Below are 54,953 nucleotides of genomic sequence, written 5' to 3'. Positions count from 1 at the left end.
CCACTTGTGCAGGCCCCCATCAATTCCTTTGAGTTTCGGTCTTGCGACCGTACTCCCCAGGCGGAGTGTTTCACGCTTTAGCTGGCCCCTGATCCACGTAGGCCAAGGGTGAACACTCATCGTTTACGGCATGGACTACCCGGGTATCTAATCCGGTTCGCTCCCCATGCTTTCGCACCCCAATGTCGGTAGGGACCCAGAGATTAACGAGAAGTTAAATGATAGATTCCAATGATGAGTTATATGTGATTGTTCAATCATTGATTGGAGGCATTACTTGATACAGCGAGAGTTTAGCCATTATTTTGACCATCAGCTATTGAAGATTTGAAGTATATCAATGGCCAACCTACTGGAGTATGTATATAGGAGTTTAGCTTTGTTATCCGACATAGGGCAGGTAGCAACAATAAAGTTGTGGATGCTTTGAGTCGCATCACAGTGGTACTAAAATAGTGCATGTTAAGGTAATTGGATTTGAGATTTTTGGAGAATTATATGGTGGTGATCTTGACTTTGGTCATATATGGAGAGAATGTGATCAAAATGGCTCTTGGAATAAGTACCTCCTTATGCATGATGGCTTTCTCTTCGATTGTAGTTAGTTAGATGTTCCAGATTGCTCACTTAGAGAGGCTGTTGTGGGCAAATGGCATGATGGTGGTATGATGGCCATATTAGTTGCAATAAGACCATAGCCACGGTAGAAAAATATTTGTATTGGTTGAATTTATAATATATTTTTATTGATTGAAGTTATGTAGAGACGTGGAGATGTCGAACTTGCCATAACTCGAAGGAACACAGAACGTGATTCCTTACATGCCCTTGACACTTCCTAAAGCCCCATGGGAGGATGTTGGCATGTAGACTTTATCTTAGATCTTTCTAGAACCGCAAGAGATACAGACTCCATCTTTGTTGTGTGGTTTATTGCTTTTCTCAAGTGACACATTTTGCACAGTGTCACACAAAACAAAACTTGTAATGCAAGTCGTGAACATAGAGACAATTACATGGGATCATAATTGGAGATTTAGTCATTTTTGGAGGGAATCATGATGAAAAATGAAGAGTAGACTATAATATAACAGTTCTCATCCTCCACGAACAGACAGCCAGAAGGAGGTGTTTATGGATCATTGGGAAACTTGCTGAGAAGCTTGGTGGGCAAGAACAAAAATTGTTGTATTGATACTGTCACAAGCGGTGTTTGCTTATAATCTAACGAACAATAGATCTGCTGAAAAGGTTTCCTAATCAGGGTTCCGCGTATCAGTATAATTGAGCTATCTACACATATATGGACGGGAAAGCCCACTTCTACTTTTAAACAGGCAAATTACAAGCAAATCATTAAGTTTTAATTTTCAAGGAATAGATCACCATCGACCATTTCAAATCTGAATCCATTACATGGTTTTCCATTGCATGCATTTTTCCATTTTATGCCCAAAAGGACACGAGGAACTCCATAGACAACTAGGTACATCTTTAACAGATGATTTCAGAAATAGTAGAAAAATAAAATCTAAGCTTAAGATGACAAACACCTATTACTTTCCAATCCATGATAACCATAAAACAAATCCGATGCTTGAAGTTCCAAAGGAACAATAGATATTCAAATCCAATCTCACCAAAAACTCCATCTAGTAAAAGAAACCCAATACTTTACCGCCAACATTTTTTCGCCTGGCCTCCTCATGATCCATGATGCCCGCAGATGTCGTCAGCACAATATAGCCAAACTACATGATTTTTCAGTTATAAGAAATTATGGTCTAAACCCAGCATCAAGAATAACTAATCTTATTTACAATAGCTTCTGGAATAATAATTAATGAGGTTTTAGCTTACCTGTCTAGAAGGGAGCAATCTAGCAGTCCAGGGCTCAATCTCTTTGACACCAACATCAAAGCGAGGACTGATAACCCCACATTTGTTTAATCTTCCATTTAGTTCCACGACTATTTTACCGGACCGGTGATCATCAACATACTCGAACTCTCCGATATAACCTGTAGGACCAGAAAAGGTAGAAAAATAAATATTCGTTGGGCAAAGGCAAGAAACAAACACAAGGAAACAGAGAGATGATTAGAGTGCGGACCGTGCTTCTGCATAACCAGAAGGAACTTAATAATCACTTTCGACGATGGCCTGATCATGACTTGTCTTTTTCCTCGCTTCTCAGCATTGTACATGCTTTTCAGAGCATCATTCAAAACACTGACTCTCACCATCCTTCTTACTGCAAAGTGCAAACAATGGCAACGAGATCAGATGTGGAAATGATAAGTGCTTTTACAGGAAGGGTGGCCCAGTGAATGAGGCTCCCACCATTGCGGGTCTGGGGAGGGCTGGATGTACGCAGCCTTACCCCGTCACAATGGAGCAACCTTACTGTTGCACCAAGGCTTTTACAGGAAGATGGGAACAAAACAGTTTATCCCTATTGACAACCTAAGGCAAGCTGGTGTTGAGGCATTGGCCACTCAGTTTTTTGCCATATTGTGTTTTTTGCGATACCTATCCTTTAACAGCAGAAGGCTCCAGCTTCGGAAGGTTTTCAAATCTGTCCCGAGCTTGGGAAGGTTTGCAAATCTGTCCTTTTAATATTGTTGCGTCAATGGAATAAGATTGGGGGTGGCATGACCATAACAATGCAGTATTCGGTGGGGCTATCATTAAGTATCCAGATTATTCGGTTCCTTGGAAGAAGCCAAGTGGCAGTGTCATGAGAATATTACTAATATTGCACATTATCAACTGTCTTATGGTCAATAAAGAAAGACTTCCATTAATATGTATATACTGTATGAGGGAGAGGGAGACAGAAGGTTACTTGAGGGATGAGTACCTTTTTTTTGAATGGTGAGGGATGAGTACCATTTACACAAGCAACCTAAGATTTTCACAGCCACTACTAGTCGTTTAAGTGATTGATAATTAAAAAAAAGGTTGCACCCAATTGTCATTCCAAAGTTCAGTTGAAATTACATTACCAAACAAGTGAAGAATGACCTACCAAATCACCCTTCATATGCAAAACCAAAGCATTGTTCTTAGTATTTCTTGAATGGGATGTTAAAGTTGTGGAACCTTCTGAAACACATGCTACACCTCATAAACTAGACGAAAAACAGACATACAAATAATGGCAGTATTGCCATTCAAAAAATAATAATGGGATTATTACTTAGAGGACATGGAAGTTATACCAGAGGAAATTCAAAATGTCTTGCCAAGATCTTTAACATATATGTGGCCTTTCTTCTATTATCTCTAGATAAAAGTGGAAAACCTTCGTATAAAATTTTCTTAACTTTCTGCTAATCGATATACAAATTTGTATGAAAGCTGTGTTCTTAGGATATAAATATATCTATGGATTTATGATCTCAATCCCCTCTCAAAACAATGTAAATATCTTATATTTAACATTTCAATTCATAATGAAACCATAATACTAAAGCCCCGGGCATGAGAGAGAAACGAGTTCACTGATCTCACCTTTTCCTCAGCACCGAAGTTGTAAAATTCATTTTGTTTCCCCCGAAATGGGCAAAATTTTTTGGTCGGGACCGAGATCTGGAACAAAATGACCATACATTCCACTTCATTCCAGATTTCGGTCCGTTTTGTCCACTTCGGACGAAATGGGCGAAATTCCCCATTTTGTCCGGAATTTGATAAATATAGTTTTTTTCTTCTACTCTCCTTGTCTCTTATCGGTTCTCTTCTCTTCTTTCCTCTTCTTAGTATCCATTTACTTAAGATTTATATTTAAAGAAGGGAATACCCCCACATTTGGATTCATTAAAAATAGTTTCAAGACCCAATTCTAAAAGGATAAAAAGTTAAATTTCCAATTCCAGTACAAAATTCGAAAAAACCTGCCCGGGTCAAGATCCCAACTTACAAAACGATGGGGTATTTTTCTAATTTTAAAAAATCATAAACTCTATCATGTCCGAACATTATTAAATCCCAAAAGTCTGTTAAAAAAATCTCATATTTTGGTCTCTAAATATCTCATATGTTCATTTAATTGTTTCTTATATTTTTAACAACTTCTGATTTTTTTGGATTTTTTTTTATATTTTTAACTATTTAAAAAAATTCCCTGGTCCTAGCGGAACGAAAAGTTTCGAATGAAATAACCGAAACACTCCATTCCGGTCGCCCAAATGAAACGAATTTTACAACTAAGCTCAACACAGAAGTTAATGCATTCACTGAAAACCCACGTCTAAAGGAAACTACGGGATATCAAAACCATGGACAATTGGTTCTCTTGGTGTCGGGAGAAGGATCTAGAAGAACATCCAAGAGTGTTTTACTAGCAGTTGGTTGCACCATTCCAAAAGAATTCACCAGATCACTTGTTGAATGTGATAAGGTTTTCCCTCAAACAAATATTGTTGCCACATGGAAATTACAAAATGAAATGCTAAGCAACACTTCTTTTCTTTGAATGGGAAAGAAATTTAGTAAGGGAAAAAAGCAAAACAATAATTGGGCTCGTCGAGGAAAAAACAAAGAAAAGCCAACAACAACAAGCACCATAATTGGGCATACATCACTAACCTCCAAGGAAAATCACTATTGGACCACATCCACCACATCACATTAGGGGAGTCCCGCCGTTCCACACTAAATGCCCTTCAAAAGTCAAAGGCAGTAGCTTGATCTATGATTTCGAGTCCTTGCTAAAAATAATGATTGTGTCCATTCACCATTTATCCTCCTATGTCATTCTTTGGGCCAAAGTGCATTATCCTAACTGGTCCTTCTCCGTTTCCAAAACCCTTGATAAGTGGGGAGAGATTGTCACAAACTCTCTGAAGCAAAATTTTGACTGCAGGTGATTCATCTAATATCATAGCTTGGGCTTAAAAAAAAAGTAATGGTCCTTGTAGACTTTCCAACTTCATCACGCACATTATAGACATCTCTGCCAACATGGAGATTGGATTTGATCTTAGTCTCCGCCTCATTAACATCATGACAGGTGAGTAGCCTAAATCTGGATCTACCAGGTAATCCTGATTGTATCTAGTGTTTTTACAATCAGGATTTTCCCTATTCCTGGTTAAACCCCATTTTCTCTCAATTATCTGTTTTTTGTATTTTGGCACTCCTCATTCCTGCACTCTTATTAGCATTCTTTCTAACGTATTTGGCCTTCTTTATAAAAAAAAACACCATAATCATCCATAGTTATACTCCATACATGCTCATTTCGATACTTATTGACAAGGATATGTCATGTCCCTTTCCAACTTGTTAGAGCAAAAATTGGAAGAAGCACACCATTCAAAAAAAGAAATAAAAACTCAAATAAAAAAGCTCATCCCTCTAAAAACAGTACAGTAGAAACTGAATAGACGAATTTGAGCACTAAAGATACAATATTATTTTTTTATAAATAAACTAAAGATACAATATTTCCAATCAGCAAGACACCTTTGCAAAATGGGCAACATCTGCCTGCTAGGAAATGGAAGATAAAGCACTGCTAATCCATTATTTCATCCATAGTTACCTGGTGGGAAACGAATTCGGGAAACGATACGTGAAACACATGAAAAAAAATACAGGAGAAACGAGAAACGATAGAAAAATCGTACGAGAAACGTCTTACGAAATGATGTGTTTTTCCCAAAATGATTTTCGTAAGTTCCACACATGTTTCCTACACGTTTCATATGTGTTTTCTACGAGTGCTGCATACATTTATCACGCGTTTACACATTATTTACATGTTTTCCATATGTTTTCCATGTGTTTCATAAACATTTATCCAATTTTGTATCATGTTTTGGAAACGTTTCCTAAACGTGTTTCCCTCATTTTAGGAGAAACGAGTTTCCCAACCGCGAGAAACGTGTTTTAGGGGAAACGGGTTTGCCACCAGCCCAAGGAGTTTCCGGCAACTATGATTTCATCTATGATATATTCCTTTAATATCAGCTAGAAATCCAAATATACCCAAGAATAAAACATATCATAAAAGACATAGGCTATAAGCAATGAAGATTATCAAAGACAAACTGCAACCCCATGTATTCTAATCTACTTTCATCAAATGAAAAGGTAAATATAAAGATGCCACAAAATAATGCCCTTAAAACCGTCTCGTCTAGATCTAATAATAACAGTTGAGAGAAACGCATAATGCAAAGAAAACACTTTATTTTGAAGCCGAAATGTGCGACGAAACAAACAGTTCGAAAGTTTATCAACAGATCTCAAACAAGAAAAGATCCGAGATGGAAGAAAGGATCAAATCGAGAGAAAAAAGAACCAGAGAAAGCTAATAAAGGGGGTAAAAAAAAAACCCTAACCTTGAAGGTGGTACGGCGGCGAAAAAAAACAAGAGAGGAGCGAGAAGTGAGGTTTAGGGTTTTCACTTTTCAGATGTTCATAAAGGGAGGGGTTGTACGATGTTCGGCCCGAGCATAACAGCCTGCTCGGCTCATCCTTTGTTGGTAATTTGTAGGCTGGTGATAAATGCACCTCAATTTTAACCATGGCCCACCCCCTTCACTTTCTTTACGACAAATTTTTGTTTAGGGTCGGGGATGGGCCTGTAGCTCAATTGTTGAGGGCTTTGTATTTCAACTTGAGGTCGCAGGTTCGATCCCAGCTTACCTGCCCAAAAACCAAACTTTCTTTTAGGGTTACAACTCGGGTTGGGCGGGCCGGGTTTTCCATAATCCTACCCTACATGATAAACTATCTTGGGGTCGAAGCGGGTTTTTTTTAAGTAAAACAAGGGCATTTTTGGCTACCATGATTCTTTTTTTTTTCATGATAAATCAGTGTCTCCGAGTCAAGATGAGGGTGAAGTGGCTAAAAATCGGGAAACATAAATAAAAGGAAACTAGTGATGAGAAATGGTGAAAGCAAAGACTCTACCCAAAATCAGATCAACTTTTTCCTGATTTTTAGCAACTTATCAGGCGCATCTCAATTGTGCGCTCTAAGATATCTCTCCTCCTCCCACTATGCTACCCCTCTCTCACCATTGTAGACATCAATTTATCATAAAAAAAAAAATTTGGCAGGCAAACACGGCCCCAAAGATTCATAAACCCAACCCTACGCAGTATAGTTTTTTTTTTTTTTTTTGGGGGTCATTTCAAGTTTTTTCAAGATAACTCTTATTTTGAAAAATAATTAGGCATCCCTTCACCATTTCTCTCATATTATGGCGGCGATATTTTTTCAAGATGAGTGTTATTTCAAAACTAATCAAGCATCGATTCACCACTACCGTACCACCTTGAATGAAAATTTCTTGGACAGTCTTTCTACTATTGGGGTTGATCTAACTGTCCAACCACAGCACCAATAATCACTCCACCCGACCTCGACGATCGCTCCAACTTGAGCTCTAATACCACTTGTTGTGAAATTCCTCGGGCAATTACGATACGATCATGCACAGATTAAGGAAATAAGAAAAAAACCAAGAAAACAAGCCACAAGACGAACATTGAAATTTTATGCGGTTTGGCCAATGCCTACAACCCGAGCGAGAACACAATTTTCCACTATGAGAAAAACAATATACAAAGATTACAATGGATTGAACCCAAAACCCACAAGCCAACAACCCTTTCCTTGCTTCTAAACCCACGACTATAACTGTTACAGTCCTAAGTGGGGGCTTGCCTAGGTATCAGACTAAGTGGACCCCAGCCTAGTGTGGGACAGGTTGAGAGGGCCTTGTCCAACGCGTTCCGTCAGATCTGGAGCTTTTGGCATATCGGTAACGTACTTAACACCAACCGAGAGTATCGCAAGAGAAAACCCGATAAGAAAACCCACAAGATAAACTTAAGAAATATCACTCATCTTTACTCTCTCTCTCTCTCTCTCTCTCTCTCTCTCTACTTCCCACATTCTCATGCCACCTATTAAAGGGGAATGATATTTTCCCCTTTGACAGATAAATCCCCCCTTTTAACGTTATTCGTTAAGTTTTAAAGGCAAAGAAAAAAATTAAAGGGCGTAAATTTATCCTCAAGCAGTGAACCATTCTCACATAAATTGTTAGGGGGGGGGGGATTTTATCCGTCTAGGGGGGATATCATTTCCCCCTGTTAAAATAACGAATCGTAGGTTTTAAAGAAACCCTAAACTCACTTTCCTAATTCGTTTGTTACCATTGTGGTATCTTGGGAGACAAGGGAACTTTCACAGCACGATCCTCAATTAGTCAATTACTACATGTCTATCCCGTGGCTTGACCTCTCGTACTGCCTGATGATCACCGACATCTCTCTTAATATCCATTCAAAGCATCTCTACAAATTCGAAGTTGTTTTTGTCATTCGACAGAAGTAAGTAATGGAGCCACTGGTATCCATTGGAAACTAAAGACTACGGGACACGACCTTCAACAGGGGTGGCTCGGGAGAGAGAGAGAGAGAGAGAGAGAGAGAGAGAGAGAGAGAGAGAGATTTCCGCTTAAATTAATTTGATTAGTCTGTTTGGTTGCTAAATGATGGCCAGGAGATTGGTAGAATAAGAAGTCAAAGGGGAGAAAGGGGGAATAGACAAGCATGAAAGTGTATAGAAGAATAGTGGAAGAATGGTAAGTAGTGTTTAGTTGCGCGGCAATCCTTTATAAGATCAGTGGAAGATGTAGGGGTGTCATTACCATAACAAGGAATGGAAGAGAGAGAGAGCGAGAGCGAGAGAGAGAGAGAGAGAGAGAGAGAGAGAGAGAGAGAGAGAGAGAGAGAGAGAGAGAGAGAGAGAGAGTAAGACAAGACCATTTATTCTATTCTTCCACTCAAATTCCACAAAAATTGTGAAATTCCACCAAAATGGAGAAATTTGGTTGCAAGATTATGATAGGAAACATTTCAGGATTGATGATGCCAAAACCTGGATCCGTGATCGTGCGGCTAGTAAAGAATCTCCGCTGCAAATCTACACCCACAGATAAAGGGGTCGGGGGGTCCGGGTTTGGTCCCGGACAACCACTTTGACACCCAAGCCAGCTTCCAACTCAACGAGATAAATAAATCAACAAGATAATGGCGAGGATAACTGAGTTACCAAGCTCATCTACGAGTTCTTTCTGGGTATCGAGTAATTGAAGACGAGTGTAAGGTCTGGGGGAAGGAGAATGTAGGCGTCAAGCACCTTTCCTCTTCATTTCTGTAGCAGAACCAAGCTTGTTGGACAATCAAAGTTGTTCTTATACGGAGTAATCCTTTCTATGGTTTTTGTTTCGTGTCCAGGAGATAGGAGAGAATGCTCTTTATTTTGCTATGTATTATTGTGTATCTCTATCTCTTTTGCATGTTTCCTTATATATTAGTTGCATGTAATCTTTTTTATCTTTATGTGCCACGTGGATTCTTTTGATCATTTGAAGGAGCCATTCAAGATCCGGCCATTGGGTGATATTGAGGTTACCACAAGGGCCCAGTAGCGTAGTTTGCGTAGTTTGCAGGCAAACTATCCCTAATGATAAGGGGTTAATAATGATGATGGAGAATCCTCATAGATAATCACAGGACACGTGGCACAATCCTACTGTTACCTTATTTTTATCACATCAAGGATAAAAGCTAATCATGATGTTTAGGAGTCAAACAGAACTGCAAATTTGGCAACCAAACTTGCTTTGAAAGATGCCCAAAATATCAGCATCAACCAAACTGGCGTTTGACTAGAAAAGGAGGTTTCCTTCTACTTTCCCAATCTTCTAGCCTTCGGCAACCAAACAGGCGTAGTTTGCCGGCAAACAGAATAGGATGCCATGCTGATTTCTGGTTCTGGCAGTTCCAAAATGATGCTCTGATAATCATTATTGATGGTGGGGTCATATAATTGAACAACGTGTGTACTACATTAATTCTGATTGGTAGATGAAGACACGTCCCTTTCCTCTACAACTAGCATTCGTAGTTTTGTATTTTTCTACTCGACCGGGTCCGAGACACTCGTACCGGTTTTTCCATTCCCACGTAGATGGCAGGAGCCGCCTGGATTGACCGAAACACATATACCGGCGTATCGGTTTTTCAAGGAGTGTTCCAGAACCCAAAACCCTATAATGATATATGTTACCCCTCATCTTTCTCAAGCCACCCCCTCGTAGCGTAAAAAGACTAAAAGAGGGTAGCCATAAATACATTACAAGGGGAGACCCGGGGAAGAAGGGGACCCGAATATGCCACTTTCTAAAAAGGGCGGTTCTTCCCTCTCTCTTTACAAATTCAGCCCCTTCGCTCCCTCTGGTGGCGTCCTCCTCCCTATCTCCTAGAGTCCTAGTTCCTTTCCCCCCAAAACCTCTTCCAAACAGAGTGGCATTCGGAGGTCACATGTCTCGCGAACCAGTGCACGTGTCTCAGATTCTCAGTACACTTGGCCTTTGACAAAACCCTACACCCTTCCTCTTTTCTCCGCGTCTTTTGCTCTGTTTTCTCCCTTTTTACTCTCTTTTCAGCTATGCTTGAATTCAGCTAGGGTTTCGACTCAATTCCGATCCATTTTTTTCCCCCCATGGCGGCTTCAACATCGAAGCCATGGATTTCTCTGCAAAACCTCAGACAAATCTCGCCTCTTTCTTTCGACAAGAAACCAATTTTCCATCTTAGATTTCCATTTTTTTACAAGACTAGGTTTCAGAGCTTTGCAACAAGGACGCAAAATGCCGTTTTTGGAAGGAGAGATTTTTCCGTAGGTTATGGTTTTGGGGAAAACGAGGGTGGAGACTGTAATTCTTACAAAGAAAATGAGGAATTCGTGGGGTGGTTTCGGCAGGCGTGGCCGTATATTCGCGGCCATAGAGACAGCACTTTCGTTGTCATAATTTCAGGGGAGATTGTAGATAGTCCGTGTTTGGATGATATTCTGCAGGTAAAATTTCTTTTTTTTTTGTTCTTGTTCTCCTGTTTTTCCCCTGTTTTTTATGTCTTTTCTTTTGTTAGGACACACATAAAAATTACTTGTTTAATTATGATTGTATGCAAATAATGGTTATATTAGTTTGAAAATTGTATGGTTAATGGTTACTAAAGAGGCAAAGAAGCTTTAATGTTCCATTTGCAAATAAGATGAACTTCAAATAATCTTATAAATAAGGACCAATTCTGATGGCACCCAAAGAGGCCCTTAATTATAAAGTAGTTTTTTTTTTTTAACCTGGATGTGCTCGACTTCTTCGATTAGTTTCAGATCGATACTGTGCAAACTGCAAAGTAGCTCGCAAGATAAACCATTTTCTTGTTGGGGAATGGTTATATGAATTTTGCAGAACTAGAGATTTGTGCTTTTCGGTGCTTGATATATATGAGAAAACTGTTGGTGAGCTTAAGCGCACCATTTTTTTTGTGCGCTTAAGTTGTTATAAAGCCTCCCATTGGTGCGCTTAAGCGGGATCCAGCGGGACCCAAACATTTAAACGAATGGGAGGTGTTATAACAACTTAAGCGCACCAAAAAAATGGTGAGCTTAAGCGCACAAACAGTTTTCTCCGATATATATATATATATATATATATATATATATATATATATATATATATATATATATATATATATATATATATATATATATATAATTTGAGGAAACTGTTGGTGCACTTAAGCTCACCAAGCTTATGGTGCGCTTAAGCGCCCAACCACATGGGTCCCACATTTTCTGTGGTGATCCAAACCATTCATTTGCAAGGCCCTATCGTAGATAGGGGGTGTACCAAAAATCAGCTCCATAGGATCATCCTAACCCTCCATTTGTGGAGGACAAAAATGGGCAGATTTGTGGACAAACAAGGTCTGTCCATTTTGACCTCCACAAATGGATGGGTTAGGATGATTCTATGGAGCTGATTTTTGGTACACCCCCCATCTATGTAAGGGTCTTTCAAATGAATGCTTTGGATCATCCTAACAAAGTGGGCCCCCATGTGATTGGGGCGCTTAAGCGCACCATAAGCTTGGTGAGCTTAAGCGCACCAACAGTTTTCTCATCTAATTTTATGTAGTTGTTTCTCAGTGTTTCGATGTTTTTCTTTTCTATTTTCTTTTATTTGCAGTTGTTATTATTTTTTAACTCACAATCTGGGATCAAATCCTCAATTTCAAGGTCGAGATATAGGCTGCATTACATTTGAGCAAGAGGTCAATTGGGTGTTCCATGAGTTCTTACCAGGGCGGTTTTGGCCATCATCATGAGACAGAGGTCTTACTGATTGGTCCACGACTCCACAGTGCATGTCTGCTCTTTGGCCATCGTCATGAGACAGAGGTCTTACTGATTGGTCCACGGTGAATGTCTGCTCTTTGGATGATCAGGTCTTCTGGTTTGTTGGATTGAGATGTGGCCCGTGTCGTCCCTCGTTCCTATTGGGGTTTAAGTATACGAGCAAGATGTTTGGACTTGTGCTATACTCTTGCAAACTGTCTCTTGATGTTGGCATGAGTCTAGGCCACATAGAGCTAGCCGGCCTTGTGTTCGGTTACTCATGTTGCAGGTGGATCACGAGGAGTGGGCTTAAAGTGGTGCCAGATGAGGGCAAAGGTAATAGCATGGGTGGGAGTGAGTGACTTCTAGTTTGTGAGCATATAAATGAAGAGACAAGAGGTGTCGTACGCGTAGGGTCTTGCACTGGAGTAGGCTGGCCTTAGTATGTTAGGGTGCCGTAGAGATTCGTTACTGGTGAAAAAGTTAAGACCCGTGACACTAGGCTCATATTCTCCTAGGTGATTGCATGATGATTAAATAAAAGAAAAAGGTTTGGTTAGACATACTTTTTATATTTGTATATGTATCTATATCAATTATCAATATAATTAAGTGTATTTTATGCAAACCTATATTTCGTAAAGGGTGATAATTCATTTATATTGCAGTACTAAAACTTGACGAGTCAACTTGAAACTTGATGTTTTTCTACTAGAAGACCTAGCCTATGTATACTTACATTTTCTATTGTTATAATTCATTTACATCAACCCCCCACTCATGGTCATTTCCCCTTTCCTAAAGGGTAAGTGGATCTTTACCCTTCTATGGGTGGTGCTTATTGCCTCCGATACCTGGTAGTCTCATAGAAACCTAGGTGGTCCTTGGTAGGCTTCCGACCCCGCTCCCTCACTCAAAGCGAATGGTTTGATTACATTGCTCTACTGTGACCTTGTGCTTGGAGGCAGGGGAGTATGTGGATCATATTTTTGTTCGTTGCAGGTTAGCCAGAGATGTGTGGAGTCGCAATCTAGGGAGATTCGGGATATCCTAGGTCTTCCCTTCTCGGCTTGCTAATCTTTTGGAGAGCTGGGTTTTTTTTGTCTCTTGACAGAAGAAAGGGAAGATCTTGTGGAGAGTGGCCCTATTGGCCACGATATGGGTGATATGGAGGGAAAGGAATGCTCGGGTGTTTAGAAGTTTGGTTAAAAGCTCGCTCACCATCTACACTAAGGTGACATATCTATCCATTGCCCGAGTGAAGATCTTCCCTTGCTTCAGGTTTATATCCAGGTATGACCTTTGGCACAGTTGGTGAGATATCTGTTTTAGTAAGGAGCTGGTAGATATTCTTGCCCTTAGGTGGGACGCCCCTGGGCCTGGGCTCTTAAAGTTTAACTTCGATTGTTCTAGTTTGGGTAATTTAGGGCTGGCCAGTATGTGAGTTCTAAGGGTTGAGAGGGGTTTGACCAGATAGGTGTTCTTAGGCCCATTGAAATCACGGATTCCAATGAAGCAGAAGTGAGGCCATTCTTTTTATTTTCTTCTCACTTGACGGGCTTTGTTTTCTGTTCTCTTCTGTTTTGCTTGTCCCCCCTTGCCATCTTCTATTCTTGGTCGCGAGATCCCCCCCTCCCTCCCTCTCTCTCTCTCTCTCTTGAATGGTATTCCCCTTTCTTTCTTCTTAATAAAATTATCTATCATTCAAAAAAATGTATAAATTTCTACCATGGCACTAGACGAGTTTTCTATCTACTCTGGTTCTGTTTTTGAATTTGCATTTCAGGAATTTTAATTCCATTATGTTCGGCCCTTGCACCTTGGAATGATGGAATCTCATTTGGCGCTAACAAGTGGTTCTTGAGGATTATGGGCTCCAATAGGACATTAACTTTTAGTTCTACATCTTGTCTTTAGCAATATTGCTGGATATTTAATTGTTTTTCTGTGCAGGATATTTCGCTGCTTCATGGTTTGGGGATTAAATTTGTCCTTGTTCCTGGAACGCATGTGCAAATTGACAAGCTTTTAGCAGAGAGAGGTTAGTGAAACCAATGGATGTTGCTGTTCTTTTCATTCATAATTGTCTCTAGCATGATTTCTTTATTATGGGGAACAATATGAAAGATTTCGTCGTCGGGTCAAAGAGAAGGTCCAGTTTATGTCCCATCAGCATATGTTCATTGTTCTAAAGCAAACGTGAAACAACATTTTAGTAAAGCCAACTTATTGTTCATTTTTGAAACTATTCTCAAAATGGTATATCAGAACTGAACCATTCCAGCCCGAGGGAGGGTATAGCAGATCTCTAAAAAATGGCAGTATGTTCCTAATCCTTAGGAAGGCTGATGATGCAAGCAGGGCTACAAAAATTATTTAGTTACTCCTTGGCTCCTTGCTATAAACAGCCCGGAAATTGAATATCTTGCTCGAATTTTGTAGTTATATATTAAGGTTTTGGAAAGTTCCCTGAATTAAAATCTTGGTCCTAAAACAGTCACAGCAAAAGAGTACCTTCAGAGAAGTAGCGAATGAAGAGGAAGATAACGTAGCAAGAGCACATAGACTGAAAAGGAACAAGCAACGGAAATATTCAAGTTCCAGACCTCAACAACTTGAAAAGCAAACAACTAATTTCAGCAAAAGATTGAATAAATTCAATAAAATTCGACACCCTAAGGATGGGAACATTCCACAGTTTGGTTGCCGTTTAGCGACTGATCTGAACTGTTTTTGTAGGCTTATAGATCTATTACGCTGTTGTATGCGTTCTTCTGATTTTTATTTTTTATTTTATTTTTATAGTTGACTTGATTTATCTTGGATCTATTGAATGACACTTTACTTGGATATATTAAGTTCATATTAATGATTGAACTCAATAGCTATAATTATTATGAATGGTCTAGTTGTGAATAATCATCACGTTATGTTTAAATTGTTTGAGATTGAATGCTTTCTGCTGAAATTGAATTAGAACCTCTATTATTGCTCAGCTCCAAAAGTACCGGATCTGATTTTCGAACCCTGGGTCTGCATCAGTCTGGTAGTGTTACACTAATAATGCTATGGGAGATACACAGCTGGTGTAGAGGGAAAGCAATGCATTAATCCGCACATAGAATCATTGAGAACTATGAATGATATAAGTCGAGATCTTAGTATTTTAATAAAGAAGACAATCAATAGAAGAAGTTGTAGGTTAGTTTGAAAGTACATTAGTTGCACCATTCATATATTCAAAGCTAGATGCACAATGAGTACAAAAATACCCCCAGGGTTATATACAATTGCTATAATGCCCCAAAAAGGGGGAAAATAGAATAAATAAGAATAAAAGATATAAATAGAAAAATTAAACTTGCCTTGAAGACCTCATCTTTTATTCTGCCTCACAAAAGCAATAGTAGGTCCATAAGCATCAGTTTGCTGGTTAAGAACTGATGGTGTGCGACATATGTTTAGTAAAAAATCAACACGCTAAGGCTTTAGGTGCAGTTAAAGTCTTGTTGGTTTGTAAAGGATGAGTTTTGGGGAATTACTACACATGACTTCCTCAGGAAATGGAAGGAGATCATTTTTTGGAGGTTGGAAAACAAGCATCATCCTCTCTCTTTGAACACTATCATGCTCTACTTTGATGGTGTTTACTTGGGAACCGGGGTGGGTGTTCATGGATGGGCTTGGGGAAGTATTTTTGCTTTCTCCGGTCCTATTGGCACTGTGAACTCCAAACAAGAGGAAGCAGGGGTTCTTCTTACTGGTTTCCTCCTATTTGTCAATGGATTCGGGGGTAACTAGTCGTGAAGAGTGATTCCGAGAATCCTATTAGATGGGCTACACTGAAAAATAGGAGCCCTTGGAGGCTTGGGGGTATCATCAACAAAATTGTTGCTTATGTAAGGGAAGGAGTTTTTATTAACAGTAAAATGAATTTATTAAAAGGAAAGGAGTCACTAAGTACAATGAGATGACCCAGCTGGTCTTACCACAAACATAAGAGAACTAAATAATGGTCACCCCATGTCATCATCCAACAGGTAGTGATCACTAATAACTAGGGAGAGCCGATTAACTCCGCTTCCCATGGGAGTGTTAGCATTTGAGTTTGCATCCCTTGCCACATGGTTAGCAGTCTCCATTAGAGGCCATCCCCTTATCTCATCCATTTAATTGAATTGGACGAATCCCCTTCGACAATCAAGTGGCCTGACAAAGAAGAAGCAAATATCTTCAACCCATCATAAGTCATTGCCTCTGCCTTGCTGGCGTCCTTATTCCCTATCGGACCTAAGATCAACAATGTCACTACTTCGATGTGATGAGAAACTGGAATTGCACTGATGAGAAAGGTTTTGGATGGCTGAATAAACCCCCAAATCCTAATATTAAACCAAGTTACCTAACAACTTTTTGCAAGCAGTGGAGTTGACTTGCATGTTAAATTTTTGTTTATGCTGTTTTGCTCCATTCCAACGTATTTACCTGGACATACTGTCTCATCAATGGGAGTACTTTCTTATTTCAGGAAGCAAGGGCAAATATGTTGGTTCGTATCGGATTACAGATTCTGATTCACTTGAAGCAGCGATGGAAGCAGCTGGGAGAATTCGACTTACCATAGAAGCAAAGCTTTCTCCGGGACCCCCTATATTGAGCCTTCGTCGGCATGGTGACAGTAGTCGCTGGCATGATGTTGGTGTCAGTGTCGCGAGTGGTAATTTTCTTGCAGCTAAGGTGAGGAAGTCTTCATGTTTGATAAGAATTTATGCTGGTTCAGATTTTTCACTCCAGTACAAGTGATTTTCGGTATATGCATGATATAATGTTGTTGGGTCTTGATAGAAAAGCATAATTCATCATTAAACCTGCTTTCTTCTTTTCTTGTTGTGTAGTATTTAATGTATCAATGATGTTATCTGAGAAGGTTCTTGCTGCCTCAAAGTCTATGTCCATTCAAAGAAAATGCATTGCGTCATATACGTGTATCTCATTAACCAATCTCTCTCTCTCTCTCTCTCCCCTTTTAATCATTTTATTGGGGACATTGTTGAACTTTTTTTTGAAACCCATCATATCATTTTTTTATAACTGGATTATTGGTCCTTTTCCGGATCCTATTTCCAATTTACCATTATTGTTAGATCAACTCATTCTTGTTATTTTTTTTTTTCCAGAGAAGAGGAGTCGTTGAAGGTATTGACCATGGAGCAACAGGTGAAGTAAAGAAAATAGATGTTTCCCGTATACGCGAGAGGCTTGATGGAGGCTGTATAGTAATAGTAAGCAACTTGGGCTATTCCAGCTCGGGAGAAGTTTTGAATTGCAAGTATGCTAAGTAGCTTTTCTCTATAGACTAATTATTTTGTTTTCATTCTATCTGATCCTGGACGATGTTGCTCTCATGCCATTGCCAGTGCAGCAGCTACATGTGCATGCACACACATGAAATTACATGTCTGCATATTTTTGAAGGTTTAAGAAACCTATACATTGCATAAACACATTCATTTATGTTTATTTACATGCATGTGATGGAAAAATATTTGGTCTTATGGTTGCATGATATTTTGAAATGGTAATTTTTATGTTAATGATTTAAAGATAGCTGCTACAAACATAGTCCTTAATGTACACTTTTGTAGGTTGCCATTATGGACTCTATTTGCAAAGCATCTTTATTAATTTCCTAGATTATTTACTCTCATACATTGGGATAACTAGGGATAATCATTGCTTCTCATTCTTCTATTCAGGCAGTATAGATGTTGGTAGTTGCTACTTAACGCTGAACTCCTAACTAGGCCTTATGTTGTAGTTAGCTTTTACTAGTGCATGTACTTGTTCATAATAAGGGAATCTGAAGTTCAATCTTTGCCCCAATGGTGATACCCTCAAGTGTGTAATGTTGGCTTCAGGAAACTTCATTACACCCCATCAAAAATAAAAGTAGAGTATGAAAGAAAACAAAAAAGGGTCTTTGTCTGGCATGCTGTTTTTAAAGACTCTTAAGGGTTGTCCTTTTTCCCCACATTGCTCTAGTTTCATAGTTAAATTAAGACCATGTTTTTGGTATATATGTTCAAGATAATCTGCAGAAGTAGTTTAGCTCCCCCCCCTCCCCCGTTCTCTTCTTTTGCTTCATTATTGTTAGACGTAGCGGTGTAATTACATACCCAGGTTGGGGTATTTTATTCTTGTACATGAACCCTAGTCACATACATATATAATAAATGTTTTGAGAGGGAGAGACATTGAACTCTTTCATCTCCTTCCTCTCCATCTCTTCTCTCTTCTCTTTCTTTCATTCATGGAGATTAGGATACCACGGACAATTATCAATGCCAAGGTTGATATGATTAAGTCTTTTCTCTTTGATTATCAATGGCTAGAGAATTGTTTTTATTGTTGTGATTTACTCTTAATGATCTCTTGCATATTGGAACTATCTCTCCTGTATTGATTGGGAATCTAATAGGCTTATGCTTTTGAATGTTGCAGCACTTATGAAGTTGCTACTGCCTGTGCCTTGGCTATTGGCGCAGAGAAGCTTATTTGCATTGTAGATGGTCCAATTCTTGATGAATCTGGACGACTTATTCGTTTTATGACTCTTCAAGATGCAGATTTGCTAATCCGAAAGCGAGCTGAGCAAAGTGAAGTAGCTGCCAACTATGTTAAGGCTGTTGGTGAAGAGGATATTGTTTATCCAGGATATCTCGATACGAATGGGACTAGCAATCTTCATCTGAATGGGAAAGGTTTCAATGAAAGGTACAATGCAACATTTCAAAATGGTGTTGGTTTTGATAATGGGAATGGGCTGTGGTCTGGTGAGCAGGGATTTGCTATTGGAGGTGAGGAACGGCTTAGCAGATTAAATGGTTACCTTTCAGAATTGGCTGCTGCGGCTTTCGTTTGCAGAGTAAGAACCCTATTATGCATAATGGACCTTACCTTCTTATCGGTCGCTTTTTAGTATTCCTACATCTCTTATTAATGATTACATAATAGATAATGAGTCGCTTTTAGCATTTTGTTTGCATATTGTTAAATGGTGTGATGCTTTGCCAGTATGCCTTGAGACAATTATAACACCTATATTACTGTGTTCATTGGCCTTATGATTACTAGTGTCAGAATCCATCTGATGGCAATTTCCTAATTTCATTTCATTTCTAGGGTGGTGTTCAAAGAGTTCATTTAGTAGATGGTACTCTTCATGGATCTTTATTATTGGAGTTATTTACAAGAGATGGAGTTGGGACAATGGTGGCTAGGTATGCAACCTTGCATGTGATACTATTTCTGCTTATTTATTTTATCAACCAACAATTTCTATGTAATGTTAACATGCTTTATTACTCATTGCCATTACTCTCATTTCCGGAATCTCTTTTCAACTAAATATTGTATTGTCGACATGATGGATTTCTTTATATCTATATTCTATTCCTGTCATGCTTGAATTGGCATCAGCCTTGTATATAACATTTGTCAAGCACAAGAAAAGCCTTTGATCTGATGAATCAATTATGAAGATATAGTGCATATCTATTGCTACAACTTCAAGCATTGCTCCTTAATTTATGGGCACTATGTGATTCTTGTATGCGTCTTTCATAGTTACTGGAAACTTCCTAGTTAGATGCAAAGCTTGCCTCGGAAGCCAAGTTCTTACCGCTTCCCAAATTTCGGGTAAGCGCAATTGCTAAGCATTTCCTCTGCTTCCTAGTTAGATGGAAAGCTTGCCTCGGAAGCCAAGTTATTATCGCTTCCCAAGTTTAGGGTAAGCTCACTTGCTAAGCATTTCCTCTTAATTAAGAGTGCGCTTCCTATTTAGGTCATTCTTTTTCCTAAAAGAATGATTTCCCGTCTTGATAATGTTGAAGGATTGTATTTAAAAAGTTAAATTATTCATCTTAAGAATAGAACTTTTTCCAAAAACATTGCATTAACATGAATAGAACATTTAAAACGATTTATCCCTAAAACCTGTAATTCTAATCAACCGTAAAGTCCTCTTTACTACTCGTAAGTTGTAACCCTAACATACATCAACCTTTCCTCCCTAACTTGCTATAATCATATCTCTTTCTATATGTTTCTTGTTTGCTTTCAATGGGGATTATTACATGCTTCATGTTGACTTTTGATGATCTTTCCTATATGTTTCCTCCTTACTTCTCGTAGAGCTTTTTTGCGTCCCTTATTTTCTCTTTTTAGAGCACTTGCTTCCTGCCTCCGCATCCCACATTGCTTCTTGCACCCACTTAAACTCAGTAAGTATTTGAGAGGCTTATGTATTCTAACATTTTCTTTTTGAAAAAGTAAATAATATTTTAAAATCAGAAAAGGGAAATACAAAGGCTAATAACACAACTCAATTCAACTAAGCCTTTGTCCCAAACTAGTTGGGGTCGGCTAATGAATCCTTTAGAATATTTTCATGAAGAAGGTGACAGGATCTCCCGGCTCAACATGACTAAGTCTAATCCTGACTCTAGTTGGGTTCATCTACAGGGATCATTTTCTTCCATTCTTTCCTATCCAAGGTCATGTTCTCTGTTATGTTCCTAGCCCTCAAGTCTTTCCTCATTGTTTCTACCCAAGCTGTTTTCGGTCTGCCCCTACCTCTTTTTACTCCCTCAACTTGGCACGAGTCTCTTCTTCTCACTGGAGCATCCAAAGGCCTACGTTGGATATGCTCAAACCATCTTAAGCGGTGCTCTCTCATCTTCTACTCAGTTGGTGCCACCCCCACTTTTTTACGGATGTCTTCATTTTTAATTTGATCTAACCTTATGTGGCCGCACATCCATCTAAGCATTCGCATCTCCGCTACACTCATCTTATGCACATGCTGCTTCTTGGTGGCCCAACATTCTGAGCCGTACAACATGGCTGGCCTCACAACTGTCTTATAAAACTTTCCCTTCAACTTGATAGGTATTTTACAGTTGCACAGAACTCTTGAAGTATGCTTCCACTTCAACCAACTTGTTCTTATTCTGTGGTTAACATCCTCATCAATCTCTCCTTCCTTATGTAGGATTGGACTAAGATAGCGAAAGATATCCCTCTTTGGTACCTCCTGTCCAGTCATATTTACTACATCCTCGCCCCGCCTCCTTACATTACTGAAGTTGCACTCCATATACTCTGTCTTAGTCCTGCCCAGTCTAAAACCTTTGGATTCCAAAGTAATTCTCCATAACTCTGACTTAACATTAACTCCTGCTTTGGTTTCGTCAATTAATACTGTCATCTGCAAATAACATACACCACGGCACCTCGTCCTAGATACCCTCCGTAAGTTCATCCATAACTAGAGTAAAAAGATAAGGCTAATACAGAAGCTAAAAACCAGCACATTGTAGCAAAAACATACATACCCTACAGAATGAGCATCTCATCCCAAGACCTTAACTCACTATGATTGACCCCATCATTTGCTAAAATGTCTGTCCTAGTATTTCCTTCGGAATGAATATGGGTGAAAGAAAACTCAGCATTGAGAAACAACCTTACTTCCATTTCACGAATAAAGTTCTTAGCCTCCGAGGAGGAATCTTGTCTTCTTTGAGCTGTGATATAGTATTAAGGAAGTTGCCCGCGATCCAAACTTCAGTGTCTGAGCTCAAGAATTGTTCTAATCGAGACTGAAAAAGATCTGCATTCATCACTATGAAGGGGAGAGGAGAGGAAGAGTCTAGCACTGACAATAATCCCAGACCACCTTGATGGGTGGATGGTAGGCTGATTGTATTTTAAGTCATCGTTCCAATGATAAATTTTATTTCCTTTTTGTGTGGCCTGGCTGATCACATAAAGCTCAAACTTGTAATTGTCATTATTCAATGTTCGATTTAATGTCTACCCGAAATGCCGAGTGTTGCTTTAGGTCTTGCATTTGTTTGTTTAATGTATCAACAATTTATATGCTATTCCATTAAAAAAAAAAACAGTTTATATCCTATTCAGCTTTTAATAGATTATATGACATATATTCTGTGGCACCATGCACTAATGTTACGTGGTCGTGTGTCATGTGTGGCAATGTCGGGTTGTTTAGACACAGGGATACTAATGAACGCAAATAAACAAATTAGTATAATAAAATAATAGATTCTAAATAAAAATCAGAAGAAAAATGAAGAAGTACTCATATAGTTGCAATCAAACGTAAATAGTAAAACTTTAAATTAACGGACAATCTTCTTGTTCTTTTTATTTGATAGATAATATACTAACAAATAATAAATGAAGCAAAATAACACATAACAGAAAAATACCTAAACTATGTGGTTCTTATTGTTCAAAAATAAAAAAAATGAAGCAAAACAATGACAATTATGTATTAACTATGTTAGGGATTCATTTCATAGAAAAGTGGCAAAGTTTACGACCAGCTGCCAATCTGACGCCTACCCTCCTCCTTTATCCTTGGCTTGGGACAGGCTGTGAAAAACACAGGCTGAGACGCTGAGTTGTATGTATTAACTATGTTAAGAAATCAGAACCTACATGAACATATTGTAATGAACATCTATTACTCCCAAGAACTATTAATGAAAAAGAAGAGCAAGGATTGTGATTCTTCAATATCTGGGCTTTTATGTTCCTGTTCAGTAATATTTGGCCTTGTTGACTATACTAACTGTTAAAGTATAAAAGATAAATAACGCCTTTCTCTAACAGCTTAAGCTGTTGGAGAAGCTGGTAAGTTAACATGGTATCAGAGCCAAAGGTCTCGAGTTCAAACCTCCCGGATAGCAAAAATCCACATGCGATGGTCGGCCCAAAGTGGGACCACATGTGCCACGTGTTTGCCAAGTGGGCCACTCGTGCGGGGGAGTGTTAAAGTATAAAAGATAAATAACGCCTTTCTCCAACAGTTTAACGAATATCAAGTAAACTCTAGTGATTAGAGGATGAGTGAGTTTAATCTTTGAATAGTTTCTTCAACACCAAGAGAGTACACGAATATGAAGTAAACTCTAGTGATTAGAGGATAAGTGAGTTTAACCTTTGAATAGTTTCTTCAACACTAAGAGAGTGCAGGCTTAATACAAAGAAGTGAAAAATCATTGAACTCACCAAAAAAATCCTAATAGAAAAATCATAAAAAAGCAAAATGAAAAACATACAAAGGATATTATCAAGGATACTCAAAGTGTATGACATGCAATTTCTTTGTGTTTCAATACATCATTGGGACACTTGGTCCTCATCTATCTTGAAGCATCATGTAATGTTGGAGACAATTCAAGTTCCCCAAGTGTCAGAATAACAAGAGCCCAAAATGTATGTGTCTATGTAATTCTGCCTTATTTTAAAGAGAAAATGCATGCACACATTTCCATAGAGCATTGTGTTGGGACTTTTACTTGTGGAACCCTTCGTTTTGAATGTGATGACCAGTCTAGTGCCTATGAGACATGTGTCCGGTGCCTCCCATGGGCTGAAGCAGTTGGGAAGCGGTACACTTAACAGTGGATACCTTGCTGTCATTCTGTGGGGTCCATGGAGCCCTTCCCTGCCGTTCACCTTCCATTTCCTCTGGATGTGTTTGGTTGCATAAAATCTCGGCAGTCGTCAGGATTTTGTTTGGATTCAGGATGCCATTACTCGTTTGGTTGCCAATATTTCATTGAACTCCCTAGGTAATTATTGCATGTCTGATGAGATGGCATTCTTGTCCCCTCATAACTTTCAAACCAAATTCCACAAAAAATACGGAATTTTGCTTAAAAAATCTTGGGAATGGTGCTTCTCTCTCTCTCTCTCTCTCTCTCCTCTCCCCCTCCTCTCTCTTTATGCGCACACACACACACACACACACACACATTGGTAACGACACCCCCTCCTTATTCTCCTACTCTCCGAGTCTATGCCGCACAACCAAACAATACTTTACCATTATTCTCCGAGGTAATTCCAGCAAACTCCAATGCTTGTCTCCTTCCCTTTGACTACTTATTTCTCTATTCTCCGAGTCTATGCCGAGCATCCATATAGACCCTTTTTGAATGTGTGGGCATGATTCTTTGATTCTTTCATTGTGGCTAGTGGCATCTTTCCTCAAGATCTGCATGGCCAATTACTTGTACCAAAACTCCTGGGTTGGTTAACAGAACTCAGAAGTTGAGATATGTATGAATAAAGTGCTGAATCTGGGATTGAACATATGTTTTTTCCTTTATGTAAATGGATCTGGGGACTATAAAATTTTTGTTGGACAATGTTTCTCCAAATAATAGTAAAATTGAGCAACTTATTCATTATATTACGATTTATTTTGAAGCTCAAGTTTTCTAGGGCATTTTAAATCCACATGCTTTTAATTCCTCTTGTTACTCTTTTCAGTGATGTTTATGAAGGAACACGGATGGCTAGGGTTACAGATATCCCTGGAATAAGACAACTTATACGTCCATTAGAAGAATCTGGTGCATTGATTCGAAGAACCAATGAAGAGGTTTATGTTCTCCTTTTTTTCTGTAATCTTTCAATTTCTTTGATCTTATTTTCCTGAACTGTCGTATAGCCAGTTAGGTTTCAAGTGATCTGACTTGGATTTTGAAGAAAGACCTAATCCTTTGATCTATAAAATTACCTTTGCTTGAACTGTATTGAGGTGAGTGGGTATTTGGATAGCAGTGCTTCTCACGTGCTCTTCTAATTTCAGCTGCTCGAAGCCGTTGATTCCTTTATCGTTGTGGAGAGAGAAGGTTCAATCATTGCATGCGCCGCTCTTTTCCTTTTCTTTGAGGACAGGTGTGGAGAGGTTGCTTCTATTGCTGTGTCCCCTGAATGCCGTGGACATGGACAAGGAGACAAACTTCTAGGTATAATGGGAGTGTTTCTCTAGCTTTTCTGTTTGTTGTTCAATTTGGTTATCCATGCACTTCTCCATAGTTTTTTTTTTTCTTTTTTTTTGGGGCAAAGAAATCATTATTAGGAAAAGGAGGTCTGGAACGGCAAGATATACTTGATTCTACATTCTGAATTGTTTTATATAGCAAAAATTGCCCAACAATGCACTGCTAAATAACCTTTTGTAAGAGAAATAGAAACTTCGTAACTGCAATATAGAATTGATTGAAGACTTCAGTTTGATCTATAAAGTACAAACCTGTTGACGGTGCACTTCAAGATAAGCTTAACTTGGGTGGAGGGGCAGTACTAGCTACTTGATCCTCATACAAAATTTTCAGTCATATTTTTTACCATTTTGATGAACACTGCAGAAATTAATCATGCCTGTAAGTATGTAACATCACTCAAAATTTCTGTTTCTACCTTCATGAAATGCTATCTCGAAAAATTTAGTAGGGTTGGATCGGAACTTAGTGAAGGAACTACGATAGCTAAGTACTTCTCCATCTCAACTAAGGCCATGGTTGAACCTATTATCTAGATCGGCCACAATTGAGGAAACTGCATCATACTAATGCCCTAATTTTGTCCAACATCACTCAACATCCAATGCAGGTCTGATCACTAAGGTCCTGTTCGTTTCATTGTGACAACCGACAGTGAGGGCCCCGACCGATTATCACTAAGGCCCTGTTCGTTTCATTGTGGTTATTGGTCGGGGCCCTCACCATTGGGTTTCACAATCTGAAACGACCAGGGCCTAAATTATCTTTCAATCAAATTATGATATTGAAGAAGAACGTTACCATGTTTTGGTCTGCAATTTCTTTACTCAAATAATGCATGTAAAAGTTGTTGGGAAGGTATGGTATGCAAATAGAATTCTCCATGCCCTGTACATTCTCTCTTACTCTTCTCTGTGGTATGGCATTAGATTAACATCTGTTCTTCATATCCTCACTCATGTGTAATTTTGCTCTTTATTTAGTCACATGTTGTCACCAGGATTACATGATGCTTACAGTATAGTCCCCATCTTATATCAGCACCATTTACATGTAATGAGGGTTTACATTTTTTATTACTATGAAAGTTCTTGAATGGATACCATTAAAAAAATGTCCTTGAATGGAATTATTTTAGTGAGTATTTAGTGTCAACCCTCCCAATTTTCATCACTAATTATTCCCACAATGCTTTGATCTGTTCAACATTTCCAACTATATTAAAGATCTTTTGCATACTTTAGTTAGAACTTTTTGGTTTGCATCATTGGAATACTTTTAGAATTATTTTCCAGAGTATCAATTGGTCCTGCTCTCTCGACTAGAGACACAGCTGATTTGAAAACGTCACTCGTATAGGACCCTGGTATTTTTATTTACATAGAAGTAAAACACTGATAACTCCGATATCTTGTCCACATGTTACCTTTGGAGTCCTTGAATCTATGGTTTAGGTGTCGTCCTGTTTGAAACATTCGATTTTGATACATCTCAGATTTTAGTTGGACAATATAACATATCAAAAAGTGTATCTATTGTCTATTGTCTACACTGTTTACCCCGAAATAAAAGGACTGCATCCTTCAAAATACAAGACATGTTGGATGATATGTATTAGATTTTGGGGTGTCCATAACTACGATTTTCCTGTCAATTTAAATCATAGTTGAATCATAATGTCGCTATGACATTCTGTTTCAGCTGGCTCTATACCATTTGATTTCATATTTGGCACATAATTATGGGCTGCTCATTAAATCCAAGCCAACTGTAAAAGCGTTTTCTATTGGACTATAGGTTGATAGAAGAAGTGTCTCTTTAATGTTATAACTATTTTTATATTGTAACTTGTTCTTGAAGAAATTCACTCCTGAGTCACTTTTTCTTTGTTGAATCTCTTTGACCTTATCCGTTGTGAATGTCGTAGTAGATCTATTCCTCTAGTATATTAATTTCGTAGAAAGTTCCAAGAGAAAATATTTTTGGGTTTAATGATCTGTTATGTTTGCCAAGCATACAACTTCTGCATTTTGAACAATGTTCTTACATCCAATCCAAATTCTACAGACTACATTGAGAAGAAGGCATCATCCCTTGGAATGGAGAATCTTTTTCTGCTTACAACAAGGGCTGCAGACTGGTAAGTTGTGGAACCTCAACATTTTCAAATATAAGCATGGACTGAATAATTTTTCAGTTAACTTTGATACAAATAAAGTTGTATTTCTTGCCATTTGAATTTAATCCTACTTTTCATTCTCATAGTATACTTCTGTGATTATTTCAGGCGCTGTCCATCTCACTGTTAGAAAATACCATGTAGGGATATTTGGTCATTTTGACTATCATTGGATAAATATCAATGTACACTCATGTTGGTGAATCTATTTTCTCCACAAGTGTTGTCTTCATCTAGTTTCTCTCATCTTTTCTTTCACATCATCCTTAGGTCTGATTTTATATGCTATTAAAGTGGGTGGTGAATCAAGAGCGGAGCTGAGCGTCATGATCTACTATCCAAAAGAGGTATTTGATCCCATTCTCTCATTACTTCCCTTCTCTTCATTCTATCTCTTCTTTACTTCTCATCGTCTTTCGCAAATCCTCATTTATCCCTTCTTTCTTATCTCTTTGAAGATCAAATCTATCCCTTTTCATCTCTAGAAATGCCAATTTCTCATCTTCAATTCTAGAAAAACTACTATTTTTTCAGTGTTCTGGCCTCCAAAACCCTCATGTTTTAAAAATAAAGGGGCGGTCGTTACATCTTTTAGATTTTCTCTTTTTTCTCCTCAACCCTCTTTTCTGTTACTAACGTGCACTTCGCTTAAGTTGGGTGCAAGTTAGCACCCAACTTTAGAAAAAGGTGCAAGTTAGCATCATTTCCACCAAAATTTTAGAAAACTCAACAAAAATCAGCTTCTTCTAATCCCTTTCAACATTCAAAACCTAAAAACCCAATCTCCTCTCTTCCAAACCTTTAATTCCTTTCCCCTAGAAATCAACCGCTAGATCTTCTCCTCTATCTTCTCATATCATTTTTTCATTATTACATTTTCTTTTTTCATCTCGTATTTCTTATATACCCTTTCAATGGCTTCATTTCAGTCCTCTTCTTCCTCCAATCCTATGACTACTCACTTTACAATCTATCCCATGACTACTCACGTTACAATCTATCCCTCTTGGTTGGTGGCAATAAAACTCACCAATAATAACTACCTCCTTGGAAAGGAAAATAGCTCTGATTGCCCATGCACAGGGCATCCTCGATTATTTTGAAGGCTCTTCACTCAAACACGATGAATATGTTAAAGTAGGGGGTGGAGCTAGCACTGCTGAAGAAACTAAAGACTATCGTTGGGAGGAAACTCAGAATATGAAGTATGGAATATGATGGATCAATACATTTAGCTTAACGTTGCTCTCCCTACAAAAATGTTAGCCCCCAAATCCTTGATTTTTTTGAATGGTGAAAATTTCATTAATAGGACCGAGATGGTCAAAAACTACAAAAGGAAAAGGGATCTAGGGAAGTATCTTGCTGACTTGTTTGTGTAACAGTCCATAGCCCGCATCATGCAACTTCAGACGAACATACAAATTGTCAAAAAGTCTCCTATCGATGCACTGGTATTATCTGAATTGTTTGATCAATTTGTTGCTATCAAACAATCACCCTATGAGAGATAAAGTTTCTTAAACCTTGAACGGGCTTAGCGAGGAGTATGATATCTCTAGTGCATCATTTTTGACCAGATCTAATCCTCCATCGTTTCCAAAGTATGAGTACTTCTTCAGTATGGAGGCCTATTTCAGTTGAGTAAGGCACTGGCCTAGGCGCGAACCACTTACACATGGTTTTGAACTTCAGCCGATACATGTTGATTTGAGTGGGGTCAGAACTTCGAAGTTTGGATCGAAGTACGTAGAAGTTTGATTCCTTGCGATATACCCTCATAACAAAAAGCCTCATATATCCAGGAAATATTTATACCATTTCTTTAATAAAATGAGCAAGTTCGAAAGTAAAAGAAATGGCATGATTATCAACTTTCAGAAAATGTGAAATGTCCATAAAAAATGAACGTTATTGTTCTAGACATGCGTGACAACACATGTTACAAGGTGTTTAATTTGTTACCATCCATTACTGATGGTTGTCTTGTTTATGTGAGGGGATAGAAGGTAGAGATTGCTCGACAGAGTCTTTTAGTGAGGAGATACCCCACATGCATATCCTTCACAAAGGCAAAGGATGGGTGAAGATAAAATGATCGTGAAATTGTGAAGCAGATTGAGAAACCGACAATACCTTACTTTAGATTTTAGCAACAACACAAACATCAGGGACACTAAACGAACCAAACGAAGATGAGATGGATGTTGAATGAAGCGTAGTAAAGATGTCCCATCCCATGACAATTAGGAAGGAACCCAAATAAGGAAGAATAAGTGGCAAAAAAGTGCCTAAGTAATCTGAAACACGGTCTATAGCACCCGTATCTAGTAACCTAGAGGCTTTTGAGGGCGTCGAAAGTGAGAGATCTCCCATTTGGTGAGCTAAAGCCATCAAAGGGTTTTGCTGATACTGTGCATTGAAGCGGTGATAGCACTCAGGGAAAGTGCCGTTCATGCGACCATAGATTTGGCAACCAAAAGCATATTGACGAGGGCAAGCCTAGTGTACAAGGGTAGAAACAAACCCATTAGTAAGTGGGTGTAGAAGTAGTGGGCAACAACCTCCAAGTGGGACCCACCTACCTGTGTAGGACGACTTGGAACTGTCCAGGTCGTGGACCAGGGTTGTAGTGATTTTGGTAGTAGTCTCGATTATGGCCATAGCCTCGGCAGTACCAGGGCTAGAGCCAGTGTATATAAATTCAAATGATTTTTATTGTGAAGACTATGGTGTGGGCTGGAAGGCTTAGCGAAGGCCTTTGTGGCAGAGAGAAGATCATCATGCTGGAGAAGTACATGCATTCAACAAACATGAGGAAATGACATCCCTTAGAGCGGCGATCGTATAAGTAACCTTATCCTTCTCATCTAGGGGATGCTTTATGACTGCAAATTGGTTGAACAAACCTTTGCGTTTGTTTAGAGACTCTTGATCCCCTTGGCAGAATTTTAAAGATCCCTCTTGAGTTGGATAATTCGAGTTTCGGACTGCTGAGAATAGGAGCCATGGAGAGCTTTCCAGAGTTCTTGGGAAGAAGAGATACCTAGAACTTGAGCGAGGACTTCTACGGTGACTAGAATTGAGTTAAGCTAGTACAAGTTGATCCCTTGTTAGCCCTGCCTCATATTCAGGGTTCTTTTCCCAAAAAATAGTTTTCTTCTCTGATTGTAGTGTCACATGCCTCCTTTTGAACATATTCAGCTAGGGCAAAGGCTAGTTCATTCAAGCGATTAGTATTCTTTAGGCATGGGCATCAGGTGTGGTCTCGCACTTTCATAGAAGAAGGTCATCATGTGATAATTTTATGGTAAAAAGTTGAGCAAGGGATGGGAAAAGAGAAATGAAGGTGGAAGAGAGTGGAGAGTGGAGAGTGGAGAAAGAAGATGCCATTACAGAATCTAGGGAAGAAAAGGGAATAAAAGAAAATGGTCAAAAGGTTTGAGAGGGTATATTAGGTATCCAAATGTGAGAAGGTAGGGTGTAGGGTGTGTGTGTGTGTGTGTGTGTGTGTGTGAGAGAGAGAGAGAGAGAGAGAGAGAGAGAGAGAGAGAGAGAGAGGTTATGCCCTTAAGAAATTAGAGTTAAGCTTTGGAAAGAGAAGTAGGATTTAATTTTTAGGAAGAAAAGGGCGGATTTCAGTTTTTTTTTTGTTCTTTTTGGATATTTATGGCTTTTGAAGAGAGGGGTTTGTGGATTTTAAAGAGAGGTAATGGGGTTTTCTATGATATAGATTTGGTTTTGTTGGATTTGGGAGTATTGGTGGATAGATTAGAGGAGGTAAGACGATTCTCAAAGAACGAAGTCGAAAGTGGAAATAGCATAGCTATGGTTTTGAAAGAGAGGGGGGGGGGGGGGGGGGGGGAGATGAAGAAGTTGTACCTTAGCGTTTTGGAAGGGGGGAAGAGGTACCTTTGTCGCATTGAAAGGAGCGGCGTTGAATCCATATCAACTGCGGCTTCGACTGTGTTCATAGTTTTAAAACTCCCGCGCGTCTGTACTCCCCCAAGTCGACTCCCTTTTACCTTGGTCGCGTTCCGTTTTTTGCCATCACAGAGTCAATAAAACCTCTATTGACTCTCCTGAATTATGAATGCGTCGACCGAGTACTCAGCCTCATCAATCGAGTACTCGACCGCTTCGTGCCGAGTCAACTAGGATTTTCTTTGGCTGCGTTCCGCGTCGCATCTACGTTTTTATATACTGACTGTATTACCTGGACACTTGGTATGGGTTTCAAGTGTCCGGCTGTCCAAAGTGTTCAAAACGACAACCTTAGAAAATGTCAGCACGTGGACTCTTTTTGATGCAGAACGTGCGGCGTGGATCAAATCTTTAATTTTTAATTTCTTATTTTCGTCATTTTATTTGTGGTATTTTTTTGGGACGTCAAGTCTTGTTCTTTTAGCATGATTTTGGTGTTTTTAGAAAGGTTTTTCAATTACCTATCTAAAAAGCCCAAGATTACACTATTTGGAGTTGATTTGGCTAGGTTATAGGCAGTTTTAGGATATGGTATAGTTATATTAAGGGATTACTATTTTAGGAAAGTTTTAGTCATGTTTCTTCTTTTTATTTATCTTGCTTTAGTTAAAAGATTGAGAATAATAGTTAGGCCAGAATTTAGGATTGTTATTCTTAGGTTTTGGCTTTTTATATAATGTAATGGCACGAGGAAAGAAAGATAGATTTGAATAAAGTTTATTTTTGGGATATCACTTGTGAAGAGAGCATTGGCTCTGTCAAGTGGGTGAAGGAGCTTCACTCCTTTCACGTGATATTGGAGTTTTCCTCCAAACTGTGGCATGGGTTTTCATACCCCCACGAGATTATTTTAGTGCTGCTCGTGTCGATCTTTATCTTGCTGTTGCCGCTCTCATGCTCCCTGCGTCACTTTTGTTCATACAAAAATTAAAAATATGAAAAAACTACAAAATTTGAAATACTATTAAACATAGGGAATAAGTTAAACCAAAACTTTTAAAAAGATGTAAACCTTTTTTTTTCTTGTTGGGTTGTGATTAACCGATTATGATTTGTGAATTATCAAAGACGAGGATACTTGCAAAATTTTGAAGAAAAAAATAGCGGGAAGAAAAGAAAAATTAAACAACAGAGAAAAGGGGACCACCTGTCTGCTATCATGAAACCCAAAAGAGGTGGAGAGAGCCAGATATAGAGAGTAGTTTGCAAAAGGAGAAAACAGAACTTGAGACACATAAGTACTACACTGGCTTCAAAAAAAAAAAAACAATGGAAAGAATGCTGGGTGCTTCTAATGATGACCAAGTAAAAAAGGACCATTTAAAAAAAAAAGAAAAAAAAGAATACTGGGTGCTCAAATGGTATGAATCTATTCTGTGTGTTCAGATGGCATGAATCTAAATATACATTCGATGATGGTTGGTGTGGGAATTTGCTACTAGTTAGGAGGTACAGTTCTGTTCCTCATGAAATAGAAAATATTAGAAAATACCTCGCTGCAAGGGTAGGTTGACCTATAAAAGCCAAAAAGATCCCACTTATTGGCCCGACTTCTGCAATTCACTTATTCAAGCGGTAATGTGAGTTCTGATGTCCATCAGATCTAATGATTGTGTCAGTCTTGAACATTGATAACAACTGGTTTTCTTTGGGTATTGATGGAATTGAAGCTCTGTGTTCCATTTCGGAGGTGTAGTGTGGGGCATCAATTGAATCTATTATGGATTTCATGATGTTTTTTTTTTATTTTCCCATTTTGTTTTGCCTTTGGAGGGTAATCCAATGGCTGTCACTATGTAATGGGGTGGGACTACTTGTCCCCAATCTTTGTACATCTTGATATTATGAATATAGTTGTCAATATTTCAAAAAAAAGAAAGAACTATTGTGAACAAAGATCTCACATGTCGGCAATCAACCATAAGACTAATGTTCCTATTCCACTGAATTGAGCATGAACCACGGATCCTCGAGTGACCTAGCTACAAGCTTGTTACCACTAGGAGACCTCCACTGGCAGGTTCCTATTTCTACATCACCATCGCCTACTATTACATAGGTGAAACAGTATTGTGATAGTGGGGCCTACTGTGTTTGAATCAGAGTAAATTAATCAGGTATAATGTTGAGCCATGTGATTCCTAATATCACTGGGCTAAGGTGGTAATGTGATTTTCAGTTGTTATATGAATTAGCCAAGTCTCCTTGGGGGACTTATCCTACACCCAAGAGGTATCTAATTCTTGACTCTGGTTGTGGCTCTTAGCAGTTAGCATAGTTAGGTCTTGTTTGATCTTGTATTCCGGTGTTGTTCATTTTATATACATTATAGTACCAAGCAAAAGGCTACCAAGAAGCCTGAAACCTGGTAAACCATTCTAAGAAGCACAATAATGACAAAAAACAGACCAAATTGGAGTGGGGATTGCCAAAGGGTACTGAAGGTAGAATACCGCCTCATTAACATGGGCATGTGCTACAGATTTTGCCTCCCTCAGTGTGGGAGTTCTGTAGAATACCAAACAAACACAGTTCAAATTAATCTTACCTTGAATGATAGAGCTAATTCCCAACTATATATGAAATCTATTCGTTTATTTGGTTTTCATATCGATGTATGTAATCTGTTTTAACTGTTTAACTGATGTGATGGTCATGCTATTAATGGGGCATGTACTTTAACCGTGTTTTAGGTTTGTCCGGCGTGGGTTCTCTGAGTGTTCTATTGAATCCATTCCAGAGGAAAGAAGGAAAAAGATCAATCTCTCTCGCAGATCAAAATATTATATAAAGAAGCTGCAGCCAGAGTTAGGTGGGATTAACCTTGATATGGTTGCTTTAAGGTAATCCCTTCAACTTATCTTGTTCTTCGCCGTAGATCGCTATCAATCCATAGCCTAAGAAGGTAAAAAAAAAGCCTTATTCCTGTGGATTAGCATTGTGATGTAGAATAATAATCTATATGAAGCCAAAGCTGTCACTGGTTAAGATGAGAATCAGTAATGTGCCTATTTGGCTATTTTATTTATTTATTTAAAGGGTACCCAAAATCTTTGTTGGCAATCAGTGGACTGATCCTAAATTATTCAGATAATTTAACAATATTCAGCAAGGAAGTGATACATTCGCCTCCTCTCCCCCCCTTCCTTGTGACACCCTCCTCCGGTGTATTTATGACCATGGTTTTAAATTTCGACCGAAATCCGAAATTCCGGGTTTCGGTGGAGACCGAAACCGAAATGGCATATACCCGAAATGTGACTTATTTCGTGCGAAATTTCGGTCTAAATTTTGTTATTTATGGATTTTGACCAATTTTTTTTTCGTTTTTTTAATTATTTTATAGTTATCCCGACCGAAATTTCAGTTTCGTAGGGGTACGAAACGCATATCGAAACCGAAATTTAAAACCATTTTTATGACTACTGTTTTACAATAGAGGGGGCTGTCCCAAGTTAAATATATATCATTTAGTTATTCAGCACTACATCTGAGTTCAACATATCTTAAATTTTGTGAAATATCTTGGGTGAGTTTAAAAAATCTCTATTTTCCTTTATTTAAATAAGGGAAATGTTGTCAGCACTACCGTATTTTGATGATCGCACTCCTCACTTTATATTAAAAGTACCATAAGGCCCGCACCATAGGATGATCCAAACCGTCAATGTGATGGAACACAACATAAAGAGGTTTTGCCTCAAAAATCATTTCCATAGGATGATCCTAGCCCTCTGATCTATACGGTTTCCATAATATCCAATTCTTCTACAGATCAGAGGGTTAGGATCAACCTATGGAAATGATTTTTGGGGGCACAACCTACTTAGGCTGTGGCCCATCTAATGGACGGTTTGGGTCATCCTATGGTGCGGGCCATAGGGTACTTCTAATGAAGTGAGTGTGATCATCAAAATACTGTAGTTCTGATAACATTTCCCTTAAATAAATACCATTAATGATAAAAGCTCGATCGAAAGAATCACGAGAAAGATACCATTAAAAAAAAAGAGGGAAAAATACACTTAGACCCCCTGTGGTTTCTGACACATTCAACTTAACCCCTAATATTTAAAAAGTTACAAGTAGTAGTGGTTTCAGTTTGTGTAAGGTAGACCCCCTCAGTTGACGGTTTGTCCACAAATTGAAGGGTTATGATGATCCTATGGAGCTAATTTTTTGGGTACAACCTATCTATGTGCTCATCAAATGAATGCTTTGGATCATCCAAACAATGTGGGCCCACTGTGTTTTTGGTAGTGTTTGGATTCGGGTATGGGGTTTGGGCCCACTACCAAAAACACAGTGGGCCCACATTATTTGGATGATCCAAAGCGTTCATTTGATGGCCTTGACATAGATAGGGTGTGCCCAAAAAATCAGCTCCATAGAATCATCCTAACCCTTCAATCTGTGGACGAACCGTCAATTGAGGGGGTCTACCTTACACAAATTGAAACCACAGGGGGTCTACTTGTAACTTTTTAAACATTAGGGGTTAAGTTGAATGTGTCAGAAACCACAGGGGGTGTAAGTGTATTTTTCCCCCAAAAAAAAAAAAAAAGAAACATGAGGAAGAAGGTTTGAGTTAAAGAAAACATCATTTCCTTTGTCTTAATACCTTTAATTAGAGGATCTCATCGAAAGGAAAATGAGAACAAAGAAACGGAGGGTAGGAGAAACAGACCGTGAAGTAGTATTTTTTTTTTAAATTCTTTTAAAAGGGAAATGATAAATGTGCCCCTTTCATCGCTTGGGACACCCAGCTGCTTTGTACGTGGCAATCATGTCACTTCATTTCTTAAATGTGAAGTATATCAACCCCTTTTCAGTCATAGATACACCGTAGCTAGGTGTCCCAAGCTATGGAAAGGGGCGCATTTATCATTTTCCTTTTTAAATTTTACAAATTGCTATAAAAAAAACATCAATAATGAATTTCTGAAAAAATAGTTTAAAACATCTATTTTGGAAAACAACACAATGTTCTGCCAACATGTCTGTGCTGTTCAGTGAAAAAGTAATAGGCCTTGTGACATTATCAGATCTCGTTGATGCTCTTAATGTATTTGCTAACAAACTTTTTGAAAATTGGGAGAAATATATTAAAATTCATACGAAGATTACATGAGAAGGGGATGACATTATCAGATCTCGTTGATGCTCTTAATGTATTTGCTAACAAACTTTTTGAAAATTGGGAGAAATATATTAAAATTCATACGAAGATTACATGAGAAGGGGACCAGGAGTCCCCCTATGAATTACATTGTATGCATGCCTACGAGATTACTCCGGGCCTTAAAAAGGAAAAAAACCAAAAATTATTTCCCCTTTCCTTTCCCTGTACGTCCACCATTCCAAACCAAAAAACCTAGTTTCTCAAACCTTCCTAGAAGGTCATTCGTCGTCCTTTTTCAAAATTTTAATTACCCCTGATAAAAACTACCAAAAACCTTTGCGATCTTCCAGCGAAGATCTTGAAAACATAAAACTCTTGTTAGATCTTCCTTGAAGATCTTGAAAACAAACTACTAGTAGCACTTCTCAAAACTTCCTATCAACAAGTCCAGACAAACTCCCCTTCAAGATGTACACTTTCCCAATTCTCTCAAGAGAAACTCAACCTCAAAACTAAACACTTTTTCATTCGACAGGGGGACAGAGGGATCATCAGGCTCAGGTTCCATACCTTCAGAGACCTTTTTTGCAGCGATCATGTTTCCAACTTTTGAATCCCCACCGCCTTGTTAGACTCCCATCGAAGACACCTCAAACTCCTCTTATCAGCCAAAGATTTGTTGAAGAAAGGGTGTTTGTACAAAGGCGCATGAGTTTTCTTTACATTGTAGGTCCCAGTCAGCCTAAAAAAACCTCCGCTTTTCGGTTAGCCTCCTCATTAAAGAGCTTCTATTGCCTTTTGAGAAAATCCCTAATAACTTCACTGGGGTCGGCACAAACCTAGAGGCCCTATCTTCATTGTAAATCATGGCCTTCATCTTGCGGAGGGCCTTCTCCATCTCCAAGAGATCCATGGACCGCTTCCTTTTCCGGCTAATGGTCGGACCATTCAAGGAAGAGGATGGAAGGGATGAGTTATCATTTTGATGTTCCATTTTTTAGCTTTTCAGGGAGAAAACGAAAGCTACACTCTTTCAAATCCCCAGAATAATCCCAAAAGATGCCTTTTTAAGAGAGCAACCACCTACGATGACCAATAACCGACCCCCCACATCTCCCACGATAGCATGTGAAAAAAGATGTCCCATACTTCGATAGTAAGACATTTATGGGGCCAAATACAATCTATTGTTCTTGAGATCCAATATCCTTCTTACAACTTCCAATGACACATTTAATGATCCAAAATATATGTACATGATTAATGTCATTTTTGAGGAGAACGCTGACTCCACGTTGCCATTTTTAATGATACTATGAATAAAACCACGCTTCAAGCACTTTTCAGGCCAATATTGCTTCACACCATCTTTTGCTTCATACGAGGACGCCTATACACCCTGATACCCACCTACTTTACCTTTTATTCCCCCAATCCCCTAAAGCTACTTTGCATTCAGCTTTCTTAGGCATAGTAGCTGGAGAAACTCCAATGACCCTTCTATCCAATCACCCCAGGGCTTTGCATGCCCTGGAAAGATGTTGGGGAAGATCAACTTTATTTGAGGCCCACTCAACCACTCTTTCCTTCGGATGATATTCTGATGGTGGCTTGATACTGTAGTCAGACTTTGCCCTCATGATTTTGGTTTTTACACGGGAGTCCCCCCAAATTGGACCCCTATGAGGTCTTGACCTACCCTCCGCCTCCACAGAGGGCTAACTTTAGAATTCCGTACTTTAGAAATCATTCCAGTAGTGCGTGGTCTAGGGGTCCCATTTTTAAGAATGCCCAAGGCCTTATTCGATTTAGGTTTCCTTCCACCTGAAACCCTAGATTTAACTGATCTAGTAAACTTAGATCATCGATCGAGAGTAGGTCCCACCTGCCCTAAAACCCCTTTTGATGCAAAAGGTACACTAGACCGGTCTAATAAAAAACTATTTTCGACCACTAATCCCGAAGCTTTTCCATCAGTCACTAGAGGAGGAGACGTGATCGGGGGATCCTTGGGAAACACGCCCATCTCAGTATGATGGGATTTGAATTTTGAATTCGGAAGGAGGGGCTCCGAAAGCTCAACGTTCTTCCTGTAAGGGTTCCTCCAGTCAGCCAACGAACCATGACTTATGACAGGGATCATCGATGGTCTTGCACCATCAAAATTTTGACCCACCAGAGAAGCAACCAATCGAACTCGAACCGGCGGATTCGACGGATTCACCGTGGTTGGGCTTGCTCTCCGATGGGAGTCAGAGTTGGGTGAATCCAAACTTGATTGGGATCTGATACATTCTATGGATTGTGATTTGTGAACTTCAATTCCAATAGTGAAACAATCACCCAAGATCCGAAGATGAATGAAAGGCCGGGATAACTTCTATTGGGAGTGAGAATTTTGGCCGACACATAACTCATACAATGGTCATGATTTCCTTCCATCTTTTTTTCCAGGACCAGACCGAAAATGCTTCCTAAAGCTTCAACAGTAGAAATGGCCCATGCGTGCAGCGGAATTCCATAAAAATTAACCCAAATTTCTTCCGCTACCTGTACAAGTCTTGATGCGAGAGAGAGAGAGAGAGAGAGAGAGAGAGAGAGAGAGAGAGAGAGAGAGAGAGAGAGAGCAGTTGGTCCCCACAGGCCTTAAGCCCCTTGGCCAGTGTCATGGCAGCAAGGTCCACTGATTCGAACATAAAGATGACTTCATCCTTCACTAGGGCACAGGGCCTCGTAAGGGAGGGAATGTCCCAAAATCTTCTAGCCCAAAGCCAGAGGTAATCTAAAGTCCCATTAACCGCCCTTCTCCTACCGATCAGGCATGCTTTTAAGATATCTATTCGCATCTCCACTTCCTTTCCTAAGATAGATAAAGACTGGATCCCTTCCTCAACAGCTGTCGAAGTCCCCCGGGGTCAGGCCACCAAACACCCTCACCACCAGCGCTAGCCGGAGTCTTCTATGGTCGACAAAAAAAAAAGGGGAATCAAAACAATTGAGGATGCAATATATTTTTCTCCTTATAGTACCATCGACACCTAATTTGCCATTTGAAGTTGTGGTAATCACAGATTGAACAAGACCTACATAGATAACCCACCCCCCCCCCCCCCCCCCCCCCCCCCCCCCCCCACACACACACACATTTTTCAAGACACCGATTTCTTTTCAAGTTACTCGTCCCATGGATGATTCTAGGCCCTTCAACTTTCCAGAAGACATCTGTAGTTGCTAACAAACCTGAACAATAACTTTAAAGAAAAAACAATAAAAAAGCGGCCAACCATCTTTCTTTTTATTAGTCAATCTAACAGCAATTACACCTATATGTAGAAGTGAGAAAAGAGAAATTCAGAATTAAAATTCAGGTGAAGTTAAAAAGAAGGTAGGAGCTCAAATGGCAAGATTGCGTACCATATCCCAAAAGAATTATATAAAAAGAAATCAACATAAGGCTCTGTTTATTATGCGAATTTTGTCTTCATTCAAGAGGTGGCTGCTCTCACATGCAGCAGCCCATCCGCGAAATGCCTTCTGCGATGGACGCTACCAAACCCCTTATTAAGGGTGCTCCCATTGGTCCATCTCAAAAAAGTGCATTTATAAGGGCACAGAAAAACATGGAAATGGCTTTAACATATATAAAATCAATTGAACAATATCTGCACTTTGTTGACAAGGACCCATGAGGAGTGCCCTTGTAATTGGTTTTTGCGAGGGTGCCCTTCAGTCTATCATTTCTCAAATTAAGCCTCTGTTTCTTTGGACATAATAAAATGGGCATAATTTTTTTTTTCAATTTTTACCCTTGCATAAAAGCGTAAAATTTGTTTCACTTAATTTTAAGTAGAAAAATAGGTGTGGAATTTGTTAACAAATTTTACTCATTTTGTACTTCTACCACTTTCACCTCGATTGCAAGTGTGTCACCTAGAAATCAGCCTTCCGCTGTTCTGTGAAGGGCTGAGATGAATCTCATAGAAGCTGGTTCAATATGCTATCAAGATTCAATGAGAAGAGTGTAAAACAAAGTAAATAGTGGCATTGTGCATATATGGTGGCGTAGAGATCTGTCCCCTAGATGAAAAAAAAATGTAAAATAGGAGCTTTGGATGTAGGAAATTTTGGCTAGGGTGGTTAGTGTTCCACAGAAAGTTGTTATAGTTTTCAAACACGGAACGTTGTTTGGCTTAGAATGGATAAAGAGATGCGGCCAAGACTGTTCAATTTTTCCATTCAAAGGGTATCTTATTTTAGAGTTTTTATACGGTGCCCGACCGTCAAAATCTCAAAGGCTAGGTGGCAAACCACCTGCCCTTGGATTTTGATCCGGTCAGAACACTACTTTTTTTACTGTTCTGACCACATCAAAATCCAAGGGCGAAGTGGTTTGCCACCTAGCCCGTCTGATTTTGACTGTCGGGCATCATATAAATTCTCCTTATTTTAATAATGGCACTCCTCGTTATCTTACACTTAACTATCATTAGCTGTCAAAATTCCCAAAGTAGTATACAGACATAGCCAATAAGAAAGCCCCAGCCTAAGAATGTAAACAAAATTAAGGGTAGAAAACGTATATACCTCAAATTCTGGTGTATATACTATGTGTCAATCCTCTAGGCATAGACGTCAAGTGCGTTTTCCACGTTGAGCCCTGATCATGGTTTTAATTCTCCGTTTCGGCCGAAACCGAAATTCGGTAAAAAAAATGAAATTTCATTTTCTGTGACGAAATTTTGGTAATTTTGGCGGAAACCTTGGGAAAAAATTATAAATTTTTTTTTTAATTTTTTCGGATTTCGGTTGTCGGTCTTGACTTAAATCCAAAATTTCAGATTTCGGTCGAAATTTAATAGAACATAAGCATCTGAACCAATTAAGAAGTGCAAGCAAGAATGCAAGATCACCACTTGTCATTAGTCATTAAAGACAAAAGCCCATTTGTCACATACACCGTAGTCAAACTGTATACACCTTTCACTTATCTAAGGAGGCTATTTTTAGAAAACTTCCAGCCCACAAACACCCTCATCAGAATGCTTTTTCTGATGGGAGGATCAAATCGGAAAAAAACTAAAACAAAAGGAGCATCAATATGTGTCAACACATGATTGGCTTATAAAACATGCCGTGTCAGGCAAGCCCTGACTGGTAACCGCATTGTAGTTCGAAGGTCCTATCCTTAACGCCCTCCCCACTTTTTCCCTCCACGTCAACCCTCCACGTGTCCTCTCATCAAACACTTCCACCCCCACGTACCCACAAAAGTCGCACGTGTCACCATATCTAGCCTCCACGGTTGCAAAATCTACCCATTACACCAAGCTAAGAAACCACCCCGCCAAACACTAGAGAGCCCTTCTCTTCTTCCCTTCTTTGATCCCTTCTCCTTTCAGTAAATATTACTTCCGAGTTTGGTTTTCTATTTCTGCATGCCCCACAGTTTTGTGGGCCTCTCAAGATCAATTAGAAAGAATCAAAGGAGAATAGAAAAGGCAAAGGTAACAACACCATGATTAGTAGCTCTCTAGACATTTTCTCTTCATCTAAAACAGATGAGATCATGTCAAGATACAGACCCATTGCACCAAAGCCTCAGTTTCTCATCCAAAATCCTGTATTGGAGAACTCACCACCATCTGAAAACCAACACCAATCTCCTTTCTCTAAGCCTGTTAGGAGCAGAAAGAGGAACAAAGCATGCAATTCATCTACTACCCACAAAAAAACAAAGAGCAATCTCTCTACTGATGGGGCTGGAATTGCCCACAACACCCAACTTTCTCTTCCTTTACAAAATTTTGGTCATGGGTTTCCTGGCTTTTCACTCCCAAATCCTGGTTTTTTTGACAACCCGCCAAGAAAAAATTGTGGGGATTTGGTCACACTTCCTCTTCTCCCATTTGCATGTCAAGTTCCACCTATAAATTACCCTGATATGGAGAGCATGGGCTTGTTTACACATATGGAAGGGAATTTGTTGGACTTGAATTGCAGGCCAGAAATTCCAGAAGAGAAGGATCTGTTACAAAAACTGCATGTGCCATTCTCTGGTTTGAATGATTCTGCATGTGGGAAACTTGTAATGCCTCAGCCTTTAAGGCCAGTAGGTTCAAGTATCAGTGTGGGATGCATCAGTGAAGGTAACAAATCAAGTTCTAAAGCTCCTGTTTCAAAGAAACCAGAGGAGGTTGAAGAAGAGGTTGAATCAGAGGCCTTACCGTCTGTCATTTCAGATTCGAAGAACCAGGTTAGGTTGGCGAATTCTGCGTATAAGGAGATGGTGGGACAACCAGAGTGTCTGTGGCTAGATTCAATGGTGACCAAGGATGGAGAATTAATGGCGGCTTCGAAGAGAATTAGTGGGGAAGTGATGCTGGATCTTTCAGATTCTACTGTGCCCATTTCGTCTAATGGATTTTCTTGCAGGGTGAAGATAGAGTGGGCAAGCAATGGGCAGAAGATCTTCATTATTGCTCCTTGTGATGTAATTAGACTCTCTTGTGAATCTAAGGATTATCTATACTCATGGAGGTTTCATACTAGTGTGGCTTGTGATGCCAAACTCTAAAGCTCAACCTTATGTTAGTGTACAAAATATTAAAGAAAAAATATAGAAGCAGTTCAATTTCATTTATTTGTGAGATGATTTTTCATTAGTTGTGATTCGTAAGAGAGTTCTTTCAGATACTGTCGACAAAGAAGAGAAAACACACACACACACACAAAAAAACTATTAGATTAAGAAAACCAAGGATTTCCAAATTAATTGTACAAAATACGAATAAAAAGAAAGAAGAAGAAACAGTTCAATTTCATTTATTTGTGAGATGATTTCTCATGTCTTGTCCTATGCTGCCCCACAGTAGCGCTCGGGTTTGGTCTATCCAAGCCCCTCCCAGGGTTTGTCCGCTCTCAGTCAGCGGATTCAGACTATGGATTTCTTTCAGCGGATTCAGACTATGGATTTCTTGAGGGAGCGTAGGATGTTAATTATAAATCATTGCGTACTTCGTATCTAAGATGCGGAATCGTATCTAAGATGCGGAATCAGTCGATCACTTATTTATTCATTGCAACCTTGCATGGGAGATATGGAGCAGCATCTTGTGCAGATTTGGAATATCTTGAAGTTGGTTTTTGCAAGGGCACCATTCATTCTATCATTGCTCTATAGATTTATTGGACTGCTCACAAATGCCTCCTTGGAAGAGAAAAGGCAAGATCTTGTGGAATATGTTCTTCCTTGTAGTTATTTAGGTGTTGTGGAAAGAGAGGAATGCTGGGATATTTAAGGCGTATGCAAAGATCGCCTCTTATTTATCCACCAAGGTGGTGGCTTTAACAATCTCTTGGCTAAGACACTTCAAAATTTTAAGTTCGTATCCGCTTTCGACTTGTGGCATGGGTGGAGGGAGGTTTGCTATAGCTCGGGAATGAGATCTTTGATTGTGCAGGATTGGGAGCCTTAGTCGCATGGTCTATTGAAACTTAACTTTGATGGCTCTAGTTTTGGAAATCCGGGTCCGGCTAGTATTGGGGGAGTGGTAAGAGATGATGAGGGATAAATGAGATGGGCCTTTGCAAGCCTTGGGGTTGCTAATTATAGCAAGGCGGATGTGCGTGCGGTCCACCAAAGCGTTAAGCTTCTTGTGGGAGAAGACTTAGAGTGGTGGTAGAGGGGGACTCCCTTAATCTGATCCAGTGGTTGGGTGGTTCCCACATTTTCCGGCAGAGATTTACTGAGTATTCAGATGAGATTAAAGACATCATGGGCAACTCGAGAATTACCTTCTGCCATATCAGGAGATCAGCCAATGCATTGGCCCAATGGGGTGGCGGATAGACTTGCTAGGGATGGGGTTCGAAGGGTGACCTTTGAGCAATTTGACTTTCTACCATCTTGATATTTTTTCACTCATTTAGTTATCTGTTTTGCTAAGATTATCTGTGTATCCTTCATGTTTTATTTCTCTCTTGCTTGTATTTGACCAATCCCTTTTCTCTAATGAAAAATTTCACAATTAAAAAAAGGGGGTTATTCTATTAGGTACCTAACTAGTACGCCAAAATCTCCACAGCTGATTGAACGCGTTAGGCTAGGCTCTTTAAAACTGTCACATACTAGGTTTGATCCCACCCAATTACATGCCTAGGCATGCACCCACTCAGGACTGTAACATTCCACCAAGCTTCCGCATCCACCACCAGGTTTTCACTCTGGCCTTTTTTCCAGGTAGCCCTTTCTCCAAGTCACTCCTTTCGTGGCGGCCTACTTTGTGGCAACTTCACTCTGGCAACTTTTTGACTTTGGCTTTTTACCAGGTAGTCCTCTCCACAGTTCGCACCTTCCGTGACTTAAACACGGGCGTGGTGGCTACTCTGCTTTGCTTTAATACCAAATGTTAGCTACCTAACCAAAACACCAAAAGCTTTGGAGCTGATGATGGAACGCATTTGGCTAGGCCCTTTAAACCAATCCCATACCAGTCCGGGTCCCACCCAGTCCCATACCTAGGCGGGCCCCACTCAGGGCCATAACATCTTCATATACTGTTAAGGAAACCAAGCATTTCCATAATAAGTGTACAAAACACAAAGTGGGGAAAAAAAAAAAAAAACAGTTCAATTTCATTTATTTGTGAGATGATTTTTCGAGATGGATAAGAAAGTTCTTCAGATATTGTTAACAAAGAAGAGAACGCATACAACCATTAGAGAGAGAGAGAGAGAGAGGGAGAGAGAACACATAGAAAAAACGTCGCTAATAGGTTAAGGAAACTAAGCATTTCCAAATTATTATGTTAAAGTAGAGTTAAGCCTGAATTTTTCAAAACGAAAAAGAAAGGAAAAGAAAATAGGAACACCAAAGACAGGAAACCAATTCAATCTTCAGTCATAGGGGGGCCCTTCCACTTGAAATTGTCAGTGTAAGCCTTAACCTGCACCATAGGAGAGTTGTTGAATAAGAATTCAGACCCTCACCATTCGGGAAAAAAAAAAAAGAATTCAGACCCTCAAATTGAATGCCTTACTAAGCATGTGCATAAAACCACTGTTTAAAGAGAGTTGTTGAATAAGAATTCAGACCCTCCAAAAATTACATAACATACTAAGGCCCTGTTTGTTTTGGATATTGAGATTTGATTTTAAATCCAAAACTGATTCTTGGACTGAAAATCATGTGACAAATTAGTGTGTAAAGAGAGTTGTCGAACAAGAATTTAGATCCTCCAAAAATTGAATACCATACTAAGCATATGGCTAAAATTACTGTTTATCAGTGTTCTTCCACCCACCTAAACTATGTTTTTGACAGGTAATTTAACCAACTTTAGTTATGTGGAGCAGAAATCATGAAGTCCATATCGACTAGCATGCCTTAATGTACAAAAACAGTATATAATGCCTTCGTGAAACTGGAACCCATACGTGCCACATTTGTCAAGTGATAGAGACCGTTGATCTGATGGGACATCACACGGCCACTCGTTAGCTCCAGGTCACATGCCGGATGGAAATCCCAGTGGGTCCAGTTATCCTAAGGTTTGCGGACAAACTTTTTCTTTAAAGTAAAATAATTATAACAACGATACCTTTTCTGAGTAAGAGTACCCTCTAAAGATACACTTAACTGCATGTGGGTCTAATTTGTCCATACTTGGACTCTTATGTTTCGTGTCCGTTTAGATAATGAAGATCTGATTCTAGGCCTCGCCGCTTGAGAGGAAAACCACTACTAAGGGAGCACGCTTCGCTCAGGAAAACAAACATATCCCCAACTCGCCGAGTGCAGTGAGGGCTCACGGACCGAACGGAACGACATTAAGAAGAGAGCAGTAGTCCCACTTCCATACTAAAAATCGTTGCATTGAGGTTTTGACGATGAGGACCGAACGTCTAAGCCGAACCAGGAGGAGGAACCACAACCAGTCCAATTTCAAGTGCAATTTGACCCCAACGCACCAGTGACTCAAGCGAACTTCGCCATGATGATGGCACGCATAGCCAACATATCCACAACCGTAGCCTCTCAGAATAACGCAAAAGGGAGATAATTTACGAGAGATGATCCATCTGTATCTAATGTATCAATTCAAAATATTAAGAATAAACAATACAAACATAATCAAGAAATTTAGGAAGAACAAGAAATAATATATTATCACGAAATATAATTGATTAGTGAGTTCTTGTGAAAGGTGGAGGATGTCATCCAATTAATCATGTAAAGTGCAATTAACTCAATGGCTCTGCTTTTAGACAAGAATTCCAATTTTTTTCCTTTGACCAAATTGAGGCCGGTAATTGAGACAATTTAACTAAATTGAAGTTTCATCCCTTGAGTGTCCATGATGTTAAAAAATTTGGGTTTATTTTCAGTTGTTATAGAGATTCAAGAATAAGATAGTAAATATATCTATAGATATAATTACAGATAGGCCAGCAATGACAAAAACCAACCTCAAATCCTAAAATATGGAACAGCGTCAGCAAGATAGAACGCTATATCTAAGACTTGTGATGCTGCGTGTGGGCCTCATTTGACCAAAGAGTCAGCATCCAGGGCAGAGAAAAAGAATTAAAAAAAGAAAAGGAAAAGCTTAAGAGGTTTTGTCACTCGTACCAGCGAAATCACCATTATGTCATATTGGCGTCATACTAACATTAGGAAGGGGCCCATATGAACATATTAGCAGTATGGCATTAATCTTCATCCAGAAAGACTGAGAGAATTGGCAGGGGTGATGGGATGCATGGTGGATACTTTGCCTTCATCCTACCTTGAGTTGCCTCTTGGTGTTGGCAAACCTAGAAAAGAAAGTTGGGAACCTATCATAGATAGAGTGGAGAGGAGACTTGAGACAAGGAAAAGAAATTTGGTTTCTAAAGGGGGAAGACTTATCCTGATAAAAAGGCAGCCCTGGCCAATATCCCTATCTGTCAGTTGTCGTTTTTTAAATGCCCCATGAGTATTCTCATAAGAATAGAGAAGATTCAGAGGCAGTTCCTTTGGCGAGGGTCGAAAGATAAGAAAGGAATTCCATTCGACAGTTGGGAGGAAGTTTGCAAACCATTCAAGGCTGGCGGACTGGAAAATAGAAGAGTAAAGAAAACTAATCAAGCACTTTTAGTTAAGTGGCTATGGCGATTCGGGGAAGAGGGCTCTCAGTTATGGGCGAAAGTGATTGAAACGAAATACGAGTCTTGTCAGGGTCATTGGGAGACAGAGATAAGTTCAAAAGGCCAAGTAGGACTCTATGGAGGGAATGTGATGTGTTTTAAAGCAAAATTCATGGAAGGGGTAAGATTCAAAGAATATGCAGGGGACAGGGTAAGATTTTGGTGGGATAAATGATGTACTGATATTCCATTAAAGGAAGCTTTTCCGCAGTTGTTTGCTCTAACCTCGGCAAAGGAGGATATGGTCAAAGTGTGTTTATATCGTTCAGATAATGGGGTAGTGTGGTCTCCTCCTTTTCACAGAAATAAGAAGATCCATTATAGTGTGATAAAGGAAGATTATATAAGACTACAGGACATACAATGTTGGAAAAAATAGGGTTAAAAAAAGTATTTAAGCATGCTAATTGCAAGCGGTTTGGATAACATACGAAATTTCCAGAGAGAGAAGATTAGATGGATTGAACAATGTATTGCATTTTAAGCCTTCAATAAAAGGAAACTAATTATAGAAAAGTTCACTATCAGCTTTGATTTTTATCATGGTCATATTCGGTCATAAATTAACAATGACATCATTATGTGTCCGGCCAAAAATCTACTATTAAATTACTAGAGTGAACTAATTTAGTAATGGATCAGAAAGCATCACAAACCTTCAAAAGCGGTGTATGGTGCTTCTTAACCTGCACCGGAATTTCAAGATCAAGTCAACAATCTGTGAAGATGAGAATCTAGGAAACATATAAGGAGATCAATGGAAAACATAACCACCAACAAACATCAATTAATATCATTCCTTACAAAAACATTAAAACAGGCAAACCAGCATCAACAATGATGACTGTAGATAGCCATACAATAAAAGTAAAAGATGACTTTAGATTTGACATTGAATGTAGGCTCTTTAATGATTAATAATTAATAGAGAAAAATTTAACTTACTTAACAAAAAGGGAAGGGAGCCAAAGGCTCTCAAGATGCATTAATAGGAGGCAAAAGGAAGACATGACCAAAATTGACTTAGTAAAGTTAAGAGCAGTGTTACCTAGATGTCCATCCCTAGGTTCACTTTATTATTATGAAAATTTGTTCCGCATTTCCAACATTTTGAAAAGATCCAAAACTTTCAACAAACATCTTGTCCACTATGCTTTTGTTCCTTATTTTCTTTGAGAGATAAAGTTAGCACCGGTATCTCCCAGTTGTTGTCCAGTCCTAGATTTACTTCTTTATGATTATGGAAACAATTTCAGCATTTTCAACATTTTGAGCAAATCCAAATTTTCAATCAACACTTTGACCACAATGTTTTTTTCCCTTATTTTATTTGAGAGATAACAGATGTTTTTGAAAAAGGAAAGCCTTAATAAAAGGGGCAGAAGCGCGCCTCTCCCCCCCGAACGCCAAACAAGTGGCCTCCATGGTCCCAAGCCTACTTCTCCATTATGCTTACTTCTTTATGACTATCGAAAGCTTTTAGTCAGGGTGTTGACTTCCTCTTCCTGCTTTAACCTAGATAACTATGCAACTTTGTCTTGGAACGCATCTTGGATCGAGAGTGATGGATGCATTCATGAGTTGGACTTAGGGGTGCAACTCGGATCGGGTTGGGTTGAGGCCAACCCTAACCCAACCCGAGATTGCATTCTCTCAACCCTAACCCAATCCAACCCGAGCCTCATGTTGAGGATGGTCAACCCTAACCCAACCTGCCTCCAAATTGGGTCGGGTTGGGTTCGGGTTCATCTCGGGCCAAATAGAAAAATATAGGGGAAAAAAACATAATCCTAGAAAAACATGAGAAAACTAGAGGACAGAGGTCGGGTTCAGGGTCGGGTCGGGTTGGCAAGGCCTCAACCCTAACCCAACCCGAAATTACATCGGGTTGCCCAACCCAACCCGAGCCAAAATCGAGTTGAACCCGTCGGGTTGAGCCCGACCCAAGTTGCACCCCTAGTTGGACTATGTAGATTGGTGGACTCTTAAACCAAGAGTGATGGTTACATTCATGAGTTGGACTATGTAGATTGGTGTACTCTTAAACCAGAACTGCCTCCACTTCTATTGAAGCAAGAATAATTCATATATAGCATTCTCTCTTTTTCTCTCAAGCCCACACCCCAGAGGAAACCAAACGGGCGAGGCTCTCCAGTTTCCTCTCTTTAATCTCCAAGAAAAACTGTCCCTTGCCTCTTCACGTATCCTCTCTTAACCGCCACTTTAGGTTTTTTGAAGACCTAAAAATTAGCTGCCACCACCAAGAGAGAAAACCCTTCTCTCTTGCCTATTTTGGCTTCCCACCATCACCACATAATTAGAATCCTAGTTATATTTGGGAACAAGGCAACTTTCCCAAATATCTCTCTCCTCCACAATCATAGAAAAATCAAGGGATTATCCTTGTCAACCACTGAATGTGCCCTGCTTGATTAAGTTGTAATTGCAATAAATGCTGAGTTACTAATCAGCATCACAAATAAAATAATTGGTCCGGTCGATTGTGATGCTGTTTGTCATGTTTGACCTTGTATTAGTGAAGCATCAACCAATTCAAGATTACAATTTTCTTCCTTCCCTAAAATAATTAGGTTCTTAGGCACACATTGATTTTGATTTTTTTTCATGTGTGTGTGTTACATATCAATACTTGTATTCAAATGGATGGTTGTTAAAACTAAGATACACATACCAGATAATCCCACCCATGTCTTTCAGCAAATGCCTTTGCAGCTTCTTCACTCTGAAAAGAAAATCCGGCCTCACCTACGTTGGCATATGGATCTCCTGTTGATGTCCAGCCCATCAATGGATTCTCCCACCTACAAGAGCATACAAAATCAATGGCACAAAATAGCATTCACATACAGCACAGTCCTACTTCTATCATTTTCCCAACTAGTATGTTCTGAACTAGGAAAAATAAACCCATGGAATAGAGGGGAGGACATGAAACAAAGAGCACATGAAAGGCCAACAGGTTCACAGAATTAGTGAGGGAATGGCAAAGCATAGGTGACAGGGATATTGATTATTGATCGCCTGGGTAAAATGTATGAAGACGACTGTGAGGCTGCTGCTATGGTATTTGAAAACATAAAATACTTGTAATAATAAGTTCATAACACTGTTTGGTACTGGGGGAAAGGATTTGATAACCAAACCCCACTGTAAATAGTGTTTTGATTCACTCTCTTTAATATCTTAGTTCATATTATCTTTAGTTCACCATGTAATGAAAATTGTGACAGTTTTTTTTTTTTTTTGAGTAGCAACTTTACAAGGAAGGAATGCAAGAGAAAAATTCCAAAAGGGGCAAACATTGCCCAACAAAAATGGCTGGACAATCGACCCCTTCTTAAAGATCCACTATCTTTTATTATTTTTCGAGTGACACTTGGGAAATCAAGCACATTCAAATATGCTAAAGGCTCTGGTTAGTAAGTAGCTAAATCATATACCAGAGCACCAAATACGTTTGGCGCCATTCATATCGATGGCAGGTCAAGTGTATGTAAACATCACATCATCTACGTCATCCAAGAAGAATAGCTCCTACAAACACCATCAGAATTTAAACTCACCAAACATGGGGAGGTACCGACCAAGCATATGGGATTTACACAAGATGAATAGCTCCTACAAACACCATCCTGATCTCAGGTGTTTGTAGTTTCCTTTTGGAGTTAAACAAAAACCAGTTAAACGGTTATTTGTGGATTTCGATTGCGTAAATATATCCTGCATAGTAGCAGAACATATTTACAACCACAGGTGTCATTTCCATTCAGTTCTGACAGGAACACGAGGAATATTCTGTACTTATAAGGAGCCTAAACAAAATCCTAAAATTTAGATATGGCGTGGTTGGGGGAGAGGGGTGTTATATAGTAAAATGCATATTTATGTGTGGATTTAGCTTTCTCTTATGTTTTTATAACTTTGCTTCACTATTTTTGTGGTGTCTTCTCTAAACCAGCATTGGATGAACGCCAAGACTGTCCATTACAGAAAAGGAAAAAATGTCCATTGAAACAGAACTGACAACCAAGGTTTTAAATTTCGACCAAAATCCGAAATTTCAGTCATGACCGAAATCGAAGTTCGCAATACTCGAAACGTTACTTTATTTTCAAAATTTTGCATATCCCGAAATTTCGTGCAAAATTTAAGGGATTTCACCCAAAAATCTTGATAATTGATAATTATCTATTATTATCCCAAAATTTTAGCAGAAATTATCGAAATTTCGGCCAAAATTTTGGAAGAAATTCTGTGCACAAGATAAAATAGGCGTTTAAAGATTTCTGGGAGATAAAATAGGCATTTAAAAGATTTCGCCCGAAATTTCGGTTTCAGTGAGTACCGAAACGCATTCTGAAACCGAAATTTAAAACCTTGCTGACAACTATGCTAGGCATTACCCGTGACTGGACTAGGATGTCTTTATTTACATACATTCAAATCCGCCTTGTATTGGGATAAGAAATGATAATATTATAAATGACGGAGACATGAGTATCACATAATAGTCATATATGAAGCTACCTCCCATTCTGCATTTTTTTTTCAATTTTTTTGTGTGGATAGGGATGTTTTATGTTAGTATCTAGGCTTAAGGCCCAACTTAGGGACTCTAGTACTGAGTTAGTAAATGAAAGAACCATCAATGGGAGATATCCAATAAATGGGAACATGATGCAGAGGTGTGTGTATGTGTGACGGGGTGAGGGGGAAGAGATATTTGACTATCTTTGTTAGCCATGAATGAAGATTCATGTAAGGAGTGTTAGAATCGATAAAAGAATCCATACACAATTAAGGTTTCCTGAAGTAACTGTTTCAGAATAGAACTTAAAGCGTTCATTATCTAAAAGAATAAAAAAAGAACTCCTAAATTTATGCTTTCATATATCCCAAAGGATCCTGTTAACATCCACCCATTTTGTACTTTTGAAAAAAATCCAATCCATTATAAAAACTTACTGAAATAAAAGCACAAGTCAATTTAGTTAGACATTTATCCTCTACAAGGCAAAGGAGAAGATATTAGAGCGTACTTCTGAGTGGACATAAAATTGATCTTCCACTTTCTAAGTTTTCCAGAACCTTGCTGGGTTGCAGTACGAGCTGCTGAGTAAATTACAACCTGCCATGAAAGACGCAAATGAACTGAAACGGAATGTTATCCACACGAAAAACAAACTCAGCTAAATAAAGTGACTGCAGTGATCACAGTAGCAATCTCAGGGCTAGTTAAATCACTTAATGTGCTTCAGTATCATTATTTGGTCTCTAAAAATTCTTCATCTAGTAAGTCACTGGTCAACAAATGCATTTCAGCCGATAGTGATTTTCCTTTAAGTAAATGCCGGATCTTTACAACCTTGATGTTATGATGGATTGGGTTTCAGAGGATGACCATGTTGTTTTCACAACAAATGATTTAGGTTGGCAAAATATTGAAGATCCATCATGCTTCCCTGCCGCTTTCCTCCACGCTTCCCCTGCCCTTCACCCTTCCCGCTTTTCACCTTTTCAGAGCCTCCGCTTCCCGCACTGTCAACTATGGTTTTGCATCAGAACATGTCATTGACACAGACATGAATGTTGGAAAATGGAAAGTTATTTGGGGAAATAGGTTAAGCAGATTGAAAATGATGAAGATAGGAGGAATAAAATAATAATAATAGTAGTAATAAAGGGCAAGGCGCACCACTTAAGGTATTGTCTTTAAGACAATAGATTCTTCTACAATCGATAATATCCAAAAATAAAATATATGTGGCTCTTGGAATCTCTACCCCTAAGGATACAATGCCTGACACACTCTTATAAAATTAACAGTTGCAAGATGTTGAATTCACAATGAATCAAGTGCTAAAAACCAAGTAAAAAGGATAATAGTATGAGACAAGGTTAATGAGAGCACTTCAAATAAGAGGGAGATAATTAGAGAGGAAGCACAAATATTATTTTTTTTCCCTTTTTCAACCCCACCAATTTTCTACATAGCTTTTGCTGATGGATGTGTCTTTTAAGACACAACTCCCTCCCTCCCTAATAACATCTCTCTGCTATAAAAATTATAAAGAAAAATGGAGGATCCCCCCTTATTTGATTTCTTTTTTAAATGGAGGATTATAGATGGTAGAATGGTAGAGATCAGTTCTTTGCTATAGAAAGAACGTAAAGTAGGTTGAAAAGGGGAGAGTATGTTATAGAAAAACTAATACCATAAATGCAGCAGATATTGGAGAAATGAGAAAATATTTACCCTTCTACGTAGGTGTTGTTGAGGGATTCCTGAAACGATCCCGATCTCGCCAGGTTTCACCTCCACCAATGCATCTGAAGAAAGGGATTCCCACCACGAAGAGTGATGACCAACTGAGTGCAACTCCCTCCCTACCTAATAACATCTCTTCTGTCATATCCACCATGTAAACTCCGAGTGCAACTCGGGTCGAGTTTAACCCACGCCCGCCCCCCCCCCCCCCCCCCCCCCCCCAACCCACCGCCAACGCCAAAATAATAATAATTAAAAAAGGGGTCAGATTCGGGTTGAGGGCTTGGCAATCCGACCTGAGTAAAACCTAACATTTTTTTTATTTTTGTAAGCTTAAAAACTCAGGCTGAACTCGGGTTGGAATTAGGGTTCCTCAGGTCAGGCCGGGTTGAACCACATCGGATTGGAACTCAAGTCGGGTCGGGTTCGGGTTTAGTAAATGGCTCCTTGGGTTGAGTTCAGATTGGCCTCAACCCGACCTGAGTTGCACCCATATTTAGTCTCCTTGTGTGGTGAAGTGGACCCCACAGGAGTGATGTGGATGTCGGGGTATCAATGGACCGAGACGGTCCATTGGATCATCCGAATTCAAACTTGGGCCGGGCTTTTCAAAACCCTAGCCCAATCCTGTTTCCCATTATCTTAGCCCTGACCCGCCCTCACCCTCAGTCAGGGCCAAAAAACCTCAACCCAATGCCCGCCCTACAGGGTATAGCCCTGCCCTTGCCGGCCCTGATTGACCCTAGTGAAAAAGAAAAAGAAAAAGAACATAGACCTATCAATAGAAAACTCAAAACTATATAAAATAAAGTATACGAAGATAAGTGTGACACAGCGTAAACAGGGTAGGGTCGGGTTAGGGCGGGTCAGGGGCAAAGTGTAAACAGGATCGGGTCGAGATGGCCCGAGGTATCAACCCTAAGCCTAACCCAGCCCTGAGTCAAGGCCTAAAAATGAACCCAAGCCCGGCCCTGAGGGGTTGATTTTCCAACCCTGATCTTGTTCGAGGTCAGGGCGGGTTAGGGTTCACAGGTAGGGCTGGCAATTTCACTCGAAAAAGAGGGGATCCGCCCCGCCCCGCCCCGT

At 39.3% G+C, this 54,953-nt stretch overlaps 4 protein-coding genes across 5 annotated transcripts; 2 read left to right on the top strand and 2 right to left on the bottom strand.

Annotated features, from left to right (window-relative positions):
- Positions 1 to 1,342: 1,342 nt before the first annotated feature.
- LOC143876094 (small ribosomal subunit protein uS8-like) lies at positions 1,343 to 6,555 on the bottom strand. Its single transcript, XM_077377729.1, has 4 exons — positions 6,354 to 6,555; positions 2,114 to 2,254; positions 1,861 to 2,021; positions 1,343 to 1,751 (listed from the first exon to the last, which is right to left on the bottom strand). Exons 1-4 carry the CDS (start codon positions 6,538 to 6,540, stop codon positions 1,653 to 1,655), a joined length of 588 nt encoding a protein of 195 aa, XP_077233844.1. The 5' UTR covers positions 6,541 to 6,555; the 3' UTR covers positions 1,343 to 1,652.
- Positions 6,556 to 9,989: 3,434 nt separating this feature from the next.
- On the top strand, positions 9,990 to 34,391 carry LOC143876093 (putative amino-acid acetyltransferase NAGS1, chloroplastic). Its single transcript, XM_077377728.1, has 10 exons — positions 9,990 to 10,893; positions 14,173 to 14,260; positions 16,748 to 16,956; positions 17,397 to 17,548; positions 18,721 to 19,144; positions 19,402 to 19,499; positions 24,589 to 24,700; positions 24,911 to 25,070; positions 27,174 to 27,246; positions 33,963 to 34,391. The coding sequence occupies exons 1-10, from the start codon at positions 10,537 to 10,539 to the stop codon at positions 34,114 to 34,116; spliced, it is 1,827 nt and encodes a 608-aa protein (XP_077233843.1). The 5' UTR covers positions 9,990 to 10,536; the 3' UTR covers positions 34,117 to 34,391.
- A 7,347-nt stretch (positions 34,392 to 41,738) lies between these two features.
- Positions 41,739 to 43,027, top strand: LOC143875744 (uncharacterized). The gene has a single exon (XM_077377347.1). It carries the CDS (start codon positions 41,907 to 41,909, stop codon positions 42,963 to 42,965), a length of 1,059 nt encoding a protein of 352 aa, XP_077233462.1. The 5' UTR covers positions 41,739 to 41,906; the 3' UTR covers positions 42,966 to 43,027.
- A 1,981-nt stretch (positions 43,028 to 45,008) lies between these two features.
- On the bottom strand, positions 45,009 to 54,073 carry LOC143876092 (NADH dehydrogenase [ubiquinone] iron-sulfur protein 4, mitochondrial-like). 2 transcript variants are annotated; one of them, XM_077377727.1, is made up of 5 exons: positions 53,856 to 54,073; positions 52,639 to 52,750; positions 50,271 to 50,400; positions 48,235 to 48,264; positions 45,009 to 45,336 (listed from the first exon to the last, which is right to left on the bottom strand). In XM_077377727.1, exons 2-5 carry the CDS (start codon positions 52,650 to 52,652, stop codon positions 45,280 to 45,282), a joined length of 231 nt encoding a protein of 76 aa, XP_077233842.1. In that variant the 5' UTR covers positions 52,653 to 52,750; positions 53,856 to 54,073; the 3' UTR covers positions 45,009 to 45,279. The 2 variants fall into 2 exon arrangements, with proteins under 2 accessions (XP_077233842.1, XP_077233839.1); XM_077377724.1 differs by having other exon boundaries at positions 52,639 to 52,727.
- Positions 54,074 to 54,953: the final 880 nt, after the last annotated feature.

The sequence above is a fragment of the Tasmannia lanceolata genome, unplaced genomic scaffold, assembly GCF_043159265.1.
Source record: "Tasmannia lanceolata isolate RefF3 unplaced genomic scaffold, GAP_Taslan_0.1 ptg000004l, whole genome shotgun sequence".
Classification (NCBI taxonomy): domain Eukaryota; kingdom Viridiplantae; phylum Streptophyta; class Magnoliopsida; order Canellales; family Winteraceae; genus Tasmannia; species Tasmannia lanceolata.
Note: the sequence above shows the minus strand (reverse complement) of the source record. Positions and strands in the feature narration are given on the sequence as shown.

Coding starts and splice junctions, on each gene's coding strand:
- LOC143876094 (XM_077377729.1), bottom strand. CDS start 6,540: ATGGTTAAAATTGAGGTGCATTTATCACCAGCCTACAAATTACCAACA. Junction 2,255..6,353: donor GCCGCCGTACCACCTTCAAG/GTTAGGGTTTTT, acceptor TGCACTTTGCAG/TAAGAAGGATGGTGAGAGTC. Junction 2,022..2,113: donor TCTGGTTATGCAGAAGCACG/GTCCGCACTCTA, acceptor CTGGTCCTACAG/GTTATATCGGAGAGTTCGAG.
- LOC143876093 (XM_077377728.1), top strand. CDS start 10,537: ATGGCGGCTTCAACATCGAAGCCATGGATTTCTCTGCAAAACCTCAGA. Junction 14,261..16,747: donor CAAGCTTTTAGCAGAGAGAG/GTTAGTGAAACC, acceptor TTCTTATTTCAG/GAAGCAAGGGCAAATATGTT. Junction 19,500..24,588: donor GTTGGGACAATGGTGGCTAG/GTATGCAACCTT, acceptor TACTCTTTTCAG/TGATGTTTATGAAGGAACAC.
- LOC143875744 (XM_077377347.1), top strand. CDS start 41,907: ATGATTAGTAGCTCTCTAGACATTTTCTCTTCATCTAAAACAGATGAG.
- LOC143876092 (XM_077377727.1), bottom strand. Junction 48,265..50,270: donor GACATGGGTGGGATTATCTG/GTATGTGTATCT, acceptor ATTCCGGTGCAG/GTTAAGAAGCACCATACACC. Junction 45,337..48,234: donor ACCATACACCGCTTTTGAAG/GTTTGTGATGCT, acceptor CCTATGGTGCAG/GTTAAGGCTTACACTGACAA.